The sequence below is a fragment of the Stomoxys calcitrans genome, chromosome 4 (assembly GCF_963082655.1).
Source record: "Stomoxys calcitrans chromosome 4, idStoCalc2.1, whole genome shotgun sequence".
In the NCBI taxonomy this organism is placed as follows: domain Eukaryota; kingdom Metazoa; phylum Arthropoda; class Insecta; order Diptera; family Muscidae; genus Stomoxys; species Stomoxys calcitrans.
In genome coordinates, this window is record NC_081555.1 from 13,114,866 (window position 1) to 13,180,738 (window position 65,873).

General features: G+C 36.4%; 5 protein-coding genes and 2 long non-coding RNA genes across 8 annotated transcripts in view; 4 read left to right on the forward strand and 3 right to left on the reverse strand.

Moving 5' to 3' along the window:
• The window catches only part of LOC106087402 (aminoacylase-1), a 96,327-nt gene extending 67,682 nt beyond the window's left edge, over window positions 1–28,645 (forward strand). Inside the window, exons 2-8 of one of the 2 annotated variants that reach the window (XM_059367929.1) lie at window positions 1,585–1,663; window positions 1,825–1,910; window positions 26,661–27,005; window positions 27,078–27,224; window positions 27,714–27,997; window positions 28,054–28,187; window positions 28,254–28,645. In XM_059367929.1, coding sequence (XP_059223912.1) covers window positions 1,901–1,910; window positions 26,661–27,005; window positions 27,078–27,224; window positions 27,714–27,997; window positions 28,054–28,187; window positions 28,254–28,458 — 1,125 coding nt within the window. In that variant the 5' untranslated portion in view covers window positions 1,585–1,663; window positions 1,825–1,900 and the 3' untranslated portion in view covers window positions 28,459–28,645. Of the gene's footprint in view, window positions 1–1,584; window positions 1,664–1,824; window positions 1,911–23,527; window positions 23,831–26,660; window positions 27,006–27,077; window positions 27,225–27,713; window positions 27,998–28,053; window positions 28,188–28,253 lie in introns of those variants that run through there. The other variant, XM_013252427.2, reaches the window with a different exon arrangement.
• Window positions 28,646–31,747: 3,102 nt separating this feature from the next.
• LOC106087407 (general odorant-binding protein 28a-like) lies at window positions 31,748–46,981 on the forward strand. The gene is made up of 6 exons (XM_013252432.2): window positions 31,748–31,830; window positions 31,896–31,968; window positions 32,034–32,122; window positions 33,852–33,991; window positions 34,109–34,176; window positions 46,908–46,981. Exons 1-6 carry the CDS (start codon window positions 31,765–31,767, stop codon window positions 46,931–46,933), a joined length of 462 nt encoding a protein of 153 aa, XP_013107886.2. The 5' UTR covers window positions 31,748–31,764; the 3' UTR covers window positions 46,934–46,981.
• Window positions 34,602–35,423, reverse strand: LOC106087406 (uncharacterized). Its single transcript, XM_013252431.2, has 2 exons — window positions 35,314–35,423; window positions 34,602–35,111 (listed from the first exon to the last, which is right to left on the reverse strand). The coding sequence occupies exons 1-2, from the start codon at window positions 35,378–35,380 to the stop codon at window positions 34,687–34,689; spliced, it is 492 nt and encodes a 163-aa protein (XP_013107885.2). The 5' UTR covers window positions 35,381–35,423; the 3' UTR covers window positions 34,602–34,686.
• Window positions 46,982–47,046: 65 nt separating the features above from the next.
• LOC106087405 (uncharacterized) lies at window positions 47,047–48,256 on the forward strand. Its single transcript, XM_013252430.2, has 2 exons — window positions 47,047–47,207; window positions 47,289–48,256. The coding sequence occupies exons 1-2, from the start codon at window positions 47,147–47,149 to the stop codon at window positions 47,975–47,977; spliced, it is 750 nt and encodes a 249-aa protein (XP_013107884.2). The 5' UTR covers window positions 47,047–47,146; the 3' UTR covers window positions 47,978–48,256.
• A 677-nt stretch (window positions 48,257–48,933) lies between these two features.
• LOC131997287 (uncharacterized) lies at window positions 48,934–50,032 on the forward strand. The gene is made up of 2 exons (XR_009398174.1): window positions 48,934–49,901; window positions 49,965–50,032. It is a non-coding gene; the product is annotated as an uncharacterized LOC131997287 (long non-coding RNA).
• Window positions 50,033–51,485: 1,453 nt separating this feature from the next.
• Window positions 51,486–52,101, reverse strand: LOC106087408 (probable H/ACA ribonucleoprotein complex subunit 1). Its single transcript, XM_013252433.2, has 2 exons — window positions 51,946–52,101; window positions 51,486–51,818 (listed from the first exon to the last, which is right to left on the reverse strand). The coding sequence occupies exons 1-2, from the start codon at window positions 51,998–52,000 to the stop codon at window positions 51,628–51,630; spliced, it is 246 nt and encodes an 81-aa protein (XP_013107887.1). The 5' UTR covers window positions 52,001–52,101; the 3' UTR covers window positions 51,486–51,627.
• A 3,974-nt stretch (window positions 52,102–56,075) lies between these two features.
• Window positions 56,076–56,703, reverse strand: LOC131997278 (uncharacterized). The gene is made up of 2 exons (XR_009398171.1): window positions 56,247–56,703; window positions 56,076–56,179 (listed from the first exon to the last, which is right to left on the reverse strand). It is a non-coding gene; the product is annotated as an uncharacterized LOC131997278 (long non-coding RNA).
• Between the last annotated feature and the right edge of the window lie 9,170 nt (window positions 56,704–65,873).

Genomic DNA, 65,873 nt, shown 5'->3' on the forward strand with positions numbered 1-65,873 from the left:
TGTTTGTGAGCAAAGAGCACCAGCTCCATCTTCCTTGAGTTAGTCCTCTCTTAGCCAATCTCTACCGATTTCTGATCTTTCTAATTTCGCTGACAGAAAGTTAAATCGGATCAGTAGCATAATATCATATGCATATGTAACTACTTTCGTGCCATACTTATTGAGATCCAATAGGACTTTGTTAATTACAAGGTTCCATAGAATCGGCGATAACACCCTTGAGAAGTTTTACACATCACCGTTTTTTATCCAACGTTCCTGTTAATATTGTAGTTCTGCCGCATTTCATATTATTAGTCAACCGGGAGATATTTGAAATTTTAGGCCGTTTCATTTAAGGTGGTTACCCCAGGTTCGGCCTGACCAAACTTAAATCATGAATCATTGCCAACTGTTGAAATAGATTGACTAATTTTGTGTTCCCAGGAATTTCCCTAGCATTTTATTAATTATTTTTTAGCTTTTGTTTGCACACCACTGTTTCCTATATATTTTCACAAAATCGATATTTCTCTTTATTCACATGTGTTTTAATATTCTTGTGAATGAAATTGAAAATTTACCGTGGAGATGGAAAAAAAAAATGGATGTGTGAAGATAAGATAAGCGCACATTAACAACTACATCACAACTGGAATGCCAATTATTGCTGGCCGCCCAATGACGTTGGCGAGATTATATTTCCAAAATAAATAAAAGAAAAATTTTTAAAATATGAAAAATCAATGCCATAAATAAAGGGCATAAATCACAACAGTAGATCAAAATTTGTTTTGTGAGAAAAACGAAAATAAATCGTTAATAAATCCAGAGATATAAGGCAATAAAAATGAAGGTAACAGTAGTGAAGACAACTAGGGGCTTTCAATAGAGCTGTATGCAGAGTAGGATATTTTTGAGCAGATAACAATGCTGAAGGCAATATTGAAAGAATGTCTGAGTAAAAGCTGTGATCTAAGGTCGAGATGAAAAATGGTGGAAGATCGTTTTTATAATGATGATGCTGAAATTAAATTGAAAATTTAATACAATGGAAAAATGAAAGCCACAGGAGATACACCACACCAATCAAGATTTGAAGCGTTTCGACTCTTGGAAAATTGGCTAATGCTGTGATTTTTTTTTTTTTTTTAATATTTTCTTTGCCAATATTGCATATTATAATGGTTTAATGGGAATTTCTAATAAAAAATTATAAACAAAAAATATTTTAAACCTGCTAAGCCATAAGATTCTGACGATTCACACTTCAATGTTAATTCATTTGGCTAGTGGATTGAAGAATTGGTTTATCCCAGTAAAATTGCAATACATGATTTTCTTAAATTGTATTTCTTTTTAGTTTTTATGGATAATTTTATTAAATCTAAAACATTATAAAAAAAATATTTTTTTTTTATAAGCGAATTGGCATTTACATATGACAATTCCTTCTTTGGCTAACATTCTAACCATTTCTATTATTTCTTTTTTTTCTAATGTAATAAAGTATTGTCGTAAAATTATGGCTTATGAGTCTATCGCCTCTTTGTATATTTAGCTATGACAACATTTGTAATATGCTGTTTTTTCTCTTCTATTTAGACTTGTAGTGGTTTCTGTACAGTCTTTTATAAATTATGAGGTTTTTTTCTGCACTTCAGAAAGCAGACCCTTCCTTATCGTGAGTATAGTTTTCATTTATGTGTAATGATATTTGTCATCGATTTCATTGACGTATATGCGGTCTAACCCATTTTGAGATAAATGCAATGGTTTTTATTTGTTTAATGAAAATACAGCAAGTAATCTATATTTATTGACATTAAATGTTTAAATTTATAGCATTTTTTTAATTTTGGTGATAAGAGTTGGACGTCATTAGGCGACTTTGGCACTGGCAAGTGATTATGATATCAAAATGTATACAAGTAAGTTTGAAGTGTATTTTAAACTAATTTACACTCAGCATTTTAATTGAATTTACTTGAGGACCTTTTATCAATCTACACCATTTGCCACTGTTGGCTAGAGGAAATTAAAATAATAAAACAAAAATATATAAAATAAAATAAAATAGAATGAAATAAAATAAAATAAAATAAAAAAAAAAATAAAAAAAAATAAAATAAAATAAAGTAAAATAAAATAAAATAAAAAAATAAAATAAAACCAGTAAGAAACCGACTTTATAATACCCTACACCTACCCTATAGGTACAAAGTGGGAGCCATGTCTAATTCTGAACCAATTTTGATGGACCTCGCCGGATGTTTTCAGATGGGTTATTAAACAATCCATATCACATTTCGAGCAAATATGTTCATTTGCTTGAGCCATTGCAGTGGCTCAAGAAGTGAAGATCGGGTGATATACATATATGACAGTTATATCTAAATCTGAACCAATTTCTATAAAATTCATCGATAATGTCGAGAAGCAAGAAAAAATCCTTCCTGCCAAATTTCGGGGGAATCGGGGAACATATGACCATTTTATTGCATTATTACTGCAAATCGGACGAGAATATATATATATATATATATATATATATATATATATATATATATATATATATATATATATATATATATATATATATATGAGAGCTATGTCAAAATCTGAACCGATTTTTACCAAACTTAGAGGACATCGTGGAAGTCGTCGTGGAAAGCGTTGTACAAAATTTTGGGAAGATTGGTCAATAAATGCTCTTGCTGTGGCTATAGGAGTGAAAATCGGCCGATATATATATGAGAGTTATATTTAAATCTGAACCGATTTCTATGAAATTCACCGGTAATCGCGAGAGTCATTAGGAAATTCTTCCTGCCAAATTTCGCTAGAATCGATTAACAAATGAGCATTTTAGTGCAATATTACTGCAAATCAGACGAACATATATATGGGAGCTATATCCAAATCTGAACCGATCTTATGAAATTCACATGTAATGTCGGGACTCATAAGAAAATCCTCCTGCCAAATTTCGAGAAAAGCGGCTAACAAATGGTCATTTTATTGCATTATTTCTGCAAATCGGACCAACATATATATGACAGCTATATCTAGTTCTGAAAGGATTTCGCATAAACTTCTCAGATATTGTGGTAGTTGTCGAGGAAAGCGTTGTACAAAGTTTTGGCAAGATTGGTCAATAAATGCGCTTGCAGTGGCTCTAGAAGTAAAAATCGGGCGATATACAAATATGGCAGTTATATCCAAATCTGAACCGATTTCTATGAGATTGACCAGTAATGTCAAGAGTCATAAGAAAATCCTTCCTGCCAAATTTTGAGAGAATCGGTTAACAAATGACCGTTTTATTGCATTTTTACTGCAAATCGGACGAACATATATATGGGAGCTATTTCTAAATCTGAACTGATTTCTCTAAATCAAGCAGGTTTTGGGAAGATGGCTCAATAAATGCGCTTGCAGTGGCTCTAGGAGTGAAAATCGGGTGATTTATAAATATGGGAGCTATATCCAAATCTGAACCGATTTCTATGAAATTCACCTGTTATGTCGGGAGTCATAGTAAAATCCTTCCTGTAAATCGGTGAACAAATGACCATTTTATTGAAGTATTACTCTAAATCCGACTATCATATACATGGGAGCTATATCCAAGTCTGAACCGATTTTTTCCAATTTCAATAGGCTTCGTCTCTAGGGCAAAAAACGTGCCAATACAAAATTTGAAGACGATCGGATGATAATTGCGACCAGTAGTTTGTACACAAATTTACTTGGACATACGGACCTACGGACAAACAGACAGACGGACGGACATAACTAAATCGAATCAGAAAGTTATTCTGAGTCGATCGGTATATATCAATAGGTCTATCTCTCTTCCTTTTGGGTGTTACATACTAATTCACTTAGTTATAATACCCTGTACCACAGTAGTGGTGTAGGGTATACCAATTTGGTATCAGAAGGTGTGAGGTGCCTAGGAGAGCCGCCCACCCCCAAAACCCTCCAAACGGATTTATAGACCAATCACTAAAATATGGGTATCAAATTAAAGGTATTTGAGAGTAGAAAGCGAATATGATATCCAATTGTAGAACTAAGTGTTTCGTGGATCACCCCATCTCAAAAAGCCTCTCAAATCGGACATATTTACTGACTTTACTGTACGGACCATGGCAGTATGGATCTTAAATAAAAGGTCTTTGGGAGTAGAACAGGAAATTGTCTTCCACTTTTGAGATTAAGTCTCTGGGGATCCACCACACTCCTTAACAGGAGTTTTAATTATTGGGTTTTAAATAACAGGTATTTGAGAGTAGAAATATCCACTTGAAAATTGGAATACATTTTCAACTGAAATTAGGCAAAAATTTCCAAATTAAGAGTACTTTTCTCCAACATAGCATTATCGGGCGCATCAGAGCGGTACGGGCTTAGCTTAAAATCAATTTGTGTTTGTTTGTTTGTTCCGCATAGACCCAAAAACTGCTCAACCGATTACCTTAAAATTTTCTCAAATTATGTAGGTTATATAAATTTTTGATATCGAGAGGTGGGCGGACCCTCCCCCCATACCCAAGAAGTACTACCCTAAAATAAAAGGGGACCGATAGGAAAAATATGGGACTCAAATGAAAGGTATTCAGGAGTAGAATACGAATTTCATATTAAAAATTGGGTCCAAGTAACTGGGAGCCGCCCCAATCCCAAAACCCCCTGAAATAGGTTTATTGGATGATCATGACAATATGGGATACAAATGAAAGGCATTCGGTTGTAGACTGCGAATATGGTCAGGAAGGAGGAATAGGCTTTATAATTTGTTGATATCGGAAAGGGGCGGACCCTCCCCCGTTACCCCAAACACACCACCCAAAATCAAAAGTGGACCGATATGGATGGACCAATATGAGTATCAAAAAAAAAGGTATTGAAGAGTAAAATACAAATGTGGTATTAAAAATTAGTTCCAAGTACCCGGGAAGTCGCCCTAACGCCAAAATTCCTCCAAACAGACAAATTGGACGATCCTATCAACATGGGGCTCAAATAAAATGTATTCGGGAGTAGATTACGAATCTGGAATAAAAAAAAGCTGGTCGAAGTATAAAGATCTACTCATCCCCTAAAAAGGCCCCAAATGGGCCGTTTCTTTCGTATAGATTCAAAAACAGCAGAACCGTTTTTCTCGACATTTTCGCAGATTGTGTTGGTTGGTCTGGAAGAAAACCTAGGCCACATAATTTTTCGTTATCAGAAAAGGGACGCACCCTCTCCCTTACCCTAAAAACACCACCTAAAATCAAAAGTGGACCGATCGGAACAATATGCATATCAGATGAAAGATATTGGAGAGTAGGATACGAATATGGTATTAAAATTTGAGTCTAAGTATTCAGCACCAAAACTCTCCCAAACTGACATATTGGACGTTCATGTCAATATGGGGCTCAAATGAAAGGTATTCGGGAGTAGATTACGAATATGTCAAAAAAACTAAGTCCATGTAATGGTAGGTGTCCCCACCCCCAAAAACTGATCATTAGCTGATCGTGGCTATATTGGACTCAAAAAAAAAGTTTTTGGGAGTAAAGAACGATTTTGATACCTATTTTTTAGGGAAAAGTGGCAGAGTGCCATACCCAGTCCCAAAACGCCCTCCAACCCGTACATATTTATCCACCATGACAATTTCGGCTTAAATGAAATCCCAAATTAGAGCACGAATCCAAATCTTGGCGGAATGTCTGGGGCACCATACCACCTTTAAAAGCACTCCCCATCAAATGGATATATAGACCAATCACGACATTATAGGGCAGAAATGAAACAGGACTTTTTTACCGATTATGGTAATATGAGGCTCATATAAGAAGTATTTGAGAGTTTAGCACGAAGCTACGAAGAACACTACAATATAGGAGTCCAATGAAAGGTATAAAGGAGTAGAGCAAAAATTTGCCCATAAACATGTCATTAAAGAACAGAGGCCAACTTCTCACATATCAATGAGTCCTGTCCGATTCATGTTTAAGCTCTATGATAAAGGACCTCCTTTTTACAAGACTTTCCTGCATGGCATAGTACCAAGGACAAGTACAAAGGAGGGCATAACGACCATTTAAAATGTTTCCAATGTCTCCAGGATTTAAATTCTCGTGTTAAGCATCATTGGCGGACTTGCTTACCTCTGCGTTTCAATGACACGAATTCGATATCCACATTCGGGGCGAAATGTCCCCATCTTAAAATTCTAGCAAAACAGGATTTATATATGCAAAATTTCAGCTAAATCGGACAAAAATTGCGGCTTGTAAGGGCTCAAGAAGTCAAATCGGGAGATCGGTTTATATGGGGACTTTATCAGGTTATAGACCGATTTGGACCGTACTTAGCACAATTGTTGAAAGTCATAACAGAACACTGTGTGCAAAATTTCAGCCAAATCGGGTAAAAATTGCGGCTTCCAGAGGCTCAAGAAGTCAAATCGGGAGATGGGTTTATATGGGAGCTATATCCAAATCTGAACCTATAGGGTCCATTTGCAATCCCCAATGACTTACATCAATATAAAGTATCTGTGCAAAATTTCAAGCGTCTAGCTTTACGCGTTCGACCGCTATCGTGATTTCGGCAGACGGACGGACGGACGGACGGACGGACGAGACGATCAAGAATATGAATACTTTATGGGGTCCTAGATCAATATTTCGACGTGTTACAAACGGAATGACTAGATTCGTATACCCCCATCCTATGGTGGTGGGTATAAAAATATCAGGCGGTTGCATGTCAAAATAAAACACTTCAGCCAAATAGGATAAGAATTACTCCCTCTAGAGACTCATGAAGTCAAGATCTGAGATCGGTATGATGAAGACCATAAAACGGGAGAATATGGTTCGATCCACATCATATTCGGGAAAGGTGTGTAGGGTTCTTATGGTACAAAATTATAGCAAAGACATTCAATCAGAAGATCGGTATATATGGGCACTTTATAAAAAAGTGGTCCAATCCAAGCTATACTCAATACAGTCGAAAGGCTTAAAACAGGTTTCTGTGTCAAATTTTAGTGAAAAAGTAGGCGCATGCCTTTTATGGACCCAACAACTTCAAATGGGAGTTTAGTATATATGGCAGCTATATCCAAATATAGACCTATCGGAACCATATTCGACACGGATATCAAGGGGCCTAATACCACTCACTGCGCCAAATTTTAGCGAATCCGAGTAATAAAATCGCCTTTAATGGCCCTGAGATATTAATTCGGGAGATCGGTACATATGGCAGCTATCCAAATATAGGCCAATCAGAACCATATTTGACATTGGGAGCTTAACTAGAAATTGGAAGTTTGGTTCAGTAATCGCTACTTGCAACCTTTAGGCCATCAGCATGTCTTCTATGCAGGCAGTGATCAGTCTGGATGAACGGAATGAGTCAAACTTCTGTTATAGCCAAATACAATAAAGCAGCGAGTTTAGGTTGCGTCCCATTACCATATAAAGCAAGCACTCTAAAGTTCCTTTTCAACTAGAAACAGTGTAATTTAAATTTTTTGCCATTTTTCTATAAGTGCATCGATGATATTTAAAATTAATACAATTATTAGAGACAATTGTGTCTAAAGTGGTGGTTTTTTTTTATAAATGTATTGATAAGCGAAACGTCAATGATTTTTAAAAGCTTTAAATATTAAAATTATCTAAGAAGTGTTTCAGTGACAACATTTTTGCCATCATCTATGAGTGGGACTTATTGAAAACGTCTGTAATCAATAAATTTAATTATTAACATGTTAGTTAGTGATAAGAAAAGTGGAAATAAAGAAAAGAAAAAAAGTCCCCTAGTAAATTTTTCAAAAGTGATTTTAGATAGTATTGGCATTACACCCTGAAATACCGAACTTCAGATATTGAGGGTATTTGGTCGGCCTATTATCTTATTGATGAGCCTATGAATTGATTTATGGAATGGAGTTTTAAACTTTTTAGAAAAATAATCTTTGAAAGTTTCGAATATAGTCTTAAAGTGTAATAGGCGACTGGTTTCATGCCATTGTTAAGTGCTGATAAGATTTTTGAGCGTTTCAGCCATGAAATGCTGCTCTACTAAGTGGTGTCACTCTAAGGTTCGCTTGATTTTTAGCATGGCTATAGATAGGCCTTAGCTTTCCATAGAGAATCTTCAATCCACAGCACTGATTGAGATATGAGAGAAGTTTTACATTTTCGATCAGCAATACCATAGGTTTTAAAAACCTTGATGGTACATATTGGGTTGCCCAGAAAGTAATTGCGGATTTTTTAAAAAGAAAGTAAATGCATTTTTAATAAAACTTAGAATGAACTTTAATCAAATATACTTTTTTACACTTTTTTTCTTAAGCAAGCTAAAAGTAACAGCTGATAACTGACAGAAGAAAGAATGCAATTACAGAGTCACAAGCTATGAAAAAATTTGTCAACGCCGACTATATGAAAAATCCGCAATTACTTTTTGGGCAACCCAATATATTGATTTTTTGACATGTATCATGATGTATGAATTATGAATGGGAGCTACATACTCAAACATTTAAATATCTATAAAGGGAATCCATAGGAATTCGAATTGTTTTGAGAATATTGTTAAATATCGATTTATAGTACTTCAGTGCCTTTGTAATCTATATTTAGTTTTTCTTCTATTTTTTTTTATCTTCTCAAAAATCCCATTATGAAATATTGCTTCTTAGTTTTGATTGATTTGTGAAAATCATTAGTCTACGCCAACATTTGCCTTACGTTCAATTATTCATAGAAAAATATTCAAAATATTTGGATATCTACCAACGCATCAATATGGAATTTTCAATGTTGGTGACCTGCTGCGGCAATAAATCATGAAAATTTTTTAAGGAAAATAGTATACCCAAAAAAATACAATCAATCCTCCGCATTTAAGAAACATAACAACAAATAAAAAGTAATAGAGCTAAATACGCATTGATTTATTGATGTTCGTCGCTTTTTCCACTTGGGTAAGGGTGAGATATCGGATGTATGAGACTGGCTCTTAAAAAAAAACCAAGGAAATACAAAAACTAGAATGTCAGAGAAATATAAAATAAACCAGTAAAGAAAGGCTAAAGTCGGCCGGGCCCAATCTTATATACCCTTCGCCATGGATCGCATTTGTCAAGTTCTTTGAATATGTTGTTCAATATATTGGGTTGCTCAAAAAGTAATTGCGGATTTTTCATATAGTCGGCGTTGACAAATTTTTTCTACGGCTTGTGACTCTGTAATTGCATTCTTTCTTCTGTCAGCTATCAGCTGTTACTTTTAGTTTGCTTTAGAAAAAAAGTGTAAAAAAATTATATTTGATTAAAGTTCATTCTAAGTTTTATTAAAAATGCATTTACTTTCTTTTAAAAAATCCGCAATTACTTTTCGGGCAACCCAATATATATGAGCTACATCAAGTTATTGAACGATGTGGACCATATTTGTCATGCCTGTTAGAAGTCATAGAAAAATACCACATCCAAAATTTCAGACAAATGGCTCGGAGTGCCAAATTGGGAGATCAGTTTATATGGCAGCTATATCAGGTTATCAACCGATTTAGATCATACTTGGCACAGGTGATGGTAGTCATACCAAAAGGATGTATGCAAACCAAATTGGAAAGGAATTGCGCCCTCTAAAGGCTAAAGAAGTCTAATCGGGAGATCGGTTTATATGGCAGCTATGTCAGAATATGGACTGATTTAGACCATACTTGGCACAGTTATTGGAAGTCATTATTCAACATTATGTGCAAAATTTCAGCCAAATCGGATAAAAATTGCGCCCTCTAGAAGCTCACGAAATCTAATCCGGAGATCGGTTTATAGGGCAGCTATGGCAGAATATGGACTGATTTAGACCATACTTGGCACAGTTATTGGAAGTCATTCCTCAACTTTATATGCAAAATTTCAGCCAAATCGGATTAGAATTGCGCCCTCTAGAAGCTCACGAAGTCTAATCGGGAGATCGGTTTATAGGGCAGCTATATCAGGTTATCAACCGATTTAAACCATACTTGGCACAGTTGTTGGAAGTGATACCAAAACACCCTGAGCAAAATTTCAGTCAAATCGGATGGGAATTGCGCACGTTTTCAAAATAGGAGTTCCAGTCTGAAGTGGCAAGAGGATTTGAATTGCAGTCGTACCGGAGAAATTAAATACGGAGATACCGGAAGATTTCTTCCATGTAGTTCACAGATCTGAAGCGGTTTAAAGACAACATTTCTTGGAAGAAAGGGTATTAAAGCTACCCTTTCTTAGGAGAAAGGGTACTAAAGCTACCCTTTCTTAGATGAAAGGGTACTACAGCTACCCTTTTTTAGGAAAAAGGGTACTAAAGCTGCCCTTTTTTACAAGAAAGGGTACTAAATATATCCTTTCATAAAAGAAAGGGTCCTAAAGCTATAATTTTTTTGAAGAAAGACTTCTTAGACAAAAGGGTACTAAAACTCCTTTTTCTTAGAAGAAAGGATCGATCTAGGCCAAATTGAAGTAGAATGTCGAAAGGCCTTATACAATTTACTGACCCAAATTGCGGCGAAATCGGACAATAAATGCGCCTTTTATGGGCCAAAGACCTTAAATCGAGAGATCGGTCTATATGGCAGCTATATAAAAATCTGAACCGATCTGGACTAAATTGAAGAAGGCTGTCGAAGGGTCCAACACAACTCACTGTCCCAAATTTCAGCAAAATTGGACAATGAATGAGCCTTTTATAGGCCCATAACCTTAAATCGTGAGATCGGTCTATATGGCAGCTATATCCAAATTTGATCCGATCTGGGCCAAATTGAAGAAGGATGTCGAAGGTCCTAACACAACTCACTGTTCCAAGTTTCAGCACAATCGGACAATTAATGTGGCGTTTATGGGCCTAAGATCTTAAATCGACAGATCGTTCTATATGGCAGCTATATCCAAATCTGGACCTATTTGGGCCAAATTAAAGAAGGATGTCAAGTGGCCTAACACCACTCACTATCCAAGATTTTAGCAAAATCGGATAATAAAAGTGCCTTTTATGGACCCAAGACTTTAAATTGAGTGATCGAAGTATATATGGCAGCTATATCCAAATCTGGACCAATCTGGTACAAACTGAATAAGGATGACGTAGGGCCTAACACAGCTCTCTGTCCCGAATTTTGAATGAAATTGGACAACAAAGACGCCTTTTATGGGCCTAAGATCTTAAATCGGCCTATATGTGGGCTATATCAACATATAGTCTAATATAGCCCATCTTCGAACTTAACCTGCCTATGGACAAAAAGAGAATCTGTGCAAAGTTTCAGCTCAATATCACTCCCAAAAACCAGCAAAAGGATATATAGACACTGGAATATGGGTATCAAATTAAAGATATTTGAGAGTAGAAAACGAATCAGTTATCCAATTGTGGGACTAAGTGTTTCGTGGGTCACCAACCCCAAAAAAAAACCCTCAAATCGGACATATTGACCGACCGTGGCAGTATGGATCCATTTTTTATAGATTTGATATGCTTTTTTATGAAAAAAAATAAAAACAATTTTCTTTGTCAAATATAATTTTGACAAATTTCCTTGAAAATAAGGTTCTGACAATATTTTCTTTTTAAATTAATTTTTTCAAATATTTCCCTATTAAAGATTATTATTTTTCCATTCCACCCTTTTACCTGCCACTGCGATTTCACTCATTACCTGCCATTCCCTTATTTTATGGATTGAATTTCCAGTTTCACACTTTGCTGACGTAGCAGCTGGCATGTGTGAGGTAGTAAATCATCATCATTGAAATCTAGCAATGCTACATGAAATCTCATCCATGATTAGATAATAAAATTTAATCCCTTTGAGTGCAATAGAAAATCCATACACGTTTATTATGTTAGTGGTTAAACATAAATATGGCCTAAATGGCTGAACAAAAGCACATTGGGGATATCAATGAATCTTGGCGTTAATTACCATCATTTTTATTATTTATGTAGGCTACACCAATAAAACGACTATCGCTATTTCTAATCTGAGAATAAATATTAATTTCCATTGACTTTTTTCTGCAATAATTTGTGTGGTTATTGGCCTTAATTTCTAATACCAAAATACTCAGTGATGTTAGGGAGTTTTTTTTTATTATGGGTGCATAGCCACTTGCGTTGAATTCAAATACGAATAATGTACAGTGGGTAGGTAATAAACGATGATGATTGAAACATAGGTAAGAAAAAAATTTGGCAAAATTTGGTTTTATCTATCACCATAGGACGGAGTTATACTGATATCGTAACTTCATTTACCACAAGACGAAATATTGGGTTGCCCAAAAAGTAATTGCGGATTTTTCATATAGTCGGCGTTGAACAATTTTTTCACAGCTTGTGACTCTGTAATTGCATTCTTTCTTCTGTCCGTTATCAGCTGTAACTTTTAGCTTGCTTTAGAAAAAAGTGTAAAAAAAGTATATTTGATTAAAGTTCATTCTAAGCTTTATTAAAAATGCATTTACTTTCTTTTAAAAAATCCGCAATTACTTTTTGGGCAACCCAATAGTTACCAAATACCCTATTGTAATGGTCAAGACATTCTATGACTAGCTATGGCCTTCTTTCCGTCTGTCTTTCTAACCTGCCCAACCAAAGTTTAGTATAGATTCATAAATAGATACAGCCACCATATGGACTGATATTTCGATTTGTTTGCATTTCTTATAGAATTTTTGGTGGTTACCAATTTTTATACCCACCACCCAAGGATGGGGGTATATTCATTTTTTCATTCCGTAACACATCGAATAACTCATATTCTTGATCGTCGTAAAAATCTAAGACAATCTAGCCATGTCCGTCCTTCTATCTGTTGAAATCACGCTACAGTCTTTAAAAATAGAGATATTGAGCTGAAACTTTGCAAAGTTTCTTTATTTTGTCCATAGACAGGATAAGTCCGAAAATGGGCTATATCGGACTATATCTTGATATAGCCCCCATACAGACCGATCCGTCGATTTAAGATCTTAGACCCATAAAGCCACATTTATTATCAAATTTTGCTGAAATTTGAGGCAGTGTTTTGTGTTAGGCCACTCGACATTCCTCTTCAATTTGGCCCCGATCGGTCCAGATTTGGATATAGCTGCCATATAGACCAATCTCTCGATTTTAGGTCTTGGGCCATAACAGGCGCATTTATTGTCTGATGTCGCGGACAGTGAGTTGTGTTAGGCCCCTCGACTTAATTCTGCAATTTGGCCCAGATCGGTCCAGATTTAGATATAGCTGCCATATTGACCGATCTCTCGATTTAAGGTCTTGGGCCATAAAAGCCGCATTTATTGTCCGATTTTGTCGAAAATTGGGACAGTGAGCTGTGTTCGGCCAGTCAACATCCTTCTTCAATTTGGCCCAGATTTGGATATAGCTGATATATAGACCGATCTCTCGATTTAAGGTTTTGGGCCCATAAAAGACCCATTAATTGTCCTATTTTGCTGAAATTTGGGACAATGAGTTGTGTTAGGCCACTCGACATTCCTCTTCAATTTGGCCCCGATCGGTCCAGATTTGGATATAGCTGCCATATAGACCGATCTCTCGATTTAAAGTTTGGCCTCATAAAAGGCGCTTTTATAATCCGATTTCGCTGAAATTTGACACAGTGACATATGTTAAGCTTTTCGAGATCCGTGTCGTATATGGTTCAGAACGGCCTACATTTCGATTGAGCTACCAAAAATATCAATATTTTGTTCTACTATATTGAACAATGACTTGTACCTATTAGACCACTCAATCTCCGTGCCGGACCAAAATTCGGAAGGGTGGTCCAAATCGGACCATATTTCGGAAAGGTGGTTTACATATCTAGCCGAGGTGGTGGGTATCCAAAGTTTGGCCTGGCCGAACTTAACTTTCTTTTTACTTGTTTGAATCATTTTTATACCCACCACCATAGGATGGCGGTGTACTATTCTAGTCATTTCGTTTGTAACACCTTGAAATATTGATCTGGGACCCCATAAAGTATATATATTCGCGATCGTCTCGAAATTCTGATTCGAACTAGCCATGTCCGACCGTCCGTCGGTCAAAAGCGTGAAGTTAGCCGCTTGAAATTTTGCACAGATACTTCTTATTGATGTAGGTCGTTGGGGATTGCAAACGGCCCATATTGGTTCAGATTTGGATATAGCTCCCATATAAACCGATCTCCCGATTTGACTTCTTCAGCCCATGGAATCCACAATTTTTGTCCGATTTAGTTGAAATTTCGCACGCAGTGTTCTATTACTACTTCCAACAACTGTGCGAAGTACGGTCCAAATCGGTATATAACCTGATATAGCTCCCATAAAACCCGATCTCCCGATTTGACTTCTTGAGTTCTTGCAAGCCGCAATTTTTGTCAGATTTGGCTGAAATTTTCCATGCGGTGTTCTTTTATAACTTTCAACAACTGAGCCAAGTACGGTCTAAATTGGTCTATAACCTGATATAGCTCCCATATAAACCGATCTTTCCTATATAACCGATTAGACTTTTTGAGCCCCTGGAAGCCACAATTTTTATTCGATTTGGCTGAAATTTAGCATGTAGGGTTTTGTTACTACTTCTAACAACTGTGCCAAGTACGGTCCAAATCGGTCTATAACCTGATATATCTCCCATAAAAACCGATCTCCCGATTTGACTTCTTGAGTCCTTGCAAGCCGCAATTTTTGTCCGATTTGGCTGAAATTTTCCATGCGGTGTTCTATTACTACTTTCAACAACTGTGCCAAATAAGGTCCAAATCGGTCTATAACCTTATTTAGCTGCCATATAAACCGATCTCCTGATTTGACATCTTTAGCCCCTGAAAGTCGCAATTTTCGTCCGATTTTGCTGAAATGTTGCACATTTGTTCTGTTATGACTTCGAACAACTGTGTCAAGTACGATTCAAAAAACCATAAAATAATGCCCTTCAACTAAACTTATTTTGTATAAAATTTTAACAGAATCCATGGTGGTGGGTTTCCAAGATTCGGCTTGGCCGAACTCAACTCTCCTTTATTTATTTTTTTTTAAGTCAACTTTTCTTAGTACATGACCCACTGTATCGAAATTCATTTTATTTCATCACTTATTAATATCCCCACAAAAAATTTACTATCTTTGAAATGTGCAAATGATAATGAAAACAATCACTTATGTTTTAACATTTCCAATTGTTTTATATCATCATAAAGCATTAGAGTTTGATGCCAGCAAATGATTGATTGTAAAACATGAGGCAATTGCGCATATACCCTGGGGATGTTTTTGATAAGTAGGGCTAGAATTAATTGATGTGTGGGTGCCTCGATTGCAACTTAAATAGAATTTTTGGTTAAACCAAAAAAAAAAAAAATTATACAAAAAAAGTTAAGAAAGGGCTGTAACGGACTAACATTATCACCTAAGTTAGCAAAATAACTAAATGTCCTGCATCGCACATCAAGGATCTACTAAAAGCACTTTACAAAAGTACACACTTTACAAGATTACACAACAAATTAAAATGAGAATTATTTGTATACATTCGGCTGTCTCATGCAATGTGAATGTATGTCCACAGCCATAAATGCCATATAAATGGTGAACAATTTCATGCTAGGTCCTTTAATCCTTTACAGGATCTTTTAGAAAGTACTTAATCCAACTTTGGAAGTCGTGTTGGCACGAATTAACTTTACTCGATCGCCATAACATTTTGTTTTTGGGACACTCTAATATACAAATTTGTCCTTCTAATTTATATTATTGGGTTGCCCAAAAAGTAATTGCGGATTTTTGATATAGTCGGCGTTGACAAAATTTTTCACAGTTTGTGACTCTGTAATTGCATTCTTTCTTCTGTCAGTAATCAGCTGTTACTTTTAGCTTGCTTTAGAAAAAAAGTGTATAAAAGTATATTTGATTAAAGTTCATTCTAAGTTTTATTAAAAATGTATTTACTTTCTTTTAAAAAATCCGCAATTACTTTTTGGGCAACCCAATATAATCACTTTATTTTTTGAAGGCCACATTGTAAGCGTTTATTTAAATAAAATTCTAATTTCAATTTGTATATCTAATCTTCTAAGTATTAAAAATATGAAACGATTGTTACCACAATTACTCAATTATTAAAGCCAAATGACTAAATCTGTGCAGCCTAACCGCAGCTCAAATCGCTTATTCTAAATTAAATATGCTAGTGGGCAAATTTTGATTATTATTATACGACAATGAGATAATTTCTGGGGTTTGGCCGGGCCGGGCTAATAGAGTCTTGGTTACCCATGACCATGGAATAAAATGTAAAAAAAATTAACAAAGTTAATATGTGATTTATTTTGAGGAAATTCGTCAATTTCGAATTTTCAATCCACAAGAATCTGGACCAATTTTGTTGTTGTTGTAGAGCCACATTTTCATATGTAGGTAGCGATCCTCGTCAAGCTCCTGTAGATGGGCCACTTAAAGGCGCCAATAACCCGCCTTGTCATATCGATCATCATAGGCACTCAGTATTTATGTAAGAGCCGGTAACGTCCGGCCTCTCACCGAGGCCATCTGCTCGACACTGATTGTCCGCAACTGCTGTTGCAGCTACTCCGTATGAAACATTCCACTATCCGCAAACTGTGGACGCGTCCGGTAGTTCGTAGCAAAGCTTCTCGTGACAGCAATGAACATCGAACAGATTGGACCTCAATGTTCCAGCCCGTGCGGTGCTCACAACTATCCCGTGCCGCGATCTAGACCAATGAGAAGCATTAGTGAAAAATTTCAAAGAAATACAATATCTTTATTAATTTGGGCGTTATTTAAAAAAAAAAATAAGAAGGGCGGACAGTCATGGTTATACCAGATATGTATCCCAATAGAATCAACAATATTTATACTTACTCGTATACACATAGAAGGGTTAGACTGATATTTAATCGGGTTACACACAAAATGTAGAAATATACCCCAACCAATGGTGATGCATTTCAAATTGAAATGATGAGGTAAAAATCTCATTAAATCCACTTTCACTGTTAAACTTGGCATACTTTTAGGAGCTCATTAAAAATTCACAGCAAAAGCTTTAGTGTATATGAGGGTAGATAAAGAAGTCTGACAAGACTAATTGAAATAAATTATTAATATTTAAAATATGAAAAAATAGAAAGGTAGAATCGGAAAATAGTGTATATGAGGGTAGATAAAGAAGTCTGCTAAGACTAATTGAAATAAATTATTAATATTTAAAATATGAGAAAATAGAAAGGTAGAATCGGAAAATAGAGAGGGTGTTTTAAAGAAAGGATTCCACCGTGGAATCAAATTGAACTTGAAGAAGGATGGACAGACGACAGCTAGAAGGACAGACAGAAAGACAGACATCTAGAAAGACAGATAGCAAGACAGACAGAAAGAGAGAGAGAGTGAAAGAGTGAGAGAGAAAGAGAGAGAAGGAGAGATAGAAGGAGAGAGATAAAGAGAGAGAAAAGGAGAGAGAGAAAGAGAGAGGGACAGAGAGAAAGAGAGGGATAGAGAGAAAGAGAGGGATAGAGAGAAAGAGAGGGATAAAGAGAAAGAGAGGGATAGAGAGAAAGAGAGGGATAGAGAGAAAGAGAGGGATAGAGAGAAAGAGAGGGATAGAGAGAAAGAGAGGGATAGAGAGAAAGAGAGGGATAGAGAGAAAGAGAGGGATAGAGGGATAGAGAGAAAGAGAGGGATAGAGAGACAGAAAGACAGAGACAAAGACGAAAAGACAGACGGAAATAGAGAGAGAGAAAGAGAGACGGAAAGAGAGAGATAGAGAAAGACAGACAGATAGACCCACAGACAAGCAGACAGAAGGACGGATAGACCTACTGAGTCTTTCATTAATAAACAGGTAATTGGAGACAATATACAGGGCGATTTTTTAAGAGCTATAGGAAAGTTTTTCAAAAAAAAAAACACAATAAATTTATGATATCTTTAGTTGAATCGATAGTACGGTCCATCTAATTTAATGTTTGAAGATTATTTCACATATTGACCTTGGCTGCGCCTCAAATAGTTCATCCGCTTAGTCCAATTTCCAACATTTCGGTCGGTATCTCACGAATAAATGATTCAATGTTGTCTTCCAACGCGTCTATACAGACAAGTCCGCTTCAATTTTAAGTTTTAACATAGCCCCACGAAAAATTGTCTAAAGGCGTTAAATCGCACGATCTAGGTGGCCATTTGACCGGTCCTGACCATGAAATAAAATGTTTACCGAACTCGCCTCTCAATAAGTCCATTGTTACGTATGCTGTGTGGCATGTGGCACCGTCTTGTTGAAACCACATATCATGCAAGTCAAGCTCTTGCATTTTGAACAAAAAAAGTTGGATATCATCTCACGATAGTGTTCACTATTCACAGTTACGTTACAATTCCCATCATCTTTGAAGAAGTACGGTCCAATGATTCCACCAACCCATAAATTGCACCAAACTGTGACTTTTTCTGGATGCATTGGTAGCTCTTGCAATGATTCTGGCTGATCTTCACTCCAAAATCGACAATTCTACTCATTAAGCCAAAAATGAGCTTCGTCGTAAAACGGAAGAAGCGCGCTATGAACTTTCTTAACAGAGCACGCATTTTGATAATTAAATTTAATAATTTGCAAGCGTTGTTCGATAAAACGATTCATAGTTAAATTATAGACCAAACTGATGATGTTTGACAGTGAAACAAAACACGAAACCTGCGTGCGTTGTTTAAACCAGTGGTGCCTAAAAGACAATAGCTAAAAAATCATCCTGTAGTAACCGTCATGCAAAATCTGAGGAGGATTGGAACGCGATAGACGCGTATATAACGATAGTTCACGAAAGACTGAATGAGGAAGAGATCGTCCGAAATGTGTTTCCAAAGTGCAGATAATGTCTGGCCTCCAGACAAACATACAACAAAGAGACAAAGACAGACAAACCAACAGACAGACTGACAAGCGGACAGACAACAAGGACAGACAGACTGAAGACAGACAGATAGAAGGAAAGACCGACAGAAGAACAGATGGACTGACAGATTGACAAACCGACAGACAGATCGATATAGAGACAGATGGAAGGACAGACAGACAGAGGTACATACACACAGAAGGACAGACAGACCGAAAAACTGTTGGGCAGACGAGTGGTGCAGGGTATAAAAACAAGCTAAGAAACCACCACGATGAACTCTGCAAAAAAAGTACAAATAAGTAAAAGCGTACTAAGTTCCTTTGGGCCGAATCGTATATACCCTCCACCATCGATCGCTTTTCTCAAGTTCTTTGGCCTGGATCTCTTTATAGGCAAACGAAGGATAATGGATAAGAATTTAGACAGACTGATAGGCAGAAAGAAAAAACAAACCGACAAACAATGATACAAAGAGACAAATAAACGGATAGACAGACAAACCGAAAGGCAACAAGAAGGACAGACAGCCAAACAAATAACCAGACAGATAGAAGGACACACAGTCAGTGCAAAAAAGCTATGAGTGAATGGAAAAAAACAAAAGTAAAATGGGAAAATAGGGGGTGTGTTTTAAACAAAGGAGGCCACCGTGGCGCATACATTAGAAGGACAGACAGTCAGACGGTAAGACAGACAGGCAGAAAGACAGAGAGAAGATGAAAAGCGAGACGAAAAGGGAGACAGAAAGACAAACGGACAGAGAGACTGACAGTCAGACAGAGAGACAAACGCACAAACAAGTCAGGCAGAAGGACTGACAGGCCTACGGGCAGCCAGACAGACAAATGGCAGAAAAATGGATAGACAGACGGTGAGAAATATGTTCAAACAGAAGGACAGACACAAAAAAAACTGACAAACAGTCAGTCAGATTGAGATAAGCAGACAGATAGACAAAGAGAAGGACAGAAGACAACCAAAAGGACAGATATCTTGAAATCCCGACAGAGAGGCAGACAAAAGGACAGACAGACTGATAGGCAGACAAAAAAACAAAGAGCCAAATAAACGACAAACCGACAGGCAGAAGGAAGGACAGACAGAAGGATACACAGCCAGAAAGACAGATATAGAGACAGATAAAAGGACCGACAAGACACCCACAGCCAGAAGAAACTGTCTTCGATTATGCAGTGTATACAGAACCATATCAAGCGACGCAGCACACGTGGTAGCAGGGATGATCCCCTTAGATATGCTTGCTAGGGAACACTCCAATATATACAGGAGACTACTCGAAGACAGGAGTACGTCAAGAAGTCCATTCGCAGGTCTGAGAGATTTACAACGATGGGAAACCTGCAGAGGTGATGGGAAAATTCCCCAAATGGCAGTTGGTCGTATAAAATATTGACAAACATAAATAAATGGTTAACGCATGGTTAAAGCATGGGGAGCTAAACTTCAAGCTGGCCCAACTTTTGACAGGTCAAGGCTGCTACAGAAGCTACCTGCATCGCTTTGGCCATCACACCTCTTCACGGTGCCCAAATTGTTCTACAATGGATGAGAACGCAGGACATATTGTTATCACATGTCCTAGATATGCGGTTCATGGCAGACTGTATAGTAACTGTCACGCTAGAATTGAAGGAGAATTGGAACTCGCATACAAGAATAGTTAACAAAAGATTGAAAAGCGAAGAGAAAGCCCGAAAGGCGTTATAAACAACACAAAGCTACCAAAGTGTTGATAGTATCTGAGAAGGTGGAGTGAGACTATGATTGAGCCGGTCCCGCCGCGAAGAAATACAGTCAGGGAAACAGACGGACAGACAAACGGAAGGACAGAAATCCCGACAAACAGAAGCACAGACAGCAGATATAAACAGATAGACAAAGAGAAGGCCAGACAGACCGAAGGACAGACATCCTGACAGGCAGAACGATAGACAGACAGAAGGGCAGACAAGAGAACAGACAGACAAACTTTATAAATTATTGCCAAACATAGGTAAGTGGTTAACGCGAGGAGGAAAAAAACAAACAAGTGAAAACGTGCTTAGTTCGACAGAGTCAAATCATGGGAACCCACCACAATGGACTCTGCAAAAAAAAAGTAAAAACAAATAAAAATGTGCTAAGTTCGGCCGGGCTGAACCTTATATACCCCCCACCATGGATCGCATTTGCCAAGTTCTTTACCCTGGATCTCCTTATAGGCAATCAAAGGATAGGCATGTTAAGGTTAGGATAAGAGTGGTAGTCCTTTACAGGCAATTTGAAGTCCATTGTGGTACCACAGTAGTGACAGACCAAGGCCTCTTGTGAAAAACGAATCGACTAGCCCCGCACTGGCATTGTGAGCATGCAACCTGGCGCCTAAACAAAGGATAACGCATAAGAATTACTTAGCTATTGAAGCTATATTAGTTTATGGACCGATTCGGACCATTCTTGGCTTTGATGTTAGAGACCATATTAGAAGGCATTGTGCAACATTTCAGCCAAAACGGATAATAGCCCTATAGGGGCTCAAGTAGAAAAATCGGGGCATAGGTTTATATGGAAGCTGTATCAGGTTATGGATCGATTCAGATTATATTTGATACGTATATTGAAGGTCATGGGGAAGTCGTTCTAAAAAATTTCAGCAAAATCGGATAAGTATTGCACCCTCTAGAGGCTCAGGAAATGTAATAGGGGGATGGGTTTATATGACAGCTATATCAGGTAATGAACCGATTTGTATCAAACAGGTAATGTACCGATTTCGATCAAACAATTGGAAGTCAAAACAAAACACCTCATATAAAATTTTAGCAAAGTCGGGTAAGAATGGCGCCTTCTAGAAGCTGAAGAAGTCAAGATGCGAGATCGGTTTATATGGCAGCTATTACAAAACATAGACCGATATGGCCAATTTACAATTCCTACTAACCAACACTAATTGGAAGTATTTGTGCAAAATTTCAAGCGCCTATCTTACTACTTCGAAAGAAAGAGTGCTTTCGACAGACAATCAGGGGGACGAACATGGCTTAGTCGACTTAGAATGTAAAGACGATCAAGAATATATATTCTTTGTTGGGTCTCAGATCAATATTTTGAGCTGTTATAAACGGAATGACTAGATTAGTGTACCCCCGTGCTATGTTGGTGGATATAAAAAAGATATTTCTTTTTTATCACGAAAAATTTCACATTTAATCTAATCACTGCTACTGCTTAACTTTTCTGAAGTAGATAATTTTTTTACAATGCCATCAACATTTTAATTTTTACTGGGAAACCGCAGACAAAGTTTCTCAAGAACCACTGTTTATTATTTAAATTAAAAGTAAAAATAAATTGTTAGGACATTGGAATACTTTGATTAAGAACTTTTGTCATGGCATATCGGTTTTGGGTTGAATTAGACATGTAATTATAGTCTGGAATGTTGGTATGGCCGTGGGAAAAATAGTTTTACTATTAACATTCTTACACTGTTACACAAAATTTGTTCTTACGTCAAAACAAAATGTTGACAAAATTTAGCACAGGCAAAAATTTTGAAAAAATTTTGTACAGATATTACAAAATGTTAACAAAATTTGATTTAATTATACTTAATTTTTTTTTAATTTTTTTTTGACCTTTTTTTAAATTTTTTTTTTAGTTTTTTTTTTAATTTTTTTTAATATTTTTTTTTTTAATTTGTAATTTTTTTTTTTTAATTATTTAAATTTTTTTTTTAATTTTTTAAATTTTTTTTTAATTTTTTTTTAATTTTTTTTTAATTTTTAAAATTTTTTTTTAATTTTTTTTTATTTTTTTTTAATTTTTAAAATTTTTTTTTAATTTAAAAAATTTTTTTTTTAATTTTTTTTTATTTTGTCTTTTAATTTTTTTTTAATTTTTTTAAATTTTTTTTTAATTTTTTTTAATTTTTTTTTTTAATTTTTTTCAATGCTTGATAAAACACTCCATGCTGTCAGCAACACTACGGTCAAACAGAAAACATATGCACCGCAAAAAATTCCGATAGCCATACATGATTCTTATTGTAATGTAAAAATGTTTTCAAGTTGACATGGTGATAACATTATTCTCGCCTTATGGTTTTAAAGATATCGCACAAACAGCAAATTAGCGTTCTACTATCATTGTATCTGAAAAACCAAAACAAACAAAACCGCTGGGGTTATAAATTTGTACATATAAAGCAGGGCAAACAGATAAACACAATCCGTCATATCATTAGGACAAGGAGGTCGCCTTACGTCTACCTGACCACCCGCAATGATCTATGCAAACATTAATGCAGCGGACGGACTAAGGCACGGACAATTGTTTAGTCAGCACAGATAAACAAACAAATTGGACATAACAATTGTGATTAACGCTCATACGTTTAAAATGTTTGGGTCATAGCGAGGGACAGATGGACGGTCTAACTAATCTGCAGCCGAAAACTTTGTGTTTGGGTTTATGTGGCTCTTGTGTGAAGCCAAGTAGGCAGTTATCATTTTCCTGCCGCAGGTCAAACAAATTGAGTGAGACTATACCCCTATGAGCGTGAGACAGACAAGATCAGTGCTTTGCCAACACTTGTAACAGACACAACATTAACGGATAGTTTTGTTTTTCTTTTTTCTTTGAAAAATAGTAATTTGAGCTTATTTATAACACATAATATATTTGAAAAAAAAAATTACAATATTGGAAAAAAACCTGTTTATGTGCTATCAAATTACTTTCAATTAAAATACGAAATAATCAAAATCCAAGTAAATATCTATCAACATGCCTGCCAATTGGGAAGACAATGAGGAAATTCAATATTTTCGTGAATATCTTCGAATACCTACTGTTCACCCCAATCCGGATTATAGTAAGTCTTATATGTTTTGGAGGGGAACGGGAGTTTGGATGAATGGCAGAAGTGTCTATGAAAAACCTAATATTGAGGTTAATTAAATAATTTAACCGTTAATTAAACAATAAACGAGGTGTGTGTGTACTCAAATGTGGGGTGGAGAAAAAAACCAGCAAAGAATTGTCAGAAATTTTCCATTGTCAACATTTCGATTTTTTAGATTTTTTTTTTAACAAGGCGTTCATAGAAAAATTTTTGCAAATTTCAGTTAAACAAAAAAATTACTGACAATTTTATTTCTTTCGAAACCTTTTCAAAAAATTTTAGTTATAAAATTTTTTTTTTTCGAAATTTTATTTGTTTTGAAAATTTTATCAACATTTTTTTTCTATAGAATTTATTTTTTAAAATTTTCTTAAATAAATAATATTTTATTTTTAACAAATTATTCACAAGTTTATTTTACAAAATTTGTGCTTAAATTTTTATTTTTGTAAAAATTTTATTTATCTTAATTTTTTTTTTTTTAAATTATGCTCAATTTTAATTTTCATAAAAGTTTTCTCAAATGTTTAATTTTTAGATTTTTATGCCCTCCACCATAGGATGAGGGTATACTAATTTCGTCATTCTGTTTGTAACTATTCGATTTTAAGACCAATAAAAAAGCGTAAACAGACAGACTACTCGAAATATTCGTCTGACACCCCATAAAGTATATATTAGGTTGCCCAAAAAGTAATTGCGGATTTTTTAAAAGAAAGTAAATGCATTTTTAATAAAACTTAGAATGAACTTTAATCAAATATACTTTTTTTAACACTTTTTTTCTAAAGCTAAGCTAAAGTAACAGCTGATAACTGACAGAAGAAAGAATGCAATTACAGAGTCACAAGCTGTGAAAAAATTTTTCAACGCCAACTATATGAAAAATCCGCAATTACTTTTTGGGCAACCCAATATATTCTTGATCGTCGTGACATTTTATGTCGATCTAGCCATGTCCGTCCGTCCGTCTGTCCGTCCATATGTTCGTCCGTCTGTCTGTCCGTCCGTCCGTCTGTCCGTCCGTCCGTCTGTCCGTCCGTCCGTCTGTCTGTCGAAAGCACGCTAACTTTCGAAGAAGTAAAGCTAACCGCTTGAAATGTTGCATAAATACTTCTTATTAGTGTAGGTCGGTTGGGATTGTAAATGGGCTATATCGGTCCATGTTTTGATATAGCTGCCATATAAACCGATTTTGGGTCTTGACTTTTTGAGCCTCTAGAGGGCTCAATTCTTATCCGATTGAAATGAAATGTTGCACGACGTGTTTTGTTATGATATCCAACAACTGTGCCATATTTGGTTCAAATCGGTCTATAATCTGATATAGCTGCCATATAAACCAGTCTTGGGTCTTGACTTCTTGAGCCTCTAGAGGGCGCAATTCTTATCCGATTGGAATGAAATTTTGCACGAAGTGTTTTTTTATGATATCCAACAAATCTACCAAGTATCGGTTCATAACCTGATATAGCTGTCATATAAACCGATCTTGGGTCTTGACTTCTTGAGCCTCTAGAGGGCGCAATTCTTATCCGATTTGGCAGAAAGTTTGTACAACGGCTTCTCTCATAACTTTCAACACACGTGTTTAATATGGTATGAATCGATCAATAGCTTGATACAGCTCCCATATTAACCTATCTCCCGAGTTTGCTTCTTAAGGCGCAATTCATATCCGAATGAACTGAAATATTACACAACGAATTCTACAATGTTCTGCATTCATTTATGGTCCGTATCGGACTATAACTGGATATAGCTCCATTGGCATAAGAGTTCTTATTCAATATTCTTTGTTTGCCTAAAAAGAGATACCGCGCATAGAACTCGACAAATGCTATCCATATTGGAGGGTATATAAGATTCGGCCCGGCCGAACTTAGCACCCTCTTACTTGTTATTACCATATTCGTATTCTACTCTCCAATACCATTCATTTGATATCCATATTGTCTTTTTCGGTCCACTTGTGATTTTGGGTGGTATGTTTGGGGTTACGAGGAGGGTCCGCCCCCTACCGATATCAAAAAATAATAAAGTATATTTCTTCTTTCTGACCATATTCGTAATCTACTCCCGAATACCTTTCATTTGAGTCCTATATTGTCATGCTCGTCCAATGAACCTATTTTAGGGGGTTTTGGAGTTGAGGCGCTTACTTTTCTCTGCAAAAATTTTTCAAAATGGTTTTTAAACGATTTCAGAGTTTTTATGAAATTTTTTGAATATTTTGTTTCAATAAAATGTTAAAATTTTTTTTTTAATTTTTTATCCATTTTTTTTAATTTTCCTTTAATTTTAAATTTGTTTTTTATTAATATTTCAAAATTTTTTTTTAAACAATTTTTTATAAAATTTTTATAAATTTTTTTTATAAAAATTTTCTTTAATTTTGTCTATTTTTAACTTTTAATAAAATTTACTCCACTTTACATTTTTATATATTTTTTTTTAATTTTCTCAAGTTATATTAATTTAATAAATTTCTTAAAATTTAATTCTTCATAGTAATTTTCTCAAACACAAATTTAAAATATATACTCCCTTTTTAATTTTTCTTAAATTATTACTATTTTCAAATTTTCTTCAAATTTGGTTTATTTTCACAAATTTTAATTTTTACAAAAATTTTATCAAATTTTATATTTTATAAATTTTTTTATGGAACTTTTTTTGGAAAATATTTTCTTCATTTCCTTCAGCAAAATTTTCTTATATTGTCCGCATTCGAACCCAGTATCCCGCTGTTTTGATATCTAACCCTTTTTTTAAAATATATTTATCTTTTCCCTTGCAGAGCCATGTGTTGCCTTTTTGAAAAAGCAAGCCGCAGCTTTGGATATGCCAGTGCGCCTTTTCTATCCCGTTAACGAAGATAATCCCATAGTGGTAATGACATTGACTGGCACTGATCCCAGTTTGCCTTGTATTCTTCTCAACTCCCATATGGATGTGGTACCTGTGTTTGCAGAGAATTGGAAACATAAGCCATTCGGTGCGGAAATGGATGAGGAGGGAAAAATATATGCACGTGGAGCACAAGATATGAAATGTGTGGGAATGCAGTATTTGGGTGCCTTGAGGGCTCTCAAGAAGAAGGGTGTTCAATTTCGTAGAACCATACATGTGACGTTTGTGGCAGGTGAGTATAGATGAGATCTAGATGTTTGTTTTAGTGGAAGAGGAATTTGACATACTTCTTCTTTTGTCTTAGATGAAGAAATGGGTGGTGGCAGAGGTATGAGACCTTTTGTAGAAACTGCCGATTTCAAGGAACTGAAAATTGGATTCTCTTTGGATGAAGGTTTGGCCTCTCCCACTGAAGAATTTCCTGTCTTCTATGCAGAACGTAGTGTATGGCGTAAGTATGAAGGGATTTAGATTATCAGAAGATTACACCATATGCTGAAGAAATTTAATTTTATAGAATTTTTGTAAAAAAAACTTTGTCAATGAAGAAATAATAACAAATGCCTTCAAATTTTATAATAAATTTTCTAAAGATTTGATTTTTAAAAATATTTTACCGCAAATTTTTCATGCAACATAATTTGGACAATTTTACACCATTTCCAGAAAAAAAATAATTTTTAAACGTTTAGTAGTTTTCTTAGTTTTTGTAAAATTTTTTATAAAATATGTAAATTTTAATTTCCTGCTGCTTTAGATTTGATTTTCAACTTTTTTTTTAATTTTTATGGATTTTTTTTTTAATTAGACTTGTATGAAAATTTTGTAAAAATGCATTTCTAAAGAAAAAATTTTTTAAAATTGATTTGAATTTTATATATTTTTTTTTAAGATTAAATATTTTGTAAACTTTTTTCTTTTTCTCAATTTCCACCCTCAGGTTTGTATTTCAATGCCAATGGTAATGCAGGTCATGGCTCACTACTTCACAAAAATACTGCAGGCGAAAAGATCACCTACATACTGCACAAAATGATGTCTATGCGTGAACAACAGGTGAGGCGTTTGGAAAATAATCCCGAATTGACCATAGGTGATGTGACCACAATAAATTTGACCCAAATACGTGGAGGTGTCCAAAGTAATGTGGTACCACCCACAATGGTTCTGGGATTTGATGTGCGTTTGGCCTTGGATGTGGATCACAGTGAATTTGAGGCTCAGGTATTAAAAACAAGGAATTTCAAAACAAATGTTATAAAATTTTTTTCCAATTGCAGCTCCATAAATGGTGTGAAGAAGCTGGGGGCGACATACATTTGACTTATGATCAAAAACAACCCCGTGTGACTCCAACTGCAACTGATAATACAAATCCCTATTGGGTAGCCTTTAAAGAGGCTACAGATTCATTGTAAGACCGATTTCGGTTCAACGTCTTGGGACTTTTTGTAAAACATTTTCTTTTTGGCTTTTTTAGGAGCCTTAAACTCAAACCTCAAATCTTCACTGGTGGCACTGACAGTCGTTATATCCGCCGTGTTGGCATACCTGCTATAGGTTTCTCCCCCATGAATAATACCCCCGTTCTGTTGCATGACCATGATGAGTTTATAGCTGCCGATATTTATTTACGTGGCATTGAAATTTATGAAAAGATTATTACAAATCTTGCCAATTGCTGAAATCTCTTAAGTCATTTTAGACCAAAGATTGTTTAACCGAATTTATTTGTTATAGTGTTATTGCCTTTTTGTGAATTTTTATTTTTAGAAAATAGAAAACATCCTTTTTGCTGCTTAATGTTGTGAAACTACAAAAAAGTGAATTTAAGACATGCAAATGCATATTTGCCCATGAACATTCCATTAATGCCCATGAACATTCCATTAATGATCAGGGACAATGGGGCACATATCAATGAGTGCTTCCAATCCAAGTTTAAGCTCAATGATAAGGGTTTCTTTTTTAGACGAATCCGAAAGGTGTGCCGCAGTGGGAGACCTCTTTGGGGAGAAGTTTTTACATGGCTACCATAAAATATTTTCAAGTGGCATAGTTCCTCACAAATTAGAAGGGGATAACACTGCTGATTTTTTTATATTATCGCCAAGATTCGAACCCATGCAATCAGCGTCATAGACGGACATGCTAACCTCTCTTCTATAGTGGCCACCTAAGCCATGGAAAGGGATTATTGTTGGAGATAATATGAAAAAAACTATAACATAAAAGAAGTGTTTTATGGAAAAAGAACTATAATATTCAAGCATATAGGAATCGGAAATCGATATTTATCGTGTTGTAAATTGATATTTCCAGTTGCTTTAAACTGAAAAAATTATATATAACATTAAATAATCGTATAAATGATTTATCGATTAATTTGAAAAAATTGATTTGCCGATAAATTTTCTAAAAAAATCAATTTATCGATAAAGTTTTCAATAAAAATCATTTTATCGATACCTTTTCTAAAAAATCGATTTATCGATAAATTTTCTAAAAAATCGATTTATTGATAAATTTTCTAAAAGTTATATTTATCGATAAGTTATCTAAAAAATCATGTAATCGACAGGTTTTTTTAAACATTTCGAAAACGTATGTAACATTCCGTATTCGTATGTAATATGTCGAAATCGATATAATGAAAACTGATGTAGGTATAAACATCGAAGTTGTTCTAAACATGGATTGCAATATGTTATAAAAGGAATGACAAAATAATTGTGCACAAACATAGAGTCTTTGAAAATCGATTCATAGATTTTAGAAAATTGATATTTCGGCATGTTGCTATGGTGGTAGGTAAAAAATTTATTTATCGGTATCTTGTTTGAAAATTTGATTTATCGATATTTTGTCGGAATTATGTCGAAGACATTCGTAGCATTTTGTAATCGCAGTTGTGAAAGCTTAATGGGTATATAAATCGATTTATCGATAGCTTTCATTGAATGTAAATCGATTAACCGATAAATAAAAAAATTATTGTACCCCTTTTTCTATAGTGGAAAGCAAAAAAGTGGACTGGATTAATAGATTTTCCAAAAAAATTACTGGTTTTTTAAAAAAGAATTATTTATCGATTTTTTCCGATAAATCGATTTAAAGATAAATTTTTTATAATATAAATCCATTCATCGATAGCTTATTCAATATATGGACTTCAACATGGCTTAAATTGTTTAAAAATCGATTTATCGGCTAAAGCAGAAATATGTCGATATCTGTTTTTAATATTTTGCAGTGTTTCAGAAACATCGAAATCGTTAATAAGATTTCAAAATTGATAGTTTAAAATCGTGTCAGGCACAAAAAATATGGATCGATAGTTTTCTAAAATATAAATCGATTTGTCGATGTTGCAAAAGGAATAACTTAATAATTTTACATATATTCTAAGGTGGTGGGCATAAACATCGATTTATAGACAGATTTTCACAAAAAATTTTGTTAAAAAAATTTTTTTTTAATAACTTAGGTTCCTAAAACTTTTTATCAAAAAATCCTTTTACCGATAATTTTTGGAATCATCGATTTATCGAAAGATTTTCTAAACAATTTTGTTAAAAAAATAGTTGTTTTTTATAACTTTTAGAAAATTCGTTCACATCGTAATAGGCATAAACATTTATTTATTGATAGTTTTCTAAACTAAAAATCGATTTATCGATAGTTTTATGGTGGTGAGCAAAAACATCTATTCATCAATAGATTTTCTAAAATAAATTGTTTTTTGATAGGTTTTCGAAATACATCGCTTTAAATAAGGTGATGGGCATAAACATCGATTTATCGAGAGATTTTCTAAAAAATTTTGTTAAAAAAATAATTTTTTTTTAAATAACTTTTAGAAAAATACGTTCACATCGTGGTAGGTGTTTAAATATATTTGTCGATAGATTCCTAAGACTTTTTGTCAAAAAATCCTTTTACCGATAAGTTTTGGGATCATCGATTTACCGATTTTATCGATAGATTTTCTAAAAAATGTTGTTAAAAAAAAATACTTTTTTTAATAACTTTTAGATAAATTCGTTCATATCGTAATGGGCATTAAAATTTATTTATCGATAGTTTTCTAAACTAAAAATCGGTTTATCGATAGTTTTATGGTGGTGGGCAAAAACATCTACTTATCAACAGATTTTCTAAAATAAATTGTTTTTCGATAGGTTTTCGAAATACATCGTTTTATCATAAAATTGTAGAAAATCTGAACGTATTTTACCAAAATTTTCCTTAAAGTATTTAATATATTTTCTTCCGATTTGTATATTTTTTATATTTTTAAGTGAAGGTAAAATTTTGTCTTTTTCCCAAAGTCAATTTCCTAACACTCAACTATATTTTAAACCAAAATAAATGATTTCTGTGTTAATGATTAATGATGTTAATGATTTTTTCCAAAGTTAATTTTCTAACACTTAACTATATTTTGACCCAAAATTAATGATTTCTGTGTTTAGGATCTATTCAAGTCTTATTAAGGAAAAATTCCTTCATCATAGTAAATATTTCCTTAAATAGTAGAAAAATTGGATATCTTATAAAATTCTTACAAAACTCGCCAAATCTGATCTTCGATTTTTAAGCTTATCAATTGTCGACTCAAATTTTTTAATATTTGCTACACTTTTGATTTCCCTCAAAGTTCCCTTTGTCTTAGAAATCGAGATATGCAACATGTGTTGGAAAATTATTAACCGGTCTTATCGAAATGACCTACAAAAGAGTAAATGAACGAAAAACGAGATATTTTTCAGTTAACTTTATATGACTCCCTTTCATTTTATTCAGTTTATTTTATTTTTTAATTTTATAAACAATATAATTGATTACTAATTTTTCATTTTAAACTTGTTTTTACAAAATAATTTCAAATGACAAATGACGAAAGTTTATATAAAAGCAGTTTACTGTTCCAAACTGCACGTCATAAAAAGTTTGAGAGTTGTTGAGAGAAACCAAAATTTTTGTTTAAAATGAAAATCATTGCCATCTTATTATTTTGTGTCACAGCGGTTTTGGCTGCAGAGCAACTGAAACCGGTAGGTTAACGATTTTATAGTAAGCCAATATAAAATTATTTAAAATTTTGTGAATTTTTTTGTAGAATGAATGGTGCAGTGGTGCCTATTTAAGGGAAGCCATACGGAAATGTGGTGCAGAATATGGAGCCACACAAGGTAATTTGTGGTGGCAGTATAAGGATTCGTAAAGATATTGTATTTTGGTTTTTCTTTATTTTTAGCTGATGCCGATGATTATATACAACATCGTCCTGCAGCCAATGATAAAATGAAATGCTATCGTGCTTGTCTTTTCAATGAATGTAGAGCGGTAAGTTAAAATAAAAAAAAAACCTAACATAAAGTAGGAGCTTTATCAGGGTATCAGTATATATGCCAACTATAACCAAAAGCCGACCGATCTGAACCATACACGACAAGAATGTCGAAGGCCGTAGGACAGCTCATTGTGCGAAATCGGAAAGTAACTGCGCCTTTTATGGCCCCAAAACCTTAAATACGGAGATCGGTCTATATGGAAGCTGTATCGAAATATAGACCGATCTGAACCATATTAAATAAGGATGTTGATGGGTCCAACACAGATATAACTCATAATAAACCGATCTCCCAATTTGAATTCTTTAGCCCCTCGAAGCCGCAATTTTTGTCCGATTTGACCAAAATTTTGCATGCAGTGTTTTGTTCTGACTTCAAACAACTGTACCATGTACGGTTTAAATCGGTCTATAGCCTTATATAGCTTCCATATAAACCGATCTCCCGATTTGACTTCTTAAGCCCCGGGAAGTCACAATTTTTGTCCGAGTTTTCTTATGTTTTGCTCAAAGTTTTCTGTTATGAATTCCAACAACTGTGCCAAGTATGGTCCAAATCGGTCTATAACCTGATATAGCTCCCATATAAACCGATCTGCCGATTTGATTTCTTGAGCCCCGGGAAGCCACAATTTTTGTCCGAGTTGTCTTATGTTTTCCACAAAGTTTTCTGTTATGAATTCCAACAAATGGTTCAAATTGGTCTACAACCTTCTCATATTTGGGAAAGTGATGTAGGTGTAAATCCGTGCAAGACAGAAGTAGTTCTTTTCAGCAGGAGATACAAGTTTCCTACAGTGACACCTGTCTCCTTGGGAGGAGAGAATGTTCCATTTACAAAAAGCGCAAAATACATGGGTGTTTTGCTGTACATGAAATTGAACTCCAAATTCAACATTTTGGAAAGGGCAAGAAAGGCAACTCTTGCCCTATACATCTTCAAGAGAGCCATTGGCAAAAGTAGGTGGTTTAAACTGCGCATCATGTATTATGTCTAAACTGCAGTTATCAGACCTATAATGCTATATGGTGTTGTGGTCTGGTTGACGACGAAGTTATTGGGCTTTTTAAAGCGATCTGGATGGTTCAACGATAGGAACTAGAAGGCATCTTCCTTCTTCTATTCCTGTGGTATCGCAATGGAGGAAAACGTCTAAGTGAGTCTGATGGCAGAGTGCCACTTAAACCTAACCTAACCTAGAATAAAATTATACCCTTCAACTGAATTTAGTTTGCATAAATTTTTAGCAGATTCCATGGTGGTGGGTTCCCATAATTCGGCCTGTAGGAACTTTTACTTGTTATATCTTCCACCATAGGTTGGGGGTGTATTAATTTCGGCATTACGTTCTTCAAACATCGAGACCCAACCAAGTATATATATTTTTGATCGTCTTGACATTCTAATCGATTTCGCCATGTCCGTCTGTCTGCCCTTGTTTTCTAGTGATCAATTCACAGGTCACATTTGTTGTTCGATTGTCGTAAAATGTTGCACAAGTCACTTTTTTGACTTAGATCAAATTTAGATATAGCTTCCTAAAGCTACTAAATATGGAGTAAAGTGTTTTGTTTGTAGCCTCAATATGTGTGCAAAATTTCATCTAAATCGGTTCATCTTAGAAATGTTCAGGGTTGAAAATCGATATTTCGGAATGGCATGTATCTCCATCCTTTGGTGGTGGTTATAAAAATAATTAAAAATATTTAATTCTTTTCTAGTTTAATATGGATGGCAGCTTTGTGGCCAATGCTCCTCAAACTACAGCATTTTTGGCATCTCGTATTAACCCCTCACACTGGGAACCTGCTGAAAAAGCAGCCAAAATTTGTATTGCCAAAACTCCATACGGAACAGACAGGTAGGTGAAGTAAAATTAAAAATTTTGACACAAAAAAAAATTTTAATAAATTTTGTTTAATACGATGTTTTTTCATCCACAGTTTTTATAGAAATAATTGTTTTTATTTTTTTCTAGATGTGAAACCGTTGAGCAATTTTCACTTTGTCTGACAGAAAAATCTCCAGTAAAACTATCTTATGAAGGTGCTTAAGAAACTATCTACAGTAAATTCTTGTTCAAACATTTCCTTTGATTATGAAAAATATTTATATTTTATTAAAAAAATATTTTTATAGAAAAATTTCCACAAAAAACTCCTCGCTAAGTTAGAAGTAATTTTCCCTTTGAAATCTTAGATCGAAAGGGGGCCAATTGGGTACTTTTACTAAAAAATGAACTCCTCGCTAATTTAGAAGTAATTTTCCCGTAGAAATCTTAGATCAAGGGGGGGGGGGGGGGGGGGGGGGGGAATTGGTCACTTTTATTAAAAAATGTGGGGTTGTTCAAAGACCAACATATCCTTGTAACGATGAATGGGTCGTATGGGTCTTTGAAGAATTGATATAAATATGGCTTCTGGTTTTTATTCTTCCCTATAGCCTCTTTTTAAAACACTTTTTCAAACATCTTTCATTTTCACTTTTAATTATCACTTAAAACACTAACAATTGAGCTTCATAGATCATAACAATAAAATCTGTTAAAAGAAAAACTTAAAATTTAATCATAGCATACAAAGTGAATAAGGCTATCACATAAAAGGTATTCCAAGCGGACGAGGAAGCCGAAGCAAATGAAGAGGATGAAGAATTGCCATAACCACGTCCTTGATTATTCGTACTGGCATAACTAAATGTGCTGGGGTAACCAGGTTGTCCCGGAGCTCCACCGGGAGCTCCAGGATAGCCACCTGGAGCTCCAGGACCTCCGCTGTAGGTGTGAGTGCGTCCTTGTTCATCGCTTACATTGATGTTATAGCCACCATTGCCACCATAACCGCCATAGGGTACACCATTGGCATCTACACCACCATAGCCATAGCTAACCTCACTGCGACCCGGTTGTCCTGGTTGGCCACTTGAACTGGATGAAGACCACGAATTGGCTCCATTGCCACCCCAACCTCCTTGACCTTGTGCTGCAAAGGCGGGATAAAAAGAAGAACAAAATTAGTTTATTACTCATAGAGTTTTTCAAAGCGTGAGTGATATCATTATCTTCCTTTCGAAAATAATTATCTCCAGCCAATTTACATTTAATTGTAAATAGCCCGCCCCAACTTGCATGTTTCCCTTGCTTATTTTTGTTAGCACTTTTTTCTGGGTTATACTGCGTCTTACCTGAACTCATTTGGCAGTGACTTAATACAATAGCGCTTCCCAATATCAAGAACAGCGTCGATGGCATGTTAACTCATTCAGAGTTGTTAATGTACTAACGCCGAAAGTTGGTGGTTGCCATGATTTTAAGCCTGACTCATTTCCCATTTGCTTAGGGCCAAAAATTGTGATGAACTCATTTGTAAGAGAGCTGTGTGTGTGGGGGAGAGAAAGTGCGTTTTGTTTTGATGATGCATGGGTTTTCTCTTAGAAAAGTGTTTTGGTAGAGAATAAGGGGATTATTTTGGTTGTTAGTTTAATGCATAAAGGGAAATGAGATGTTATTGCCAAAAAATATTAGGGGTACTCACAATGGAAAAAATGAAAAAAAAATTATTTTTATTATTATATAAAAATAATAAAAAAAGAAGCAAAATAAAACAAAACAAAATAAAATAATATATAATAAATAAAATTATGAACCCATTACAGTTACATTTAAATACGGTCCGATTTGGACCGAACTCGGCACGGACGTCGAGTGGTCTAATAAATACAATTGACTGTTCAAGTTGCTTAAACAGAATATTGATCAATATGGCAGCTATATCAAAATATGGACCGATCTGAGCCATATAAGCCACGGATGTCGAAAAGCCTAACATAGGTCACTATGCCAATTTTCAGCGAAATCGGTTAACAAGTGCGCATTTTATGGGCCCAAGACCTTAAAAATGGATTTCGCTCTATATGGCTGCTATATCCAAATATAGATCGATGGGGGCCATATTGAATGCGAATGTCGTAGGGCATAACACAGCTCACTATGGCACATTTCAGCGAAATCGGATAAGAAACGCTGCTTTTATGGGTCCAAGGACTAAAATCGGGTGATATGGCAGCTTTATCCAACTATAGACCGATCTGAATCCTAAAGAGGTCGGATGTCAGAAAGCCTAACATAGGCCCTTGTGCCAAATTTCATCGAAATCGGGTAATAAATGTGCCTTTTATGGGCTTAAGACCTTAGATCGAGAAATCGCTCTATATGACAGCTATGTCGCAATATAAGCCGATGGAGGCCGTATTGAACTCGGTTATTGAAGGGTCTAACACACGCTGCTGTGCCAGTTAATCAGTGAAATCGGGTAAAAAAATGCTCCTCTTATGGGCCCAAGACCTCAAATCGGGAGATCGGTATGTGTGGCAGCTATATGCAAATAAAGACCGATCTGAACCACATAGGGAACGGGTGTCGGAAAGCCTTACATAGATCCTAGTGCCAAAATTTCATCGATGTCATGTAATGAATCCAGTACAAATATCGAGGAGCCTAACGCAAAACATTGTGCTAAATTGGAGCGAAATCGAATAACAAATGTCCAATGAAGATATATTCCCTCTAATATAGTATTGGAGGACAAAGTTTACTTCATGTACCAAATTTAAGCTATATCAGAAAACTGAGGCTTCTAGGGGCCCAAGAAATCAAATCCGGGGATCGGTTTTTATGGGGGCTGTGTCAGTTCATAGACCGATTCGGATCATATTTGTTCCAAATTTCAGCCAAACCGGAGGAAAATTGAAGTGTCTAGGGGCTCAAGAGGTCTTATCTGAGTATCGGTTTATATGATAGCTATATTGGGTTGTACTCCGATTTGAACCATCCTAGGCACGATCGTTGAAAGTAATTATAGAACAGCTGACCTTAGAAGCCCAATAATTCAAGTCGAAGGACCAATATCTATGGGAGCTATATCCAAATCTGGCTCATTTGTAAACTCCGACGACGAACGACTCAACATACATTGACAAGAAGTATTCGTGCAAAATTTCTATCTATCGCTATCTTTACGCGTTCGATCGCTATCGTGATTTCTACAGACAGATGAACTCGAGGACGGACGGATGGACAGACGCACATGGCTAGATTGACTTAGAATGTCAAGACGACCAATATTTGCAGGTGTTACAACTAGGGATTCGAAGTAGAGCGAAGCGGAGCATATCTTTTTTTGCCGGAGCGGGAGCGAAGTTTTTTGAACAAAGAGCAAAGCTCCGCTCCAACAAAAAAATTGACAAATTGAAACAAAAATTTGAAATTTATAAGTTAACATAAGATAACTAGAGTTAGAGTTAGTTGTCGAAAACACATTAGAATAGAAATCGGTGCTACCAAATTAAAAACGAGCTAAGTTCGGTCGGACCTAATCTTGTATTGGGTTGCCCAAAAAGTAATTGCGGATTTTTAATATAGTCGGCGTTGACAATTTTTTTCACAGCTTGTGACTCTGTAATTGCATTCTTTCTTCTGTCAGTTATTAGCTGTTACTTTTAGCTAGCTTTAGAAAAAAAGTGTAAAAAAAGTATATTTGATTAGAGTTCATTCTAAGTTTTATTAAAAATGCATTTACTTTCTTTTAAAAAATCCGCAATTACTTTTTGGGCAATCAATATATCATCCACTATTCTCTTTATAGGCAAAAATAATAATCAAGCAACAAACTACATAGATTTGTATACCCACTACCATGGGATAGGGGGTATATTCATTTAGTTTAGTTCATCGAAATATTCATTTCCGACCCTATAAAGTACATATATTCTGGATCTTCGTAAAATTCTAAGACGATTTTACGATGACCGTATGTCTGTCCGTCTGTTGTAATCACTCTATAACCCTTAAAAATTTAGATATTAAACTAAAGTTTGGAATAGATTCGTATTTTGTTTATACGCAGGTTAAGTTCTTGAACGAGCTACATCGACTAAATTTAGATCTCTCCCGGTTTAGAGTTTCGACCTATAAAAACCGCATTTATTGTCAGATTTCGCTGAAATTGGAAATCGCGAGTTGTACTAGGGCCCCTGATATCCGAATCGAATATGGTCCATAGCTGCCATACAGAGCGATCTACCGCTTTAAAGTATTATGCCCATAACAGGCGTGTTTATCATCCGTTGTAACCGGATCCCTGGTTACAACGGAATGGCCCGGTGATAGTAGGACATACGCACTTTGATGGTCGGCCCTCACCAAGTGTGACACGTCTAGCAATGCCATGTTGTCTGCGATCAATCCGACTGTTATCTGGTAATTTTATTTTAAAATTTGGTTTTTTCTTATTTTTTTCTTCCTTTTGATTCAGTTAACGTATCATGAATACCCCTAATGTTAGCCCCAAAAATTAATGTAGAACTTTCTGGAATGCATTAAGAGCGCCATTATGTCTGATTCATAATATGATGAAATAGGCTTAAGATTTAAGAGAGTCATATTAAAGAGTGAGAAATATAGTTTTGTATGCTCAGGAGAGCAGAGCGGCCTTTGCTGCATTCATAAAGGAATCGTTACTCTATTGATATTTGACTAAATAAACAAATGAATCTGTATCATGTGTTGACCATCTACATATATATCGACATGACCAACTTACTCATCACGTTCAAATTAAATGCTACAATTTTATTTTCAATCTATCTATATAGCTGTAGTCCAAAATTGTTTTTAAGCGTTGGACATTAATATCAGTGAGTTGTTCGATGCTAATTGTTATGCTTTTGTGTGACATGACGTATATTAGTGGTTCAGGTTGTTTTTATTATTATTTCTCTTTGGTTTGTGGGAATATTTGATGATTTATGAAAACTTTATTGCTTTTGTTTTAGAGGCGCAGGTAGCATTGTAGTAGAGACATTTTAGTTTAAAAAAAATGAATGGATTGTCTAATAAAATCTTTTATATCTTTTACTTACTCTAAACTCACCACTATAGAATGGGGGTATACTAATCTAGTCATTCGTAACACCTCGAAATATTGATCTAGTTCCCCATAAAGTATATATTGGGTTGCCCAAAAAGTAATTGCGGATTTTTTAAAAGAAAGTAAATCCATTTTTAATAAAACTTAGCATGAACTTTAATCAAATATACTTTTTTTACACTTTTTTTCTAAAGCAAGCTAAAAGTAACAGCTGATAACTGACAGAAGAAAGAATGCAATTACAGAGTCACAAGCTGTGAAAAAATTTGTCAACGCCGACTATATGAAAAATTCGCAATTACTTTTTGGGCAACCCAATATATTCTTGATCGTCTCGAAATTCTGAGTCGAACTAGCCATGTACGGAGGCCACCGTAGCGCAGAGGTTAGTGTGTCCGCCTATGACGCTGAACGCCTGGGTTCGAATCCTGGCGAGGCCATCAGAAAAAATTTTCAGCGGAGGTTTTCCCCTCCTAATGCAGGCAACATTTGTGAGGTACTATGCCATGTAAAACTCCTCTTCTTATCATTGAGCTTAAACTTGAATCGGACTGCACTCATTTAAGTAAGAAGTTTGCTCCTGTTCCTTAGTGAAAATTTTGCCCATGTACATTACATGGGCAAAGTTTTCAATTTTGTACTAGCCTTGTCCGTCCGTCCTTCTGTCGAAATCACGATAGCAGTCGAACACATAGAGCTAGACGCTTGAAATTTTGCACAGATACTTTTTATTGATGTAGGTCATTGGGGATTGCAAATGGACCATATCGGTTCTGATTTGGATATAGCTCCCATATAAACCGATCTCCCGATTTGACTTCTTGAGCCCATGGAAGCCATAATTTGTATCCGATTTGGCCGAAATTTTGTAAATAGTGTACTGTTATAACTTCCAACAACTGTGTTTAGTACGGTCAAGAACCTAATATAGCTTCGATATAAACCTATCTCCCGATTTGATTCCTTGAGCTCATGGGCGCCACAATTTTCATCCGATTTGGCAGAAATTTTGCACATAGTGTTCACTTATGACTTCCAACAACTGCGCAAAATACGATCCAGATCGGTCAAGAACCTGATATAGCTTCCATATAAACCGATCTCCCGATTTGACTTCTTCAGCCACTGGAAGCCTTAATTTTCATCCGATTTGGCTGAAATTTTGCACATAGTATTTTATTATGACTCTCCACAACGGAGCCAAGTACGGTCCAAATTGGTTTATAACCTGATATAGCTCCCATATAAACCTATCTCCCGATTTGACTTCTTGAGCCCCTAGAGGCGGAAATTTTTGTCCGATTTGGCTGAAATTTTGTAAATCGTGTTCTGTTATGATTTCCAACAACTGTGCCAAGTACGGTTCAAATCGGTCATGAACATGATATAGCTCCCGTATAAACCGATCTCCCTATTTGACTCTTGAGCCATTCCAAGCCGCGATTTTTATCCGATTTGGCTGATATTTTGCATATAGTGTTCTGTTGTGACTCTCAAGAACTGCGCTAAGTACGGTCCAATTCGGTCTATAACTAGATATAGCTTCCATATTTTAGCAGAATCCATGGTGGTGGGTTCCCAAGAACTTAGCATGCTTTTACTTGTTTTATATTAAAAAAAAAAAAAAAAAAAAAATAGTACTGGAAATTGAAAAAATCTACAAAAGTTATATACTGATGAAATTTAGCTTAAAAGTCAATTTTTGACGAAATTAAGGAATCATAATAAAATTGATGAAATACACTCTTATAAAAAAAAATTAAATAAAATTTTCTATAAACATCAAGTTTTGATGAATTTTTCTATAAAAATTAAATATTAACAATATTTTTTATAAAATGTTAGCTTTCAGAATAAGTAAATGGGAACTTCAAATGCCAGCTTCTTTTCTCATATTTTTAACTTAAACTTCTTCGTACCATTCTTAAAGTTTGTTGGCCTTTAAGCGTTTTTTTTGTTCTAAACCAGTAGTTATTCTAAATTCCCAGGCACCTCCTCCCTTTCCATTGTTTTGCTATAGCCATAACTAAGGGTCATTTACTTGCTTACATAGTGGGCTATTTTTAAATACTCAAAGAAATTTCACATTCATTCTAGCTCATAATTTCTTTACAAAGAAAATCATGAAACTGCCATTTTTTGTGACTCATTGTTGATTCCTCAAATATGGATGACATTAAAAGTTTTGTACGATAATTTTCTACGCAGAAGAAAATATTTAAATTTGAACTTGAAACTCCAAAAGCTATAAAAACATGCAAAGCCACACACACGCACATACACACCCACCCACAAACACTCATACATATTAAAGCTATATAGCGATGTAACACTTTACACTATCTCAAGCGTAACATTAAGTGTCGTTTAATGTCGTCTAAGTACTATAGTTGGTTGGTGTGACCGATAATAATTGAAACTTAATTTGTAAACATTTGCGCATGCTCTATACAAAATGCGGAAATTCCAAAATTTTATTTATTTTCTAAGCGGTTTTATATGGAAAATAAGTCATACATTGTGCATCTTTTAAATATTGGGTGGGCAATGAGGGCTAAGTAAATTAGTAAATTAATTTTTTATAGATTTTTTATTTGTTAGATTTAAAAACAAGTAAGGAAAGGCAAAAATCGGGCGGTGCCGACTTTATAATACCCTAAACCTACCCTATAGGTATATTCAAACTGTAATAAATACGGTTGACAAATGACAACATTATTGCAAATTATCCAAAATCTGACGAATATATATAGGGCAGCTACATCTAAATCTGAAGCGATATTGACCAAACTTCAAAGATATTGAGATAGACATCGAGGAAAGATGAGATAGGCATAATTTTGGCAAGATTGTTCAATAAATGCGCTTGCAGTGGCTCCAGTAGTAAAAATAGGGAGATATACATATATGGCAGCTATATCTAAATCTGAACCGATTTCGACTAAAGTTTATAGCTAGTGTGGAAGTGGTCGAGAAAAGCGTTGTACAAAATTTTGGGAAGATTGATCAATAAAAGCGCTTGCAGTGGGTCTAGGAGTGAAAATCGGGCGATATATATATATATGACAACTATATTTAAATCTGAGCCGATTTTTATGAAATTCGCAAGTTATGTCGACAGTCATACGAAAATCCTTTCTGCCAAATTTCGAGAGAATCGGTTAGCAAATGACCATTTCATTGCATTATTACTGCAAATCGGACGAACATATATATGGGAGCTATATCTAAATCTGAACTGATTACGACTAAACCTTACAGATATTGTGGAAATCGTCGATGAAAACGTTGTACAAAATTTTGGAGAGATTGGTCAATAAATGCGCTTGCAGTGGATCTAGGAGTGAAAATCGGCCGATATATATATATGACAGCTATATCTAAATTTGAACCGATTTCAATGAAATTCACTAGTGACACTAAGAGTCGCAAGAAAATCCTTCTTGCCAAATTTCGAGAGAATCGGTATTCAAATGACCATTTTATTGCAAAATTACTGCAAATCGGAAGAACATATATATGGGAGCTATATCTAAATTTGAACCGATTTCGACTAAACTTTATAGATAGGGTGGAAGTCGTCGAGGAAAGCGTTGTACACAATTTTGGGATAATTGGTCTATAAAGGCGCTTGCAGTGGCTCTAAGAGTGAAAATCTGCCGATATATATACATGAGAGCTATATTTAAATCTGAACCGATTTCTATGAAATTCACCAGTAATGTCGAGAGCCAAGAGAAAACCTTTCTGCTAAATTTCGAAAGAATCGTTTAACAAATGATAATTTTATTGCATTATTACTGCAAATCGGACGAACATACATATGGGAGCTATATCCAAATCTGAACCGATTTTTTTCAATTTCAAAAGGCTTCGTCTCTAGGCCGAAAAACATGCCTGTACCAAATTTTAAGACGATCGGATGAAAATTGCGACCTTTACTTTGTACACAAGTTAACGTGGACAGACGGACAGACAGACGGACAGACAGACAGATAATGCTAAATGGAATCAGAAAGTGATTCTGAGTCAATCGGTATACTTATCAATGGGTCTATCTCCCTTCCATTTGCGTGTTACAAACAAATGCACTAAGTTATAATACCCTTTACCACAGTAATGGTGTAGGGTATAAAAATTAAAAAAAAACCAACGTGAGCTTGCAATTGCTGTAACTTCCTTAGTTTTGCAAACTTCGCAATTTTTCGCGATGAAAATCTCTTTCCATAGTGGTGCTAGAGGCCGAAAAACATGCCTGTACCAAATTTTAAGACGATCGGACGAAAATTGTGACGTGTACTTTGTATACATATTAACGTGGACAGACAGACAGACGCACAGATCGACGGGCAGACAACAGACAAACAGACGGGCATAATTAAATCGAATCAGAAAGTGATTCTAAGTCGATATACTTATCAATGGGTCTTTCTCTCTTCCTTCTGGATGTTACCAACAAATGTACGAAGTTACTTAGTACCTCAATGGTGGTGTAGGGTATAAAAATCTAACGTTCGCAATTTCTTTTTTAGAAATCAATATTCACAAAATTTTCAAAAAAAAAAAAAAAATGTTATAGCCACCACCATAGGATGGGGGTATACTTATCTAGTCATTCCATTTGTAACCTTCGAAATATTAGTCTAATACCCCAGAAAGTCTATATATTCTTGATCGTGTCGACATTCTGAATCGATCTAGCCATGTCCGTCCCTCCGTCCGTCTGTCGAAACCACGATAGCGGTCGAACGCTTAAAGCTTGCCATTGATGTAGTTCGTTGGCGATTGCAAATGGGCCACATCGGTTCAGATTTGGATATAGCTCCCATATAAACCGATACCCCTGCTTTATTTCTTGAGCCCCTGGAAGCCACAATTTTCCGATTTGGCTGAAATTTTGAACATAGTGTTCTGTTTCGATTTCCAACAACTGTGCCAAGTACGATTCAAATCGGTCCATAACCTTATATAGCTCCCATATAAACCGATCTCCCTATTGGACTTTTTGAGTCCTTACAAGCCGCAGTTGTTGACCGATTTTGCTGAAATTTGGCATGTGGTGTTGTGTTACGACTTCCAACAACTGTACCAAGTACGATCTAAATCGGTGTATAACCAGATATAGCCCCCATATAAACCGATCTACAGATTTGACTTCTTGAGTCCCTGAAAGCCGTAATTTCCGATTTGATTGAAACTTTGCACATAGTGTTCTGTTACGATTTCCAACAACTGTGCTTGGTACGGTCCAAATCGGTCTATAACCTGATGTAGCTCCCATATAAACCGGTCCAAATCGGTCTATAACCTGATATAGCTCCATATAAACCGGTCTCCCGATTTGACTTCTTCAGTCCCTACAAGCCGCAATTTTTGTCCGATTTGGCTGAAATTTTTCACATAGTGTTCTGTTATGACTCTCAAATACTGTGCCAAGTATGGTCTAAATCGGTCTATAACCAGATATAGCTCCCACAGTTTAGCAGAACCCATGGTGGTGGGTTCTCAAGATACGGCCCGGCCGAACTAAGCACTCTTTTACTTGTTAATCTAAACTTTTTGTCACTTTTTCTAATTTATATGTTAATCGTTACCTCCATAAAATACAATACTTTATGACGTCGCTTTAGTTTCTTTACAACAATAAATTGTTCAACAAATCTGAGAATATTTTATTAGTGCTTTAATGTTTAACTTTTCTACAATCAGATTTGTCAGTATTTCTAGTATACTTTACGGAGAGTTCCTTATATTGAGAAACAAACAAAATCACCACAGAGCGGAAGTCGGAACTCACATAAGGGAAGAAACATACAAAATTACAAACGTAGGTCAAAATTTGCATAAAATTTAAACTGAAAGAAATTAAATGATAAAAATAAAAATAAATCGAAAAAAAACGGTTAATTTCAATATGCGTTGCAGGGTATTTCCTGGAAAAATTAATTTTGACGAATTTCATAAGAACTAAATGTTATAAAAGTTGAATTTTGTTATTATGCCCTCCACCATAGTATGGGGGTGTACTAATTTTGTTATTCCGTTTGTAACACCTGGAAACATTCGTCAAAGACCTCTTAAGGTATATATATTCTTGATCGTCATGACATATCAAGTTGATCTAGCAAAATCCGTCTGTCCATCTGTACGTCCGTCCGTCTTTCCGTCCATCCATCTGTCCGTTCGTCCGTCTGTCCATCCGTCCATCTGTCCGTCCAACAGTCCGTCCGTCCAACTGTCCGTCCGTCCATCTGTCCGTCCGTCCATCTATCCATCTGTCCGTCCGTCCATCTGTCCATCCGTCCATCTGTCCGTCCATCCATCTGTCCGTCCGTCCATCTGCCCGTCCATCCATCTGTCCATCCGTCCACCTGTCCGTCCGTCCATCTGTCCGTTCGTCCTTCTGTCTGTTCGTTCATCTGTCCGTTCATCCATCTGTCCGTTCGTCCATCTGTCCGTCCGTCCATCTGTCTGTCCGTCCATCTGTCCGTTCGTCCATCTATCCGTCCGTCCGTCCATCTGTCCGTCAGTACATCTGTCCGTCCATCTGTCCGTCAGTACATCTGTCCGTCCGTCCATCTGCCCGTCCGTTCATATGTCCGTCCGTCCATCTGTCCATCCGTCCATTTGTCCGTCCGTCCATCTGTCCGTTCGTCCCTCTGTCCGTTCGTCCCTCTGTCCGTTCGTCCATCTGTCCGTTCGTCCATCTGTCCGTTCGTCCATCTGTCCGTCCGTCCATCTGTCCGTCCGTCCACCTGTCCGTCCGTCCATCTGTCCGTCCGTCCATCTGTCCGTCCGTCCATCTGTCAGTCCGTCCATCTGCCTGTCCGTTCATATGTCCGATCGTCCATCTGTCCGTCCGTACATCTGTCCGCCCGTCCGTCCATCTGTCCGTCCGTCCATCTGTCCGTTCGTCCATCTGTCCGTTCGTCCATTTGTCCGTTCGTCCATCCGTCCGTTCGTTCATCTGTCCTTTCGTCCATCTGCCCGTTCGTCCGTCTGTCTGTCGATAGCACGCTAACTTTCGAAGGAGTAAAGCTAGGCACTTGAAATTTTGCACAAATACTTTTTATAAGTAATGGTGGGTTGTGATTGTAAATAGGCCAATTGGGTCCACGTTTTGGTACAGCTGCCATATTAACCGATCTTGGGTCTTGACTTCTTGAGCTTCTAGAGGGCGCAAGTTTTATCCGATTTGGCTGACATTTTGCAATCAGTCCATAACCTGATATGGCTGCCATATAAACCGATCTCCCGATAAGACTTCTTCACCTTCTAAAGGGCGCAATTATTATCCGATTAGGCTGAAATTTTGCCCATATTGTTTTGGCATGACTTCCAACAACTGTGTGAAGTATGGTCTAAAGCAGTCCATATCCTGATACAGCTGCCATATAAACCGATCTCTGAGCCTCTTGAGGGCGCAATTATTATTCAATTTGCCTCTCCAAAGGCAACAATTTTATAAAATTTTCTGCAAGGAAAAAATTTCTACCAAATTTGTTAGTAAAGATTTCTTTGAAATTTTAGGGAACATTTTTATGTTTTTTTTTCGACAGACAAAATGTTATAAATTTTTTTGATACCCCTTATGGTTTGATGAGGCGTATAAAAAACAAAAAACAAACCATGTCGTGTATTTTTTTTCTGATCTTTCAAACTTTATGGCTCAGTTGATCTATTTATACAAAGCTTCACATCGACTATAATACTCACACATTCATACAATTATTACCAACTTTTATCTACAAAGTTTGTCAATAAAATTCGTATAAGTAATAATTAAATATTTTTTTTTTTTTACATTTTATCATATAAACAAATACATTGCAAATGCAATATTTATCTCAGACAATTTCATAGAAAAGAATCGCTGAACGTTGAAATGAGGAAGCCTTACTTAGTAAATAGAACATCGAACACCGGTGAATCCCCCTCCCCAGGGCATGGCATACAGGCGAACAATTGCTGGAGGAGCATTTAAGTGACAGAATATTGACACTGGTCTTCATTCTTTATCAGAGCATTGTGAGTTTGAGTCGCAGAAAATATTCATCACGAGAAATCAGTAGGAGAAGTCATTAGCGAGAATGAGGCAATCGATATTTGCATGGAGCCTATTGGCATTTTGGAGTTTATTGTTAATGGAAGGTAAGTGGCACTAGAAACGATTTGTATGTATGTATATGAGAACTATATATAAATTGTGAAAAATATTTCAATTTTTTGTAGTGGTTAAAAGTGATGACACCTTTTATCCCCAGGGGCCACCGTTTGAGGTTTCACGTGTTAAAAGGCAATATGGGGGACAACCTGGTGCACCTGGCAGCTATGGAGGGGGTGGAGGTGGAGGCGGTGGTTCCTTAGGAGGAGGTGGTGGTGGTGGTGGCGGAGGTTATGGAGTTGGCGGTGGAGGTGGAGGTTCAGCAGGTTTGCCTGGTGGAAACGGTGGTGGCTATGGAGGAGGGCCTGGTGGAAATGGTGGTGGCTATGGAGGAGGGCCTGGTGGAAATGGTGGAGGCTTTGGAGGAGGACCCGGTGGAGGCTTTGGGGGAGGACCTGGTGGAAATGGTGGAGGTTTTGGCGGAGGCGTGGGTGGCAATGGTGGAGGTTTTGGAGGAGGAGCTGGTGGAAATGGTGGTGGTTTCGGATCTAGCAATGGAGGATTTGGTGGATCTAGTGGAAGTAGTGGACTAGGAGGAAGACAAGGCGGAAATGCTGGTGGTTTTGGCACAGGCAGTGGAGGATATGGTGTATCTGGTGGAAATAGTGGTTATGGGGGAGGATATGGTGGTTCTGGTGGAAATGGTGGTTATGGCGGAGGCGGTGGAGGAGGTTTTGGTGCACAGCCCGGACAACCTGGTCAGCCCGGTGGCAGTGGTTCTGGAGGCAGTGGCGGTTATGGTGCCAGTGGAGGCTAGGTGAAGCAGGTTCTGAACGTTTAAGTAGGCTGAAAAGAGGGTGCGGATATTAATTCGCCCCATGCCACTATGGACATACACGTGAGCCGTTAAAGTATCTTTAAATCATTATTTGAAGTGTATTTTAAAATTTAAGAAATTATATCATACAATGTACTGATATTTGTTCATAATTTGTATTTCTATTTAAAATACTTTAAATGTTTTAAAACTAAAAAAATTAAAATTTTTAAATATTTAAAAAAATTGCGTAGTTGTTGAAAAAACTCTCCAATTTTACTTTTTCTGAATATATCTTAAACATGTTTTTTTTTGTTGTGTGTTCGTTTGTGAATTCTGTGACATACGCCTACGGTTCCAAAAAATTATGTTTTATTATTAGGCAACATTTTCCAAAAGTGAAGATTGCCCTCTTAGATAGTTCTAGGTTTTATAGAAAGGATTAACAGTTCTGTTTTTGAAAACCGGGTATCTGGTTTTGCAAACTGGGTTTTCGGTTTTTGTAAACCGGGTTTTTGGTTTTTGGAAACCGGGTTTTTGGTTTTATTAAACTGGGTTTTCGGGTTTTCGTGTTCCGAATATAGTCAAGGGTTTCCCAAAAACTGTTATTTATCGCAATTTTAATAAATCAGGATATCCTTGCCAATGTTGGACTTCTGGCAAGAACGCTAGGAAAGAATTATTCAGGATTATTCGGGGGTGGGTGCTTAGTCCACTCTTCTGAGGCCTTTCTTCGCATGTGACTATTAGACTATATAGAGGTAAGGCCTCTGTTGAGAGAACTAACTTGGCAATGGGTTAAGTGCATATCGCGCGATATATGGTACATTCAGTTAGGTTGAAAAAAGGGTGCGGATATTAATCCACCAATGACACAATGGACATACACCTAAGGCAGTAATTGCTGTGCTGTGCACTCTAAATATGCCTGTAAAGCGTGGCTGGATCGACTAAGATCCACGGCGCCCTGAAAGGCTTCCGATTATCCAAGTTTGTTGACGGCAGTCCTCTGGCCTTCACTGCCAAATCGTCTGCTCTTTCATTTCCCCTTACTCCTCTATGGCCCGGTACCCAAACAATGCAGATCGTGCCATCCTGGCTGTTATCGAGCTGATGATCAGTTTACTGTCCGCAAAGATGTTCACTCTCGACGTCCTCGCGTTAACACCACACCACCTCATTCATTCCGTGAACACACGAATCTCCTTCTGCCGGACCGTATTATGGGCAGAAATTCGGTAACACATCTCAGTTTCTGGGCTTTCAATGTAGACTCCAGGGCCACTACATTCTCTAGCTTTGATCCATTCCTAACTTACAGATGGCAATACCAGAGTTTCGTCAATAAAAAAATGTCGCTGACATCAGTGCCAGCTACAGTTTTCGAGAGAATTGGTTGACAAATGACCATTTTATTGCAGTATTACTGCAAATCGGAAGAACATATATATGGGAGCTATATCCAAATCTGAACCGATTTTTTCCAATTTTAATAGGCATGCCTGTACCAAATTTTAATACGATCGGATGAAAATTGCGACCTGTACTCTGTACACAAATTAACATGGACAGACAGACGGACAGATAGACAGACAGACAGATAAATCGAATCAGAAAGTGATTCTGAGTCGATCGGTATACTTATCAATGGGTCTATCTCTCTTCCTTCTGGGTGTTACAAACAATTGCACTAAGTTATAATACCCTGTACCGCAGTAGGTGTAGGGAAAAAAATTAAAAAAAAAAACAATGTGAATTTGTATTTGCTGTAACTTGCTTAGGTTTGCAAACTTCAAAATTTTTCAGACACCGTTGGATTCGTGGGAAAATCTTTTTCCGTAGTGGTGCCAGATGAAGGAATAATGTAAAGTTTTCTATAAAAAATGTGGCAAAAACCAAATCTTCTTTGGCGTAAAAATTCAAGGTAATTTTCAAGGTCAAAAACGCTGTAACTCCTTAATTTTTTCGAATTTCGATCATTTTCCAGCATTTCGGAATTCGAGATTCGAAGACGATTCGTAAAATAAACAGAATTACTTAAAATTGCACACTTTATTTTTTTTTGCATTTTTTTAAGAAAGGCTAACCCCTTATGAAAATTTAAAATTTTTGATGCCAAAAAAATTTTTCGATTTGAGTATACAGTATTGCAGATTATGGCAAAAAATCGGATTTGTGCAACTCCCATGTTTTTTCTTAAAAAAAAAGCTCAAAATCGTCTAATTAATATCCGAGAAATGCTAAAAAACTCGAGGTGAGTTTAGTTTTGTGAATTTCAAAATTCTGAGGATACCGTTGGATTCGTGAAGAAAATCCCTTTCCGTAATGGTGCTGAACGAAGCAATACTCTTTCCTATTTTCAAATCTGAACCGATTTCTATGAACTTCTCCCTGCAATTTCGAGAGTCATAGAAAAAAATCTTCCTGGCAAATTTCGAGAGAATCGGTTAACAAATGACCATTTTTTTTGAAGTATTACTGAAAATCGGACCATATAGGGCAGCTATATTTAAATCTGAACCGATTTTTTCCAATTTCAATAGACTTCGTCTCTAGGCCGATAAATATGGCCATACCAAATTTGAAGACGATCGGATGAAAATTGCGACCTGTAATTTGTACACAACTTAACATGGACAGAGGGAGAAAGAGACAGACGGACATAGCTAAATCGAATCAGAAAGTGATTCCGAGTCAATCGGTATACTTATCAATGGGTCTATCTCCCTTCCATTTGGGTGTTACAAACCAATGCACTACGTTATAATACCCTGTACCACAGTAGTGGTATAGGGTATAAAAATTGGGTAATTTTGGCAGGGAAATCCTGATTTATTAAAATTCCGATAAATAACAGTTTTTGAGAAACCTTTGACTATATTCGAAACACGAAAACCCAAAAACCCGGTTTCCAAAAACCGAAAACTCGGTTTCCAAAAACCGAAAACCCGGTTTCCAAAAACCCAAAACCCGGTTTGCAAAACCAGATACCCGGTTTTCGAAAACAGAACTTTCAATCATTTCTATGAAACCTATAACTACCTATGAGTCAATCGGTATACTTATCAATAGGTCTATCTCCCTTCGATTTGGGTGTAACAAAGAAATGCACTAAGTTATAATACCCAGTACCACAGTAGTGGTGTACTTGCATATTTATTGTATAATTATGCAACTATCACCTGAACTCATATATCATTTGTATGGGTTAATCAATTAAAAACAAAAAATTAGTTAAACACGTGCCAGTATTCTACTAACACTTTCTCAATGCTTTTATTTTCCTTTATAATCCGATTAAAACTGGTTTTGATTATAAATAAAGCCATAATTAACAAAGCAATCCCATAAGTCGACAGTTAATAGCCCTAAGTGCTTTTAAGAATTATTTTATACCACTTGGAAAGAAATTCTACGATACTTTGCCTATGGTTTTTGCAAGAAACTAAAGTTCTATGGCTTGACAATTGGTAAAAAAGAATATTTTCTAAAAAATAAATTTCTGGAAAATTCTAAATTTTTATTATCACATTAATGTTATTTAGGCCAATCTTATAAAAAATAAAATATATATAATATATATATGATTAATTGAAATCCGGTTTATGTATAAATTATACATAATTAATAACAATCGGTTTTTTAACTTTCTAAGGACATGGTGGCATCCATGAAGGACGCACACAGTCGGGACCACCGGCTCCGCCCGCACCGCCAGGACCATTGCCATAGCCGCCACCACCACCGCCGCCGCCGCCTCCACCACCACCAGGCTCACAATTACAGCCACGGCCGCCACCACCTCCTCCGCCTCCGCCACCACCACCAGGCAAAGGAGAAGCTTTAACAGAAAAGTAATTGAATTAATTGAATTTTTATCAACAACTAATGATTTTATCAAACAATTGTATATGAATTTTTATATTTTTCTCTTTTGATTGCTAATTTTCTCCTTTACTTTTACCCACCTCTAATGAATGCCATCAAGGCACATAGAAAACTTAAAATTAGCCAATATTTCATACTCAGCCGTTACACTTGACTTCAAGATTGATTAGAGAAGACCAGTTGGCATTTAGTTTTTATAGCATTTTCTCTAGAGCTCTCAAATACAATTACGTCGCAATATTAGCACTCTAGTAGGTCATCAAAGGTATTTTTTTCCCCTATTTGATAATGTTTACAAACATTTCTTCTTAACTCGGGGAAAGCCACAAAAATTCTCATAACTTTGAGCAGCAAATACACTCGAGAAAAAAATTCAAGGAATATAAATTAGAGATAAGAAAATAGAATTGCTTTTTGAAATACTTCTATACCAATTATCACATAGTGGTTTCAAATTGAAGAATGCGGAAAATAATTTTGTAAATGAGGATTGCTCACAGATATCTTAAAAATGCCAAATAATTCTTTATTTGTAATGATATTTTTCCTAATCAGGATTTTTGGGATATATGTGTCAAAATTTTGGCTATTTGAATTTTGGGTTTGTTTTACCAAATCCTGGAAGTCATTTTCTGAAAATTATCGAATGTTTTAAAAATTTTCACTTTTTCTAAGATATTTCCCCATTAAGGGAAGTTTTGGGGATTTTGGTAAAGTTTTTGGGAATGGGAATTATTTTAACACACTACGGCGGTAAATACCTTTGAGATATTGGAAATACTAAAGAACATTTTTTTTAGAGATTTTTGGTAATTTCTGCAAACATTAGCCATGTCCGTACGTCTATCCGTCTGTATGTTGAAATCACGCTACAGTCTTTAAAAATGTTGATATTGAGCTGAAACTTTGCAAAGATTCTTTTTTTAGCTGAAACTTTGCAAAGATTTTTTTTTTATCCATAGGCAGGTTAAGTTCAAAGATATATCGGACTATATCTTGATATAGCCCCCATATAGACCGATCCGCCGATTTAAGGTCTAAAGCCCATAAAAGCCACATTTGGGGCAGTGATTTGTGTAAGGTCACTTGACATACTTCTTCAATTTCGCCCAGATCGGTCCAGATTTGGATATAGCTGCCATATAGACCGATCTCTCGATTTAAGGTCTTGGGTCCATAAAAGTCTCATTTAGAACAATGTTAGGTCCTTAGATATTCGTGTCATATATGGTTCAGATCGGGTTTGGATATAACTAATATGTATGCCGATATCCCGGTTTAAGTTCTCGGGATCATACAAGGAGCATTTATTAATCGATTTTGTTGGAATTGGGTACAAGGAGTTTTATTTTATTTTATATTATTTTATTTTATTTTATTTTATTTTATTTTATTTTATTTTATTTTATTTTATTTTATTTTATTTTATTTTATTTTATTTTATTTTATTTTATTTTATTTTATTTTATTTTGTTTTATTTTATTTTATTTTATTTTATTTTATTATATTTTATTATATTTTATTATATTTTATTATATTTTATTATATTTTATTTTATTTTATTTTATTTTATTTTATTTTATTTTATTTTATTTTATTTTATTTTATTTTATTTTATTTTATTTTATTTTATTTTATTTTATTTTATTTTATTTTATTTTATTTTATTTTATTTTATTTTATTTTATTTTATTTTATTTTATTTTATTTTATTTTATTTTATTTTATTTTATTTTATTTTATTTTATTTTATTTTATTTTATTTTATTTTATTTTATTTTATTTTATTTTATTTTATTTTATTTTATTTTATTTTATTTTATTTTATTTTATTTTATTTTATTTTCGTAAGTCTAATTTTTTTCGAGTGTACCTCTGCATTAGCAATTCATCATTATTTGCTTCGATTGTATTTTAAATATTCAAAATATTGCCTTCTCGTCATTTTGCAAATTTTACTCATAAATCAAGTTTAGTACAGTTGTCCCACGACTCACGTGGGCCATTTATCATAGTGGCAGCCTTTTCATATAGAATACCTCAACAAGTGCGTGCAACGTGACAAAAAGATAAGAGCTGGAAAAGTCCTAATGGGAAAGTAGCACAATGTAAATTAATTTTATTAAATACATTATTGAATTAGATCAAAACAATATGTTATTCAAGCAGTTTATTTAATTGTTGACACACAAATTAATACTAATGAAAAAATTTCAGTAGCGAAATAATGAATATAAAATAATTATTTCAATAGTATTAAAAGTACTTTGAGTTGTTTCAGTAGAAAAACTTAAGGAAAGAGACAATAAATCGCATTTTTTGTCTCAAGTACTATCTCCAACTTGGTACTCACCACCAAAGATTGGGGCTATAATAGTATTTATAAACAGCACTATCCAAAAGTCCATTTGTCTGTCCTTAAGTTCATCCTTCCGTCCGTCCGTCCTTCCGTCCGTCCTTCCGTCCGTCCTTCCGTCCGTCCTTCCGTCCGTCCTTCCGTCCGTCCTTCCGTCCGTCCTTCCGTCCGTCCTTCCGTCCGTCCTTCCGTCCGTCCTTCCGTCGTCCTTCCGTCCGTCCTTCCGTCCGTCCTTCCGTCCGTCCTTCCGTCCGTCCTTCCGTCCGTCCTTCCGTCCGTCCTTCCGTCCGTCCTTCCGTCCGTCCTTCCGTCCGTCCTTCCGTCCGTCCTTCCGTCCGTCCTTCCGTCCGTCCTTCCGTCCGTCCTTCCGTCCGTCCTTCCGTCCGTCCTTCCGTCCGTCCTTCCGTCCGTCCTTCCGTCCGTCCTTCCGTCCGTCCTTCCGTCCGTCCTTCCGTCCGTCCTTCCGTCCGTCCTTCCGTCCGTCCTTCCGTCCGTCCTTCCGTCCGTCCTTCCGTCCGTCCTTCCGTCCGTCCTTCCGTCCGTCCTTCCGTCCGTCCTTCCGTCCGTCCTTCCGTCCGTCCTTCCGTCCGTCCTTCCGTCCGTCCTTCCGTCCGTCCTTCCGTCCGTCCTTCCGTCCGTCCTTCCGTCCGTCCTTCCGTCCGTCCTTCCGTCCGTCCTTCCGTCCGTCCTTCCGTCCGTCCTTCCGTCCGTCCTTCCGTCCGTCCTTCCGTCCGTCCTTCCGTCCGTCCTTCCGTCCGTCCTTCCGTCCGTCCTTCCGTCCGTCCTTCCGTCCGTCCTTCCGTCCGTCCTTCCGTCCGTCCTTCCGTCCGTCCTTCCGTCCGTCCTTCCGTCCGTCCTTCCGTCCGTCCTTCCGTCCGTCCTTCCGTCCGTCCTTCCGTCCGTCCTTCCGTCCGTCCTTCCGTCCGTCCTTCCGTCCGTCCTTCCGTCCGTCCTTCCGTCCGTCCTTCCGTCCGTCCTTCCGTCCGTCCTTCCGTCCGTCCTTCCGTCCGTCCTTCCGTCCGTCCTTCCGTCCGTCCTTCCGTCCGTCCTTCCGTCCGTCCTTCCGTCCGTCCTTCCGTCCGTCCTTCCGTCCGTCCTTCCGTCCGTCCTTCCGTCCGTCCTTCCGTCCGTCCTTCCGTCCGTCCTTCCGTCCGTCCTTCCGTCCGTCCTTCCGTCCGTCCTTCCGTCCGTCCTTCCGTCCGTCCTTCCGTCCGTCCTTCCGTCCGTCCTTCCGTCCGTCCTTCCGTCCGTCCTTCCGTCCGTCCTTCCGTCCGTCCTTCCGTCCGTCCTTCCGTCCGTCCTTCCGTCCGTCCTTCCGTCCGTCCTTCCGTCCGTCCTTCCGTCCGTCCTTCCGTCCGTCCTTCCGTCCGTCCTTCCGTCCGTCCTTCCGTCCGTCCTTCCGTCCGTCCTTCCGTCCGTCCTTCCGTCCGTCCTTCCGTCCGTCCTTCCGTCCGTCCTTCCGTCCGTCCTTCCGTCCGTCCTTCCGTCCGTCCTTCCGTCCGTCCTTCCGTCCGTCCTTCCGTCCGTCCTTCCGTCCGTCCTTCCGTCCGTCCGTCCTTCCGTCCGTCCTTCCGTCCGTCCTTCCGTCCGTCCTTCCGTCCGTCCTTCCGTCCGTCCTTCCGTCCGTCCTTCCGTCCGTCCTTCCGTCCGTCCTTCCGTCCGTCCTTCCGTCCGTCCTTCCGTCCGTCCTTCCGTCCGTCCTTCCGTCCGTCCTTCCGTCCGTCCTTCCGTCCGTCCTTCCGTCCGTCCTTCCGTCCGTCCTTCCGTCAAGTTAAGTTCTTGAACTGTCCTAAATGGATCATAGTTGGCTGTAGGCCAAGTTTCCGATTTAGATTTCCAAAAAATATTTGGAATTTAATTTCCACTTTATTTTTGGTGCTAAATTTTTACACTTAATCTACGTCACATATATAATTGAAATTTAGCTAATATTAGCATCCGTAGATTGTAAAGGCTTCTGTTTAAAGGGAATAAAAACAAAACTATAAATTATCCTTTTATTAAAACATAGAAATCTACAATACCTTAGGTTTTGCTTCTAGAGGTGAACTTTACAATGGAGAATTGCTTTTCAGTACATTTTCTGTTTTTTCCTTAAAATCGTTGATAATAGATTGTGCCTTTTGGAAGTCATCATTCAATCCATTGAATTTCAGCTGGTTTATCTCTTCCTGAGGCAAACGAAATTGCGATGTAACTGTAGACACCAAAGATCTAATGAAATTTTGCTTGGCATCTAAAATTTTACCAAAACTGGCAAATAAATTAGAAAATGAAAATTCCTCCATAACAATGGAGGAGATAAGTGTAACAAAAATTAAGGCGATTTGAAACTTCATTGTTGAGTGAAAGAATTTATAAAATGAACTGAAAATTTTAGAATAATGTGAAATGGAAAAATGTTAAATAGCACGTCCTAAAACTTATTCGATACTTTAACTATTTCAGTTTAAGTATCGAATAAGTTTTAGGACGTGCTATTTAACATTTTTCCATTAAACCGTTAATGCGGAAAATGGATTTTGCTTTAGAGCCAACCAAGAAGGCAAAACTTCAAAGGAAATTTAATGAATGGGTTAAAATTTGCGAGTCGAAAACTAATTAGGGAAAGTACCATTAAAATTTTGCGTCTAAAAAAGATTTGTAGAAAATTTTAGTCTAAAGGAGACATTTTTAGAAAATTAAAAAAAAAAAAACAAAAATAAAAAATAGTACTGAAAATTATGTTTTTAATGAAAATCTGTTGCAATTTGGTTGTAATGGCAAAGTTCATAAACATTTTTTGTAAGAAACCATTTATTAAAATTTTTGTTTATAAAAAATTTTTTTGATTTTATTTTTTAAGAAAAAAGTTTTTGCAATTTTTTTAAGAAAAAATAGACATTTTTTTTAAGAAAATTTTTTTTTTTAATTTTTCTTATAATTTTTTTTATTTTTATTTAAGAAAATTGTTTTGGAAAATATTGCCTGTAGAGAATGACTATTGGTAATTTTATCTGTAGTACCCTTGATGATGTGGTTGGCTAAAAAGAAATAAGGGGATAGGCCTCTTCACTTTGGCGGCCTTCGTGGGCATAGAAATGTTATGTACAATAGTCTGTACATGCCGTTAGGATCTCCTGACTTCTTGTGAACTGAATTGAAGGCAGGATTATGAGCAAATCACTATCGATGGGTTGTAAAGAAAAGATTGTGACTGGAGAAAGTCGGCAAATGTTTTTCTTTTGGTTGAGAGTGGGCTTCTAAGGTCCTTCGAGGAGGAAAGGGGGAAAGTGGTCGGTAAAATTTCCGGCATTGAAGGCCAATGGGGCTGGCGTAAACCTCAGAAAGAATGAGGTGGTACTATTCATCTGAAAACATAAGCTCGGTGCTTCCCTCCTTGGGTAGTTCCACTAAGGACTCACGAGGCCAAGAACCGTGATGCTTGCAAATTGCAAATTTTGCCCATGAACATTCCACTAAGGAATAGGGGCAAACTTCTCACATATCAATGCACTCATGCACTCAGTCCGATTCAAGTTTTAAGCTCAATGATAAGGGGTCTCCTTTTTATAGCCGAGTCCGGACGGCGTGCCGCAGTGTGACACCTCTTTGGAGAAAAGTTTTACATGGCATAGTACCTCACAAATGTTGCAAGCATTAGGAGGGGAAAACCACCGCTGAAATTTTTTTCTGATGGTCACGCCAGTATTCGAACCCAGGCGTTCAGCGTCATAGGCGGACATGCTAACCTCTGCGCTACGGTGGCGTTATGCTTGACCGGAAATTAAACTGAAGAAGAAATATCAAGGAAAGCATCAGAAGGAAAGAGTTGGCAGGAGGCTGTACACGGCATGTTTGAGTCGGTGGTTCGGAAAGTTTCTTACCTTAGGATTAGAAGAGGACTGAATGCGCTCTACTTCTATCGCAAATCAATAGAAAACAGTTTAGGGTTTAGGATGGGAACGATAAACTGGACGTTTACGACAATGGTTCGGCTAGTTCTCTTCTATGGTGGTATGGCATCAAGGTCTGAGCAGCTGTGATCTCTGCAGTGTGATCGAGATCATATAAGGTGCCATGGCAGAGATGATGTCTGGACCAAAGAGAAGGCCTTGAGGGAAGTTCTGAATGACATGCTATATTTTTAGCCTTTGCACCTGTGTGTTGGGTGTGAGGCAACGAGATCGCCCTAAGACTGAGGAAGTGAGGGCTTTCTCAAACTAGGGATATTCTTATGATCTGCGGCTCGAGGGATTATGCACCAGGGTAGTTCCTTCATTACTGACGAGCTGAACGTCGTCTTCTCAAAAAGGGTTTAAATTGTATGGTGACACCGGGGGAAAGCTTTAATAGAGTTCCTTTGGCTCAGGGAATCATATAGGCCTCTCGGTAGGTGTGGAGTCCCTCAGGCCGAGGGATTTGTGGTCCTAAGGACTCTAAAGTGGTGGACTCTGGAAGAGTGGCTGCCCGATGGGTCTCTGACTGTAAACATGGGCAGTTTGTCCTTCCTTGTTGAATGGTTGCACGACGTCTTCCCGTAAATGGATCTTTGAGGGTACCCCCTTTACCCAAGGCCTTTTGTAAACAGGATCTAAGTTGAATGGAGGCTGTCAAGGTGGAGTTCCTTGGGGTTTGGCAATTATATAGGATTTTGGATGGTTGTGGAGTCTTTCAAACGGAGGTCACTGTGATCCATTCGACAAATTTCTGCTGATTAAGATTTGGGCGAATCAGAAATCGCGATACAGAAAGCCGGTCACATGCTTTTAAGCAACATCACACATTTTGCCTTAATTTTGAAAGTTCTTTGCCTTCTGTAAACAGGATCTAAGTTCAATGGAGGCTGCCAAGGTGGAGTTCCTTGGGGTTTGGCAATTTTATAGGCTTTTGGATGGTTGAGGAGTTTTTCAAATGGTGATCCATTCGACAAATTTCTGCTGATTAAGATTCGGGCAAATCAGAAATCGCGACAGAAATTAAGCAACATCACACATTTTGCCTTACATTTGAAAGTTCTTTGTTGTGCTATTCTTTGAATAGAAAGATTTGAACGCAATGGTCTATAGCCGGACAATATCATGCAATGGAATCTAAATAAGAATTTTTTTAAAGACAATATCTAAAATTTGGCTTTTAGAGAAAATTTTTTAATAATTTTTTTTTTATTTTGAAATATTTTAGTTTAGGAAAAACTTAAAGAAATTTAAGTTTTTAATTTTCCCAAATTCCGATAATGAACCATAGAGTATAACTTAATCCTATGTCAATATTCTCCTTTGTCACAACATATTTGCATTAATTATACAATGAGATAGACTTTATAGTTTCATGGTCCATTCGGTCATTCATCTATTCCATGCCTCAGTGGAGTTGGATGCACATAAACAGCCATTATATTTTAAAGCAAAGGTGTCACTTACATGTAAAGACCTCCAATTAACAAAAGCATGTCAAAAACGAATGTAGCATGTTCACAAAAGAATATCGTTAAGAAAAATGAATGCAAATAGGCAGTGTGCATTTAAAAATGTAAATTCATCTTGACAGCAAATTTTTGTTATAAACAAAATAACTGAATATATCTTCTTGTCAGTTTTTGCAAGGAAAAATGAAAAACTTGAGATTTCGAAAATATATATGGAGGCCATTGTCGTGCAGAGGTTAGCATGTCCACCTATGACGCCGAACACCTGGGGTCAAATCCCGGAAAGAAACAAAAGACAAGAGCAAATCATTTCTTATAATTTCTTTGGTAATCTCATGATCTGAATTGAATTTTTTTAAATTGCATACATATAAACCTCATAATCTTATTTTATTTTAATTTTTCTAAGTTCTAATAAAATAGGCAACAATATTGCAAAACCATGATGTTGTATTATGATAAATCTCTGATTACACAATCTGTCGTTGGCCGTTGTCAGATTGACAAATTGATTGACTACATTTTACACGCGTCAAATGCCGCTGGTAACAAGCTGGTGCTTGGTTCAATGCAATGAAAATTCTGAAGTTTAACGTTATACTCAAGTTTAACATACAACGTTCAGAGCTCAATTTAGAAATGAACAAAAAGTGCAATTCGTTCATGCAATGTAGTTTATGAAACTAAGTGTCGTTGGCTATAAAAAATAAAATTGGTCGGAAGTTGCTAATGGTCGACTGAGAAACTACTTAACAATATTAAAAGTAAAAAGAAATAAAATATCACAAAATTGTCCTTAATAAAAAAATTTTGACAACATTGCCTACCATGACAAGATTTTGGTTACATTTAATAAAGAAAAAATTGATATGTCTGACCACAATTATATTTTTGCATAATCTTCTATCAAACTATAACAAAAAAAAAAAATATTTCTAAAATTCTCTGTAAAAATTGACAAAATTACCTATGAAACTAATATTGAAAAAAATTATATATTGCAATTTTCTTTAACCTTTTTTCGACAAAACTTTGCAGAGAAATGAAATTTGGAAGAAATTTTCAGTTAAACTATATGGTATGAAAACTGCCCTTCGCCAAGGTAAAGGATAAGGAATCTGCACTTTCCTAAAAGAAAGGGTAAGAAAACTGTCATTCCCATGGGAAAGGGAAAAAACACTACCTTTTACTTAAAGGAAGGATAAAAAACTACCTTTCGATTAGAGATAGGGTAAGAAACTACACTTTCCCAAGGAAGAGGACAAGAAACTACCCTACCCCAAGGTGAGGGTAAGAAAACTACCTTTCCAGAAGGTTAAGGATTATAAATTACTTTTCCTTAAGGAAAGGGGTAAAGAAGTAAGTAAGTAAGGGGGTAAGAAAGTTACCCTTTCCCTAGAGATAGGGTAAGAAAGTTATCTTTTCCCTAGTGATAGGGTAAGAAAGCTACCCTTCCTCTAGGGATAGGGTAAGAAAGCTACCGTTCCCCTAAGGATATGGTAATAAATTTACCCTTTCCCTAGAGATACGGCAAGAAAGCTACCTTTTTCCTAGAGATTGGGTAAGAAAGCTACCCTTTCCCTAGCGATAGGTTAAAAAAGCTACCCTTCCCCCATGGATAGGGTCAGAAAGCAACCGGTTTCCTAGAGAAAGGGTTAGAAAACTACCGTTCGCCTGGGGACAAGGTAAGCAACCGTTCCCCTAGGAATGGGATAAAAAAGCTACCGTTCCACCAAGTATACGGTAAGAAAGTTACCCTCTCTCTCTAGGGATAGGGTAAGAAATCTACCCTTTCCTTAGAGATAGGGTAAGAAAGCTATCCTTTCCCTAGCGATAGGTTAAGAAAGCTGCTCTATGGATAGGGTAAGAAAGCTATCCTTCCCCTTATCTTTATAAAATAAGAAAAGCAACCGTTCCCCTAGGGAAAGGGTAAGAAAGCTACATTTTTCCTAGGGATAGGGTAAAAAGGTACCCTTCCTCTAGCGATAGGTTAAAAACGGTAAGAAAGCTACCGTTCGCTTGGGGACAAGGTAAGAAAGCAACCGTTCCCCTAGGGATGAGGTAAGAAAGCTACCGTTCCGCTAAGTATAGGGTAAGAAAGTTACCCTTTCCGCTAAGAATAGGGTAAGAAAGTTACCCTTTCCCTAGGGATAGGGTAAGAAACCTAACCTTTCCCTAGAGATAGGGTAAGAAAGCTTTTCCTCTCCCTAGCTAAGGGTTAAGAAAGCTACCCTATGGATAGGGTAAGAAAGCTATCCTTTCCTTTATCTTTATAAAGTGAGAAAAGCAACCGTTCCCCTAGGGAAAGGTTAAGAAAGCTAATGTTCCCCTAGGGATGGGGTAAGAAAGCTACCGTTCCCCTAAGTATAGGGTAAGAAAGTTACCCTTTCCCTATGGATAGGGTAAGAATGCTACCTTTTCCCTAGGGATAGGGTAAGAAATCTACCCTTTCCCTAGGGATAGGGTAAGAAAGCTATCATTCCCCTAAGGATATGGTAAGAAAGTTACGCCTTCCCTAGGGATAGGGTAAGAAAGCTACCCTTCCCCTAGGGATAGATTAAGAAAGCTACCCTACTTCAAAAGAAAGGGGAAGGGTAGCTTTCCCCCAAGAGAAGGGGTGAAAAAACTACCCTTCCCCAAGAGGAAGGTTAAAAAAACTGGGGTAATACACCGGCCCTTCTCCAGGGTAAGGGTAACACATCGGCTCTTCCCCCGGAAAGGGCAGCAAAACTACCCCTCCACAGGGAAAGGGTAATAAAACTACACTTCCTCAGATGATGGGGTAATAAACTAGTCTTCCCTAAGAGAAAGGCTTTCAAAACTACCTTTCCTCAAGGAAAGGGTAAGAAACTCTCTCAAGGTAAAGGTTTCGAAACTTTTCTTCCCCAAGGGGAAGGGCAAGAAAACTATCCTTCCTCAGTGAAAGGCAAATAAAATTACCCTACGACAAATAATAGGGCAGGAAAACAAATCTCCCAAATGGAAATGGTAGATAATTACCCTTTCCTAAGGGAAAGGGTAGAAAAAAACCCTTCGCCAAGGCAAATAACAAAAAGGCGCTTCGTCAATTTTTTTGAGAAATAAATTTAAAAAAATTTTAATTTTGAGTTATGATTTATACTTTTTGATTTATGATTTACGTCAATGTAAGTCACTCCTTATAACCATTTAGGCTGTCACCCATAACCAGTTTCCTTTTCTCTCACTGAAACTAATTAATATTACCTTATCCCCTTATCCTATTTTCCTAGAGTCCATAACACAAAGAACTCAATCTGACCACAATGGTACATAAGATAACAATGAAAAGGAGGCCTGTCTTCTGCGATTCAAATTTCCGTGGTTAAAGTCATTATCCCTGATGAGCCACCACAACCTGTTCTGAGTCTATAGGTGAATGGAAACCAAGAACCGTTTTGTGCGGCGAGCAGCTTCGTATGACTTTGTCTTTGCGGTAATTGTGGTAGAGTTATTTCTTACAAAAGACTAGCGCCCCCCCCCCCCCCCCCCCCCAAACCTTAATGGTAGCGGAATGACGTTGCAAAGCGCACGTATTCAGCTATGCACAACTACCGGTCTGCCACTGAAGTCTATGAATGCCGCCTTTAATTATTGAATAAATTTTGCAAAACATTCAGCCATAGAGTAGGGAACACCAGAAATGAACACGAATTTTTATAGAGAAGATGGAGACCAGTTGGTATTCTACCTTGTCTCTTAGCTTTACAAATCTATTCTCTGATATGGTCTTGGTGCTCAGAAAAAAACCTGTTGATGTTTTTGTTTAGGTTTTTTTTGTGTTTTTGTTTTGTATGGCAGCGACCTACGATAGAGATTGTGACATGTGGAAAATAGGCATAACAAAACATTGCAACTGCGAGGGACGAATAATAAAGTGGGAGATGAAAACTGAGTGGTTAAGGGGCTCTTTGGAGTCTACTATACAGGGTTTAGGCAAATAAATACTGTAGCCCATAAACGGCTGAACCCTTGTCCAATTTTGGTAAATTTCATATATTGGGTTGCCCAAAAAGTAATTTTTTTAAAAGAAAGTAAATGCATTTTTAATAAAACTTAGAATGAACTTTAATCAAATATACTTTTTTTACACTTTTTGTTCTAAAGCAAGCTAAAAGTAACAGCTGATAAGTGACAGAAGAAAGAATGCAATTACAGAGTCACAAGCTGTGAAAAAATTTGTCAACGCCGACTATATGGAAAATCCGCAATTACTTTTTGGGCAACCCAATATTTTTGGCATTATTCACATAACTTTATGAAGCCTTAAAATAGGTTTATAGAGCAAATAAGTCAAATAAACCTATTTCAAATCAACCTTAAGTTTTGTGAATAAGGCCGTTATTATTTAGATCATTTATATCGAATAAGATTATTTTTAATTTTAAAAATTAAAATTTTTGTTGTCTGATTTTTTTTTTATTTTTTTTTTTAATTTTAAAAATTAAAATTTTTGTTTTCCGATTTTTTTAAATTTTTTTTTTCAATATACTAAAATTTTAAAAAAATGCCGGAAATTAATTTTTTTAAGTTTTTAAAATTTGTTTAAAATTAGTTTTTTTAATTTAATTTTTTAATTGAAAACATGTTTGGCATCAAAATTTTCCAAACTAAAAAAAGGCATCAATTATTGATTTTAGTTGTCAATTTTTGACCTTATAGACCACTTAAAGACGGAATCATAATGGCATACCTTTCTTTCATCTAACCCCAACTAGTATTGTTCTAAAATATCTTTTTTATGGCTACATTCTACTCATTCGTCATTACCGATTTAAATTGATCACTTTTCACTACCTTGTAGTGTTGTTCAAAACTTTACAACCTAACCTCGCTTTGACAACCAAACTGAACGGTATTAATTAAATTCAACATTCACATAAACATTCTTACATTGAGGAACCGGCTGATTTTGAAATCTACTAAAACTTGTTTATTGTTCTCACTCTAAAAGTGATTTGAAGTCAGTGTAGTATAAAACACTTCTACATCAGCTACAAGTCAAGACTATTAAGTGTTGCCACATAGATCGTTTTTTATGGTTGCTAATGACCTAGAAAGTCTTAGTGATAAAACGGAGATTTTGTGGTTTAAATGTCATGTGAAAAAATATAAACAATAACTTGACAGTAGATTTGTTTCTTAAAAAACACAGACAATAGATTATTTAAGTCGAAGCTTCTAATTAATTGCTCAGAGTGGAGCTCAATACTGAGATAATAATTGAAAAATTAATAAAACCATCATAGAAGGCCACTGTAGCGCAGAGTTTACCGTGTCCGCCTATGAAGCTGAACGCCTGGGTTCGAATCCTTGCAAGAACATCCAAACAAAACTTTCAGCGGTCGTTATTCCCTTCTATTGCTGCTGACATTTGTTAAGAACTGTACCATTTGGTATGACAGTCATGTAAACACTTCTCCACAAAGTGGTGTCGCACTGCGGTACACCGTTCGGACTTGACTACATAAAGTAAGCGCTTTATCACTGAGCTTAAACTTGAATCGGACAGCACTCATTGATATGTGAGAAGTTTGCCGCTGTTCCTTAATGGATTATTCATGGGCAAATTTGCATGTTTACCATTCTCTAAGGGAAAACGTTAAAAAACCAATCTTTCTCAAGGGAAAGGTAAAGAAAACTAATTTTCTCAAGGGAAGTGGTAACAAGACTAGCATTCCGCAAGAAAAAGGCAAAATAAAAAAATTTTCGAAACTACCCTTCCCCGACGAAAAGAGTAAAAATAAGCCTTATCCAAGAAAAAGTGCATGCAAATTTAAACTCCCTAATCCAAAGGAAAATGTATAAAACTCATACTCGTCCAAGAAAACGGGTATGAAAGTTCATATTTTCCAAAGGAAAATAGAATGAAAATTAAATTAGAAAACTACCCTTCCCTAAGGAGAGCGTAAAAAAATCTACTTATCCACAAGGAGAGCGTAAAAAATCTACGCTTTCCCAAGGGAGAGCGTAAAGGAAAAGGGTTTAAAACAACCCTTGCCAATGGGAAAGGGTAAGAAAACTACCTTTCCCCGAATGAAAAGGAAATAACCCTTATGTTCCGCAAGGGAAAGGGTAAGAAAACTACGTTCTCCGAACGAAAGGGAAATAACTCCACTTTTCCGCAAGGAAAAGGGTAAGAAACATAACCTTTCCCAAAATGAAAGTGTAAGAAAACTCTCCTTCCCCAAATGAAAGGGTAAGACAACTACCCTTCCCCGAACAA

What these genes read in the sequence shown, in the direction of transcription:
- LOC106087406 (XM_013252431.2), bottom strand. Translation starts at nt 35,380, where the DNA reads ATGCCATCGACGCTGTTCTTGATATTGGGAAGCGCTATTGTATTAAGT. An exon ending in TCACTGCCAAATGAGTTCAG is followed by an intron (nt 35,112 to 35,313) that starts GTAAGACGCAGT and finishes CCGCCTTTGCAG; the next exon opens with CACAAGGTCAAGGAGGTTGG.
- LOC106087405 (XM_013252430.2), top strand. Translation starts at nt 47,147, where the DNA reads ATGAGGCAATCGATATTTGCATGGAGCCTATTGGCATTTTGGAGTTTA. An exon ending in GAGTTTATTGTTAATGGAAG is followed by an intron (nt 47,208 to 47,288) that starts GTAAGTGGCACT and finishes AATTTTTTGTAG; the next exon opens with TGGTTAAAAGTGATGACACC.
- LOC106087408 (XM_013252433.2), bottom strand. Translation starts at nt 52,000, where the DNA reads ATGAAATATTGGCTAATTTTAAGTTTTCTATGTGCCTTGATGGCATTC. An exon ending in CTTGATGGCATTCATTAGAG is followed by an intron (nt 51,819 to 51,945) that starts GTGGGTAAAAGT and finishes TTTCTGTTAAAG; the next exon opens with CTTCTCCTTTGCCTGGTGGT.
- LOC106087407 (XM_013252432.2), top strand. Translation starts at nt 31,765, where the DNA reads ATGAAAATCATTGCCATCTTATTATTTTGTGTCACAGCGGTTTTGGCT. An exon ending in TTTTCAATGAATGTAGAGCG is followed by an intron (nt 32,123 to 33,851) that starts GTAAGTTAAAAT and finishes ATTCTTTTCTAG; the next exon opens with TTTAATATGGATGGCAGCTT. An exon ending in ACTCCATACGGAACAGACAG is followed by an intron (nt 33,992 to 34,108) that starts GTAGGTGAAGTA and finishes ATTTTTTTCTAG; the next exon opens with ATGTGAAACCGTTGAGCAAT.